This window comes from Humulus lupulus, chromosome 2 (genome assembly GCF_963169125.1).
Source record: "Humulus lupulus chromosome 2, drHumLupu1.1, whole genome shotgun sequence".
NCBI classification, from domain to species: Eukaryota; Viridiplantae; Streptophyta; class Magnoliopsida; order Rosales; family Cannabaceae; genus Humulus; species Humulus lupulus.
The window spans coordinates 266,226,634-266,298,722 of record NC_084794.1 but is presented as its reverse complement, the minus strand read 5'-3'; the positions used below and the strand labels follow the sequence as shown (position 1 = coordinate 266,298,722).

Below are 72,089 nucleotides of genomic sequence, written 5' to 3'. Positions count from 1 at the left end.
CTTCTAACGCGACTATGTACTTAGCCTCCATGGTGGAATTTGGATTGCAGACTGCTTTACGCTTCTCCATATCACAGCTCCACCCCCAAAAGTAAACACCATTCCAGAAGTAGACTTCCTGTCGTCGACATCTATCTGAAAATCTAAATCGGTGTAGCCTATAGGGTTCAGAACACCATCCTTGTAGACTAACATATAATCCCTAGTCCATCTTAAAAACTTTAGGATATGCTTAAATGATATCCAATGTTCCGGTCCTGGGTTTGACTAAGACATGCTCACTACTTCCACTACATAGCATATATCTGGTCTAGTACACTACATGGCATACATCAGACTTCCAGCTGCAGATGCGTAAGGAACTTTTCTCATTGCATCTTCCTCTTTAGGAGCCTGGGGAGACTGCTTCTTTGAAAGATGAATTTCATGGCGGTGGTAAACGTCATTTCTTGGAAATTGTCATTGAGAAACGTTCAAGCACTTTATCTATGTAAGTTGCTTTAGATAGAGCTAAGAGTTTGTTCTTTCTATCCCTGATGATTTGGATACCTTGAACATAACTTGCTTCACCCAAATCCTTCATCTGGAATTGAGTGCTCAGCCAATTCTTCACATCTGATAATTTATTATAATTGTTTCCAATGAGTAAGATATCATTACATAAAGAACCAGGAACACCACTATTTGATTTGCCTTTAGTTGGTAAACACAAGGCTCATCAATATTTTGTTCAAAGCCATAGGTTTTGATTATTTCATCAAACATAAGATTCCAGGAACGAGAAGCTTGCTTAAGTCAATAAATGGACCTATTCAACTTGCGAACTTTTCCCTCTTGTCCAGCTACTTTAAAACATTCTGGCTTATCCATATAAATGACTTTGTCAAGCTTCCCATTAAGAAAAGTTGTCTTGACGTCCATTTTCCAGATCTCATAGTTGAGAGTAGCTGCTATGGATAGGAGGATGCGTATGGACTTGAGCATGGCTACCAGACTAAAACTATCCTCATAGTCCACGCCTTCTCTTTGGGTATAACCCTTTGCCACTAATTGAGCATTATAAGTCTCGATATTTCCATCAACACCTTGTTTCTTCTTGTAGATCCACTTACACCCAATGGCCCTAAAGCCACTGCGTGCTTCCACAAGATTCCAGACAGAATTTGAGTACATGGACTCCATTTCCTGTTTCATGGCTTCGAGCCATAGTTCCTTTTCAAGGTTAGCCATTGCCTGTTTGAAAGACAACAGATCATCATCACTAGTGTCACCAACATCCATATCAGTTTTGCCATCCAAACCATAGCGAACTGGGTTCCTTGAAACCCTCCCACTACGATGAGGCTCCATGACTATTTGCTCAGGAACAGTGGCACTCTCTTCATTTAAATTGACTTGCATCGGTTGGACATGAAGAGTGGGAATTTCATCATCAACTTGAGTTGATGACAATGGAACATTGGTGGAGTCAAGTCTTTAACCATCTCCTCTAAAACTACTTTGCTGTGTGGTTTGAAGTTTTGGACATAGTCATTTTCTAGAAAAATAGCATTCGTAGAAGTAAACACTTCTTTTTTTAATAACTATAGAAAATTCCACCCCGTGTACCTTTAGGATAGCCAACAAACATGCAAACTTCAGTTTGTGGTTCTAGTTTTCCTTCCTTTTTCCTCAGGACGTGGGCGGGACACCCCCAGATTCTATAATGGCGTAAAGTAGGTTCACGTCCATTCCAGTGTTCTAAAGGTGTTTTGGGGATTGATTTAGACGACACGACATTGAGAATGTCATTCGTGGTTTCAATTGCATGTCCCCATAACGAAGTTGGTAGAGTTGAGTAACTATGCATGCATAGAACAATTTCCAATAAAGTTTTGTTCCGGCGTTCCGCTACACCATTTTGTTGCGGAGTACCTGGGGCAGTAAGTTGTGATAAAATCTCCAGTTTAGTTAAATGATCTTGGAACTGCATATCCAAATATTCTCCACCCCTATCAGATCACAAGATCTTTAACGTTTTACCTAATTGGTTCTGAGCCATCGCTAGGAATTCCTGAAACTTTGAAAATGTTTCTGATTTCCTATGCATTAGGTAAAGACATGAGCATCTAGAGTAATTGTCAATGAAAGTGACAAAAAACTCAAAACCACCCCTATCTTGTACATTCAAAGGTCCACGAACATCTGAATGCACAAGTCCAAGTGGTTCTTTGCCCCTAACACCATTTGCAAAGAATGGACGCTTGGTCAGTTTGCCTTCTAGACAAGATTCACAGACAGGTAATTCAGCTAAGGTGAGTTCCCTCAAAGGCCCGTACTTTGTAAGTCTTTGAATCTTATTGTTGTACCCTATTTTTAGCCCGAGTTCATTCACTCAACTCGGGTACATCTTGCAAGTAAATATACAAAGAAATAACTAAGGGAATGATATCTGCTTATTATCCACGTGGACAACTTGAGTTTCATGTGGTCACGTGTGGTGTTAGGCGTCCTGGGTTTAACCTGAGCTAGGGATACGAAGGCTGTGAACCGCAAGCTCAGAATATTAAAATAGTTGTCGAAGTATGAGCTTGGAGGAGATATCCAGCTCGTGGTAGTTCTAGTATATTGCATAACCGCGGATCCCTTGAGACTCGGGATCCCTTTATACGTATATTTATGACCAGGTTGTCATATTTATATCCCAGATATTAGGAGTATGTGATCAAATCATATCCTAATATAAATGGGAATGATTTGTATTAAATGTAATAATTATGTAAATGTATGGCTCACAAAGACAAAATGTTCCAACAAACCCTCCTACGTCATGATGGAACCGTCTGGCACAAAAGAACTAGAGACAATGGAGTAGAACATAGGTGGGCTAATTTAGTCCACCCTGATGGAACAAGGATTGCCTCACCAATAAGGCATCCCCCATCACCTACAAGACATATGACACCACCTCATCCTACAGGGACATTCCAGCTTATGGAGACAGTAGGAGAAATCCTCCCCCATTTGCCCATACTTACATTCCACAGACACGTGCTGAAACCCAGATCCTCGACCCTAACCTCGAGTTGTAAGCTTCGCAAATGGGAGTTACTAGACCGAAAGTCATCGTAGTGGTAGGTCCGAGGGTGACCTAAAAAATCAGTTGAGTTCAGCACAAAGCCATTGGCACGAGTCACAACCCAATTTGCGAGATCGCCTGAATTCGCAGAGAAGGAATCCAGCTCGGAATGAAGATGTTAGTTATACTTGATAAGAGGGAGGTATGTCCATAGTACGCGATAATAGGAATGCCCCACAATACCAAGCTTGAGCTTGGAGGGACAATAACCCATCAAACGCATATGATAGGATGGGAGCTATCGAACAGTCCCCAAGTAACCTAGGGACCAGAGACCAAACCCTCGAAAGGCTAGCTATGATGGAAGAGCAAATGAAGAGGCTTTTATCTGGAAAATACAAAGACGATTAGGACTCAGAGGATGAGCTCGAGCCTTTCACTCCAAATATTGCAGCAGCCTCATATTCGGTAGGCTTCAGAATGTCACACTTTTCAAAATTTGATGGAGATGGAGATCCGTCAGACCACCTTGGAATGTTTAACACCATAATGATGGCCCACAATATCGAACTCGATCTAAGGTGTATTTTATTCCTTGCAACTCTGGTCGGGCCAGCCAGGCAGTGGTTTAAGCAATACAAGAGACATTCCATAATCTCGTGGAAGAAGTTTTCCTCCGAGTTCAAAAAAGCATTCTGAGCTTCACAGGCAGCTTAGGTTGATATCGATTCATTGGCCAATGTAAAGCAGCAACCTGGTGAGACATTGAAGGCATATCTAAGTTGGTTTTCCAATGTTGTTGCACGAGCTAAGGATGCTGATGACAGCTCCAAGCTCATGGCACTGAGGATAGGAATCCTCGTCGGGGGCGACATGTGGCAAGAACTCCAAAGGAAAAGAGTTAAGAGTGAGGATGAATTCTTGGCCCAAGCTCAAGAGTGGATTAATATAGAAGAGGCACAAGCTTCCATCGCGGGAACCAAGCAAAGCCCTGTCCAGCCCGTTGGTGCAATAACAGACGTTCTAGCTACAGCTCAAACCGTTACCCAGAATAACCAAGGGGGAAATAACAAAAGGAAGGGAAATGGTGAGGGTGACCAAAGCAGAATGAAGAAAAATAAATCTGTGGAGAAATTCAAGTCTGTTTACGCCACTTACACCGACCTAACGGATACTAGAGAGCGCATCTTCCAAGAAAATTCTACTCGCCTTCCATGGAAGAAGCCAGAGCAGTTGAAGAACCAAAGGGCGAAGAGAGATTCTTCAAAGTTTTATCAATTCCATAATGATATCAGTCATAACACTAATGAATGTCGACAGTTGAAGGATGAGATCGAAACTCTCATTAGAGCAGGACCTTTGGCCCAGTATGCTCGAAATCGGGTGGTTCCTAATCAGCCCACTGGACCAAATCCTCCGTCAGTCCCCAAAGCTCCAGTAAGTCAAACTGGAGCTCAAGCGAATCAGAATGACCCTCCTCCGATAGTAGGGGGAGATATAGCCACCATTTTGGGAGGACCGCATCTGGCATGTGCGAGCAGCGGGGCACAAAAGAGGTACATTAATGAACTGAAATCCCATAACGGAGTGGAGTTCATCCCGGAACAGCGATTATCGAAACAACAACGATTGGAATAACAACCAATCATTTTTATGGAAGAGGATGCTAGCCACGACCAATTCCCACATAATGATCCCTTGGTCATAACCGTTCAGCTCACCAATCGGAGGGTTCGGAGGACACTAGTAGATAACGGGAGTTCTGTGAATCTACTTTTCAAGTCCACCTTGGAAAAATTGGGGTTGTCTATAACAGACTTGAAGGCGACCTCAATGACTCTGTACGAGTTTTCTGGTGAAGGGTCAGCAGCCATCGGGACGATCGAATTAGTGGTAAGATTGGGAGAAGGCTCACGAACTATTTCCAAGTTACTTGAGTTTGTCGTAATTGATTGTCCAGCTGCATACAATGCAATTTTGGGACGACCTGCGCTAATGGCGTTTGAAGCCATAACCTCTATCCACCACCTAGCAATAAAATTCCCCTCAGCTGCGGGAATATGCACCATCAGATGTGATCAGCTCACTGCCAGAGAATGCTATAGCATTTCTATGAAGGGAAAATCACAACCTGGTCAGCAAGCTATGGTCATAATGACGGAGGTGAGGAATCCCGGGAAGTAGAAGTTACTTGCGGGACAGAAGAACCTCAACAAAAAGAGGACAGTAATGATGCCCAACGCGATGACATTGACCCACGGATAGGCGAAGACAGGTCAAAACTCCAAGCTATAGAGGAGCTCTATGAGGTAAACATTCACCCCAATGAAGCTTCAAGAGTCGTAAAGAGTGGGAAGAATCTTAATGATAAAAGGAAGAAGGAGTTGGTCAATTTCTTACAAGAGAATCTGGACGTTTTCGCTTGGTCACATGAAGATATGGTGGGAATAAGCTCGAGTGCAATCATGCACACTTTAAATTTGGACAGGAACGTGCCTTCAAAATCACAAAAATGGAGACGCTTAGGAATAGTCTGAGCTAAGGCTCTTGAGGAAGAAGTAGCTCGACTACTAAAGTGCGGGTTTATCCATGAAGCAAAATACCCAATCTAGGTCGCCAATCCTGTGCTAGTCCCAAAGCCAAATGGGAAATGGAGGACCTGCATCGACTTCTTCGACCTAAACAAAGCTTGTCCCAAGGATTGCTTTCCATTACCGGGGATTGATTAGTTGGTAGATGCCACGACAGGTCACGAGTTCATGTCCTTCATGGATGCGTATTCTGGATATAACCAGATCGCGATGAATCCTGTGGACCAGAAACATACTCGCTTCATGACCCCAAATAACATATATTGTTATAAAGCCATGCCCTTCGGGCTGAAGATTGCCGAAACTACATATCAATGCTTAGTCAACAAAATGTTCACTGATCAGATCGGGAGAAGTATGGAAGTGTATATCGATGATATGCTTTTCAAATCAAAGACTGTCGATAATCATGTATCTGATCTAGAAGAATGTTTTGGAATCTTAAGGAGGTATGACATGAATTTGAATCCTCAGAAGTGCACGTTCGGAGTGGCATCTGGAAAATTTATGGGTTTCATAGTCAACACGAGGGGAATAGAAGCAAACCCTAAGAAAAATAGATCATTGTTAGAAATGCCATCGCCCAAGTCGCGTAAAGAGGTTCAAAGCCTAACTGGAAAGGTGGCAGCTTTGAATCATTTTATTTCAAAATCCATTGACAAGTGCCTGCCATTCTACAACTTGCTCAGGGGAAACAAAAAATTTGAGTGGACTGAGGAGTGTGAACAGGCATTACTTGACCTAAAAATGCACCTGGCCAAGCCCCCAGTGTTATCTAAGCCTATGTATGGAGAACCTCTGTTCCTTTATTTGGTCGTGACAGAAAATGCAGTCAGTGTCGTATTAGTTCGAGAAGAAGACCATTCTCAAAAACCAGTATATTATATAAGCAAGAGACTTCTTGGAGTTGAATCACGATATCCATTGATAGAGAAACTGGCATTCTGTCTGATTTTTCTAGTCCCATTCAATCAACGTCATGACCGACCAACCTTTAAGGCAAGTTTTGCAAAAACCTGAAACGTTGAGACGTCTGTTAAAATGGGCTATCGAACTTAGCCAGTTTGAGATATTGTACGTACCACGGACCTCAATCAAAAGTCAGGCCCTTGCTGATTTTATGGCTGAATGCACCAGATTTCAAAAGAAGCTCTCGAAGGAGCCGGTGCAGGAGTTATGGAAAATCTTCGTGGATGGATCTTCAAATGAGAACGGATCGGGAGCTGGAATCATCTTAATCTCCCCAGAAGGGCATCAATTTCATACAGCTCTGAGATTCAGATTCGAGGCATCCAACAACAAAGCCGAATATGAGGCTTTACTAGCTGGGTTGAGAGTGGCAAGGGAGCTCAAGGAAAAAGTCATCCAATGTTATAGCGATTCTTAGCTCGTGATCAATCAGGTATTGGGATAATATCAAGCTTGAGGTACCAAGATGGTGGCCAACCTAGCTAAGGTGAATGGAGAACTGTCTGAATTTGAGTACAGTTATGGTGAACAGATACCTCGCGAGAAAAATTCAAATGCTGACGCCTTGGCACGACTTGCCACCACAAAAGAAGCTGAGACATTGAATGTAGTGCCAGTAAAGTTCTTGGAGAATCCGAGTATGACAAAAATGATCGACACAAGACCGACCTGGATGACTCCCATAATAGAATACCTCACAACAGGAAGGCTACCTGACGATAGAAAGGACGCAAGAAAAATACTTTATCAAGCTCCGCAGTATGTGATAGAGGATGGGACCTTGTACCGACGTGGTCATTCATTGCCTCTCCTATGATGTGTTCTGCCCAAGGAAGCTAAAACCATTTTGCAAGAAGTGCACGAAGGATTTTGTGGAGATCATGCTGGGGGGTGGCAAAATCTAGCCCTGAAAATACTGAGGCAGGGCTATTTTTGTCCCACTCTAACAAAAAACTCAATCTCGTATGTTCAAAAGTGCAAAAAATGTCAGCGTTTCGCCATAATTTCCCTAGCTGCTCCAGTTGAGCTTACGATGATCTCATCCCCATGGCCATTCACTATGGGTAATCGACCTAATAAGGTCCCTACCTATGGGAAAGGGAGGAGTTCACTACGCGGTGGTGGCGATCGACTATTTCACAAAGTGGGTAGAAGCCAAACCTCTAGCAACCATCACTTCAAAAAGAGTCCTATACTTCGTGGTGAAGATTATTATATGTTGATTTGGGCTTCCTAAAAATATCGTGTCAGACAATGGGACACAATTCGACGGCGATCTCTTACTTTTTTTTGTGAAAAATATGGCATTATGAAGAGTTTCTCCTCAGTAGCATATCCGCAGGCCAACGGGTAGGTCGAGGCTGTGAACAAAACCTTAAAGGCAAGCCTGAAGAAGAGGTTAGATGAATCCAAAGGACTATGGCCCGAACAGCTCCCGCAAGTGCTGTGCGCCTACCGAACTTCTCACAGAACCTCCACGAGGCATCCTCCTTTTTCCTTAACTTTTGGAAGCGAGGTCGTGCTTCCAGTCAATGCCATGGTAGCCACTCACAGGAAAAGGACATTCAACCAAGAGCAGAATGATGGATTACTTAACGCATCTCTCAATCTGATTGAAGAAAAACGAGAAGAGTCACAGTTACAACTTGCCCATTATAACCAAAAAATCACTCGCTATTTTAATTCTAAAGTTAAGCACGTAGATTTGGATTGGGCGATCTGGTTCTGAAGGGTATTTCTATCAAATAAGGATCTCAAGGACGGTGTTGTAGGCCCGAATTTGGAGGGACAAAATCAGGTCGTTGAGGTTTTACGTGAAGGAACTTCCAAGATAGCTCGGCTAAATAGGGAAGTAGTCCCACGGACCTGGAACGCCCTACATTTGAAAAAATATTATCAGTAGTACCACCATCAATGTAAGGATTATTTATAAAATCCATTTGATTAAATAATAGATGGATTATTAAATAATTTCCTTTTAAGATTGTATTAGTTCGTGTTCTAATGTTTGTAAAAGCAACCAAGAAAGTTTCTACATTCTGGTTACTTGGGGGCACATAACCTGAGGTTGGAAAAATTAAGCCTACTCAATAAGATTAACAAACTTAGAGCTTGGAAAAATTGATTATTCGATGGCTTTTTAAGAGCTCGAGTTTTCAGTAAACCTAGCGTGAACTAAGTATGAATCATTTAAAATCTTGGCATAACCAGGTCTGAAACTTAGAAGTTTGAACAAATTGATTATTCAAAGGCCTCTTAAAACTCGAGTATTCAATAAACCTAGTGTGAACTAAGTTTAAATCATTTAAAACCCTAGTCTTGTAAAAAAACTTAGAAATTTGGGAAATTGACTATTCAAGGGTTCTTTAAAGCTCAAGTTTTCAATAAACCTAAACCAAACTAAGCTTAAATCACTAAAAAATCCTTGATCTAACCAGGTTCGAGAACTAATTCTTAACAGGTATGATGCAAATAATCAAACAAAAACTTGGATATAACCAAGCTCGATAAAATCTATCTCGATCTAAAAATCGATTCCTAAAATCTCGAATGTACAAGTCTAAGGATTCACAAGCATGAGAGATAATAAAGGAAAGATAAGTGGGTCAAAATATGTATATATATCGAAATAAAGCCAATAAATTACACGAGGAGAAAAAACCTCGAACTGAGCCCAAAGGAAATTGTTTAATATAAAAATAAATTGTTGAATAATTACAAAGAAAAACAAATACAAAGGAGATTAGTGGGTTCCATCAGCTCACCCCAAAGATGTAACCTCCTTGCCATCTCCCTCCGCCATTCTGAATGCATCACCAGTCTCCAACGGTTCTTGCAAGAGCCGAACCTTAAATTTTGCAAGGTACGGATCCCACAACCCGAGTCCCATGAAAGAGAAGTTTCCATCCAGATTGAAGGACCAGCAATGTTACACCATCTCTTCCATGGTCGACGATGAGGCTGCCTTTTCTTCTTTGATTGCGACCTCGGCCTCGAGCATTTTTCCTTTGGCTTCATCAACCTCAGCTTGAAGTTGTGCAATTTGAGCCTAGGAGGCAGACAATGTAGTCTTTGCAGCTTGTTCGCTTTCTTTGGACGAGGCGAGAGTAGCCTTGGCATCAAGCTCATTCTTTTGAGCAGTCGCCAAGGTAGGTTTGGCGATCTACTCGCCTTCTTGAGCCGCAGTCATGGAAGTTTTGGCAACGTTCAGTTTAGCTCGGAGCTCATCATTTCTATCCCTAGCACAGGCTATGCTGCGATACTGGGCCAGGGTAGACTGCAAAATAACAAAACAAGTCAGAGATATACACCCAGTCACAATAAAAAGAAATTTTCCACTAAGGAAAGAGAACTTACAGTGAGGTTCATCCCCATAGCTGATTCCATAACGTTCTTCGAGCTGCGCTCTTCGATGTTCCTCAGGTCCCTCACGCTGGCCTTGTAGGCGTGCCCCACCATGTGAGTCACGGTTTCGTAACCAATACCCCAAAAGGCTTCAGGGAACTTCTCTAGGTCTTGAGGGTCTATTGGTATTCGGATGGTGGGGGTTGGGGCCTCGGTCTGTATAACTTGAGGGGCCATGAAGCAAGGTGGGGGAGGGGAAAGTTGCTCGATAGTGACCGTAGCCACCAAAGCTAGCTCCCGAGTCGAGCTCGTCTCCTTATTTTTGGCGGAGGATTTTGAGGTGTTCCCCGTTGCAGGGGTGGCCTTCTTCATAAACCTGGGCCTTTTCACAATGGGGCCCGAACCAGCCTTCTTAGTTTGGAAAGCAGTTCGAAGGTCAGGAACTCTGGGTTGTTCCATCTCTTCGCCTAAAAAGCACAAAGGGAGTTAGTTCACAAAATAAAGTTGTCAAAAACATATATAAAGAAAGAAAATAAATATCCTACCCTCTGGGCTAGGGGAGGAGTCTATTATCACCAGCTCAGGTGTTTTGACTGGGATAGGCACGATCTCTGGCCTTGGAACTAATGGAGGAGAAGAGAAGTCTACAGTTAATATTTCTGGGATCCTAAGGGGTTTAGGTTCAGGTCCTTCCTCGAGGTTGGATTCCTCTATATACTGTCTAAATCTAGGGGCAAATGCACCCTGGAGCAGAGAAGTCCAGGTCCTACGGTTGGTCCTATATTCCTCAAAAATGGCGGATCTAAAGTTCAAGGTGTGATCAACTACAACTGTGCCCTTAGGATAACTACTGTCATGGCGTACCACTAGGTGGTCTACGCATTGGAGCAGGGTTATATTTCGATCCAGGTTATAAGGATGACGGTGGACGATCTGATTTGGATTAAAACGAACTAACCTAAAATTGGCAATAGCCCTATCTAATTCCCTAAAGGGGTATGGGTTACCTTGGCCAAAGGGGCCGGCTGCTGCCCCTGACACAACTCTTTCTAGATCAGGTTCCCGGTCAGCCTCGGGAGCCCGCCTTTTTGCACTAGAGGCACTTCGTCCTCTTCATCCTCCTCATCCTCAATGACTAGCAAGGCCTCTTGAGAGGATGGGAGCTCGGGGATCGCTGGAAGGGTAGCCCGGGTCCTCAAGGCCAGTGTTTGACCTTCGCCAATTAACTGGCAAGCCAGCATCACGGCATCATTCACGACCGGGAGGTAGTCCTTCTCACTGGGGGAAGCCCAGATAACTTTTCATACTAACCCCCGAGGGCCACTGACTTTTCCGTCCTCACAAATATGGCTGCATGAGAAACAAATTCAGTTAAGACATGTAAATATATATATATCTTCAGGAATAAAAATTCACAAGCTAAATTCATACGGATGGAAGACTTACGAGGTCGGTTGAAGTATCAGTGTTCACAGTTTCGAAATCCATTCGACATAAAGAACAAGTCTTTGTAGTCGTTTGGATGATTGGAAGCTCAATGACGGAGGCCGAGTTAGGGAATCGCGTGAGGTAGTAGAATCCATCACCGCGTCCCCTCTAGTCGGAGCTCACCTTAAGGCAAAAGAAATAAAGAATGTCTGCCAGTGTAGTGACCTCCCACTCGTGTTTCAAGAGCATATACTTCAGTGCCGCCAAAAGTCTATACGAATTTGGAGGGAGCTAAAATGGAGCCAGCTTCACGTAATTTAAAATTTTCGCAAAGTACTGGTCCAGAGGGAAGAAGGCCCCAGCCTTCAAATGCTCGTCACTTCAAGCCGCAAAGTCATCTTGGAGAGGGGAGTAGCTCTGTTCCCCTTCGAATGAAGGTCGAACGAGGAGAGTTCCAGTTCTAACCTCTATATTGTGGTTCAACATGATCTTGTTTACTCTCCCCTGAGTCGTGATCTTTGAAATGATACGCTCAGCCTCGAAGTATACGTTGGGATCTACCACGATCTCCATCTCCACCACCGGACTGAAGTGCGGGATGGGAGATTATGGGGCGATCTACTTCCCTTTGTTCTTCTATTGAGAGGACAAGCTCGAGGCATTCTTCTTTTGAGGAGCCATCAGATCACCTAATGACAAAATGGCCTAGTTAGCAAGCGACCTAAGAGTATCTAATACTATGACGTAAGAGTACGAAGGAAACGGTTTACTTTTAATATACGATCTAAGGTTAGCCTCAGCCCCATCGCGTGACGCCACGCGATATCCTAAGCTACGCGCCTCAGTTTCCTAACAGACCCCTGATATTTAGGGATTCATGTGTCAAAATGTCAAACCACTACTTTCCTTGGGAGGCGGTTTAGTGCAAAACCACCCAAGAAAATGTAACCTCTAAGCTATCTGGTTCTAAACCTAAAAACCTTTCATTTCCTTTACCCTGAATGGGTATTCTTTAAATTAATTACCCATTAGAGTTACCCAGATTTACCCAGAAATTTCCCAGTTTTATGAACATCTTATTTCTAAAATATTTTTGGACTCACCCGCTGAACCTAAGTCAAAACCTAATCCCTAAGAACATTTAGAAATAGCCTAACAGTAACTATAATGAATGTTGCAGATGAGCATGGTGAACAACAGAAATTCCATTGGATAAGAAAAAAAAAACTTTTAAAACCAAAGGGTGAGATACTTACAGGAAAGTACGATTCGTAGACTGGAAGGAATAGACTCAGCGACGGGAAGCTCCTAGAAAGCTTCTGAATATATGGGCACGATGAATGGTTTTTGGGATTTCTGTGAGAGAAGAAAGGCTTGGAAGTGCAGAAAAGGAAAAATTTTAAAGAAAGGTAGTGCAGTTTGAAGTTGGGCCATCCTACTTATACGTAAATTGTGTAAATTAATTTGGGCCATCCAATTGGATTAGTTCAAGATCCAAGGTCTAAGATTAAATAGACCAAACGGCGGCAAAAAGGTGACAAGACAATTATGGTAATCCTCGAAACCCGAACAGACGCCAATTGCGGTACACCACATGTCCAGTACTCAAGTAGTAGGCAAGCGTGTTTTATGTAACAAAAGTCTAAAAGGCCCTACTGTGTAGGTCAGAAAGTGACGACGTTATACACGAGCAGGAGCTTGGGGGGCAAATATTGTACCCTATTTTTAGCCTGAGTTCATTCACTCAGCTCGGGTACAGCTGGCAAGTAAATATACGGAGAAATAACCAAGGGAATGATATCTGCTTATTATCCACGTGGACAACTCGAGTTTCATGTGGTCATGCATCCTGGGTTTAACTCGAGCTAGGGATACGAAGGCTGTGTAGCGCGAGCTCAGAATATTAAAACAGTTGTCGAAGTATGAGCTTGGAGGAGATATCCAACTCATGGTAGTTCTAGTATATTGCATACCCGCGAATCCCCAGAGACTCAGGATCCCTTTATACGTATATTTATGACATGGCTGTCATATTTATATCCCAGATATTAGGACTACATTTACCTTGTGATCAAATCATATCCCAATATAAATTGGAATTATTTGTATTAAATTTAATAATTATGTAAATGCGTGATTGACTCACACGATTACCCAAACATGTCCATGAAATTCCCTTATAAATACCAGGAATATTGGACAGGAAAAGGGACCATTATTCTGTAATACTATAACTCTGCCAAAATAGAGAGAGAAACAGCAATAATATAGACTCGTGGACTATGTGGATTTTAACCACTGAACCACGTAAAAATTCTATGTTCTTGAGTGAATTCATTTATTTTTCATTACGGTTTATTAAGCACTAATCTACCTTATTATTTCTTAATACACTGTTGGCGAAAAACTGCATCAACACCTATCATAGCCAATGTGACCAAGTCTCAAGTGCCATAAATATGTCATATTATCGTTATCGGTCTTTTGACGTTTATTGGTCCTAGGTTTAGCTACTATGAATAAATCATTGTTAAGAGCGAGGGGTTCGTTAGGTCGCAGAATACAAAGCCCATTTTCCAAACATGCAATACACAATTGTGATCCATTGAAAGAAATAAATATATTAGAACTTGTGAAAGTCATAACAAATCGTTCTAATTGCAACATGGAAACTGAAATTAAATTTCAACTAAAATTTGGAATAAAAAATACATCATATAAGATTAAAAATTTATTTCTGAACTTCAGACGAGCTCTTCCTCTAGCTTGGACCGCAACGAACGCTTCGTTCCCAACTCTAAGCTTTAAGCCGCCTTCGTCCACTTCCTCCCACGATTCAAGAAGTTGTAAAGAGTTACAAACATGGTTGGTAAATCCAGAATCTATAATCCAAACGGATTTATCATTCTCTAAAACACATGTTTCTAAGATTAATGAACTATAATCATTACCGTTGTTTTTCGCTGCTAGAAACTTAGGGCAATCTCGTTTCCAATGCCCCTTCTCTTTGCAGTGAAAGCACTTATCTTTACTTTCTTGTTTTTCTTGTTCTTCCCCTTAGGTGTGTGTGGATTTGGTTGTGCAGTCATTTTTGTAGCCTTTGCAGGCTTGGAGTTGTTGTTTTGTCCACCTTTCTTCTTATTTCCAACTTTCGAAGACGAAGCTTGGTTAGCTTCATCCTTAGCTGGATCAGCAGCAACAACAGTATTCTTATTTTCTTCTCCTTTACTAGGTCCACCCATGATAGGCTCAAAAATCTGAAGCTCGTTCATGAGCTGCGTTAGACCATAGTTGAGTTGATCACGAACGTGCGGACACGGTGTCGTCCGAGCATTTACGGTGCCATCATGAACGTGCGGAGACGGTGCTATCCAAGCATTTACAGTGTCATCATGAGAATTGACGGTGCCATCACAAATGTGCGAACACGGTGCTCGTTCTGGGGATTCCTCAGTCACGACGAATTCAGAGTTGTCACCAATCAACACAATGTTGATGTTTTGCTTCCATTTAAGGAAGTTTTCTCCAGTGAGTTTCTCCATCGAAAGTTGAGAAAGGATGGTAGTAGACACAGCCATACTAAAAACTACCAATCATCAATAAAATAGAAATCAATCACTTTTGCTCAATAAACCTCCTATTCACACAAATTTCAAGAAATAGCACAACATATATCAAAAATATGTGAGATATGAGAAAAAAAAATACCAAAATAATCATATCTCTATTTATTTAGGTTTTTAACAAATCTATGATACCCTGTCCCGGTTGGCGAGAGTAAAAAATATCACTAGTTAAATAAAGTTGTAAACTTATTTAATAATGGACACCATTATTAACAACCCACTATTTGATCAAAATAAGAAAACAAAATCTCTTATTTTATGAGCTAGACCCGCGATTTCGATAATCAATAGATTTAGTCCTAGTAGTCACCATAGGGGTGAGTCTAGTAGAATTTGACATATAATTATCTATCTTTCGAAATTTAACATTGTTAAAATAACTAATGAACACCTTTCATGGGGGGACGAATCAAAGTGTCTTGAAGCCCCATTCAGTTATTGACTTTGTTAAACCAACGGTGGAGATCGAATATAATTCTTAAAATAAGCTCATGATAAAATTAAAAATAGTATTTTTATTCTTTTTCGAAAATTAATGACTGGTTCTCCAAAAAATTGTAAGATTAGAATTTTTAAAACCAAAGTCTTATAATTTCCTATTAATTCTAAAGTGTCACATTGAAACAGATTCAATTAATTTAGAATTAATTTGTTGCTAATCAATATTTAGGTTTAACTAATATAATGAACCTATACAATTAAGTCCAACTCAGGTAAATGGGTCTTAACAATTGGGCTTGTATGGAAGAGGGCTGGGTCTAGTATGTCGTTCCCACTACAAAGGCCCCCATACTTCCATACAAGGTCCAAAAGACTGGATTTTAAACCTTCATTTTATTAATTGTTATTAATTGATTATGCTCACTATAGTCATGTAAAGCAAATGGGCATTCACAAGTGGAATCATCCATAAGAGAGGAATTTAAACTTTACATTTTCTAATGAGCCAAAATAAAATCTATCATTTTATAAATATTTTATTTGGCAAAATCCATATATCTAACAAATATATGGGCCACTATATGCATCTAAGCTCAATTGCAAAAATATCACATATAATGCAAACAGACATGTTATAATTGGATGGGCCTAATCATGTTACTATATGAGCAATTCTATGAATTTATGCAAAAATATCACAATTCATTTTCTAGAATTTATCAAAAAAATCGAATTAATTAAATTTTTATTCAAAAACTAAGTCAATTTAAATTAAATTTATCAGCAATTAACAATAATTAATTTAAATTTCATTTATCAATAGTCAACTTGGTTTAGGTTAATATGAAAGAAAAAAATATCAATTTAATTTAAATAGGATTTATCAACAATTAACCAAAGTTAATTTAAATCTCATTTATTAAAAAAATATGTTATTAATTGGTTGAAAAAAAATGATATTTTTTAAAATTTAAACAATTTTAAAATCAATATCTTAATTCTTTTTCAAAAATATCTTGTGTTGTTACAACAATAAGCTAATATTTTAACCATTTACAAAAATTTATATTATAAGTTATAACAACCCTAAAATATTTTAAAACAGTTAAACAAATTCAAATATCCATGAAAATATCCAACTAACAAATTTCAAATTTTAAATAATTTAAATATTAAAAATTGTAGAATAAACAGATATTTATATTTTCAAATAAATATTTAATAAAAATATCAATCATTTAAAAGAAATTATCTTAAATATCTGATATCTTAATTCTAATATATTAAAAGATTTAAAATTAAGTTGTTAGTCTATTTTTAAATTTGAATTTAAATCTTTGTAGAAAATATCTAATTATTTAAATCTCAACCAACAAAAATATCTTATTTTAAAAAATATTTTTAAATACAAAAACAAATATGATATTTTTGGCTTTGATTATAAATAGTTTATTTTCACAAGATGAACAATACCTGTTTCGGGTACTGTTCACCGTGGCCTAGCAGCAGGTGTGTGCGCGCGTGGATGGTGTGGCTGCCAAGGAGAAGCACACAGGTGGGGGCTGGCTGCCGAGGAGAGGCGCATGCAGCTGGGGGGACGCGCATAGGAGGGTGCTGGGGTGTGCGCGCACACATGGGCAATCAGGCCAAAAAATTTCGGAAAAAAAATTTTGTGCAATTTTTAAAACCAAAATTATTTTCTAATTAATTTTTAACATGTTTTACACAAAATAAAGCATATATAAAAATTAATGGCATCGAAAACACAACAAAATAAGCTAAAAAATGCTAATAATCACATAAAATTCAATATGCTTCATAAAACCATGAAATCCATCCAATTATTCAAGCACATCAAATAATTCAATTTTTAATATGTTCATGCATGAAAATAAAGATTATCAAAGGCTCTGATACCAGTTGTTGGGAAAACTTATACAGGATCTTTATTTATTTTTATGTAGATGTAATATTAAACAAATTAATATTAGATAACCTAGAACATGTTTCTAAAAATTGAGTTCAAATAGATATAATGATAAGAATACTTACATTATACGCAACGGAATAATAGAGTTCTTCCTTCAGTTTCTCTAACCCTTGTATCATTTCTGTCGCAGAGTATTACCAAGAAATTGAACTAATCTTCAATGTTCTTCACAGCCTTTCAAAGTATCCTTAAGATCGCCTAGACTAGGGTGGGAAATTCTCAACACATGAGATAGATACAGAGAAAAGAACAATAAGGCTTAGAAAATGACTTATGTTTAGAGAGAATCTAAAACCTATCAGAAACTTGTGTTCCAACTTATGACTTGACTTGTGTTTTCAACTCTCTCTTAACATTCCTTTTATAGACTCAATTAGGTCATTTAAATCAATAAAATAATAGTCAATTAACAGCCCTAGGTCGAAATTATCATGGGCTTTAGGCCCATGAAATTTCCCATTTGATTATAAGCATGTTGCACTTAAAATCAAGGCCTGTATCATTTTCTATTGATTTAATTAATTAAATAATTATTTAAATCCTTTATCAAATTAATTATTTATTAATTTGGATACCAATTTATCTTAATTAATAACTCTGCCCCAATTTCTCTTTTCTTCTCTAAATTACATAACTCTGTGAAACTATCCAAAATTGACGTCAATTTTGATCATTCTAATTGATAATTAAATTAATTAATTGAGACTATACATATGATTTTATCCAAGGTACAGTGGGGACCATGGGTTTATGAAATCAAGCTCTAATAAGTTATCATAAATCTAACAAATAAATTTACTAACTTATTAATTCCCCGTGAATCCACTAAAGACTCGGAATTGCACTCTTGAATTCATAGAATGCTCTATAAAAAATATAGATACGATATTAATAATCCATTGTTACAACCATAATTGTCACTCAATCCTCTATAGACGGACTACAATGAGATGGGACTAAAATAATGTTTTACCCCTCATTATATTTTATCCTTAAAACACTTAGTTCCTTATAAATGATATTTCAATAAACTAATATTAATTACAGAAATGAGATCTCTATCATTTAGAATCTTTAACCAAACTAAAAGGAAACCATCATTTCACTTCTTCATCAAAAGCTATAGATGTCCATATCTATGATTAACACTCCCACTCAATTATACTACCGAGTTCCCAAGAAGTAAGTATGGGCTAGTCCGTAGGGTAAGCTGGTTGCGAACAAGTCAAAGAACTCAAATAATACAATCATTTAGAATAATAACCACTCAGAATTCAGATTGAATTGACCTATGGTCAACTATATGATATGACTAGAATAGATAATAACGGTATGTTTACTTATCCTATCAACTGTCAATATCGATCATGTTCGATGTAACAAATACATCTGGTCTTATCTACTTTGCTAATGTTCTAGAAAGAACATAACACTACAATGTGTAAGGAGAACATATCGTAGATTGGCAAGTCAATGTAAATTATGTGCACTGACTAATCTTAGGACTAACTTATTTTGAACATATAATCATATTTATATTCCACTGTGATTACATCACTATAAATACGATTAGCTATATGCTCGAGATTTAATAGAAGTTTATATTAAACAAATAATCATGAAAATAAAACATGTGAGCAAAGTGATTGACCAAGTCAAAAAATGATTTATATTCTCTTATTGTTAATAAATGAGATTACAAAGAAATTGGGTTTTAATTAGGGCATAAAACCCCAACAGTTGTTAGGTATGTTTTAGTAATGTTTTATGGTAGGTTTTAAGGGTGTGCTTTTAATCTTTTAAGTTGTTTTGGTGCAAAATTATGCTTGTGTTTTGTGTGTTTTCATATTTTAGTGATTACTCAAGAGTTGGTGTGGAAGTGGTGTAACTAAGGGCTACTTCGAAGATAAATGGCGAATTGCTTGCGCTAAATGGTGTTTGGTTGTGTCAGGGAAAATTAGAAGAAAACGAAGGTCGAAATGAATCTTAAAATGTTGATTTTTAAGATGGAGCTATTTTGAATCGCGGGTCTTGAAGTCAAGCTGCGACGCATGCGAAGTCAAAGAGGATGCTAAATTCTAGAAATGGAAAGGCTGCGACGCAAGAATGTTGGGTCGCAAAACCATCGAAGACAGAGGCTCCTTGACTAGGGATTATCGTGCTAGGGTCGTGGCGCTTGATGGTTTGGCCGTGGTGCTTGAGTCCATACAGCGTATGGAAATCGTATTTTATGGGGGCAAGATAGTCTTTACACAGGGAATTGCTAGGGTTATTATAAAAATATAATTATGAGCGATTAAATTGACTACTGGCTGCTGAAGAACAAGAGAAACTTGGAGATCAAGATTGAGGAATTCACCAAGAGTTTTTCTTCTTTAATTTCTTTTTCTATGTTACTTTCTGAATCAATGGATGTTATGAATTTAGTTATGAACTAATTTTATTTTCTAGGATTTTAATGTAGTCTCTTGATACTTTATTATTATGTAATGCAATTTCTATAATTTCTTCTTCTTCATTGTGATCTATTCAATTTGTGCTTAATTAATGTGAGTAATTTGACGTCGTTATATTGCTTATGAATTTGATTCAAAATCTGAGAGGTGAGAGTTAAATATCTTGTTGACGCCATTTTTCGTCAACTTAAAACGTAGAGAAATTAAACAATAAGAATTATGGCGCAGGTAAATAATACAGAATAACAACGAGAATTTTACGTGGTTCAGCAGTTAACTCTGCTTAGTCCACGAGTCAATTTTATTAAGATTTTAGATATTTCAGGAAATTCTTCAGGGATGAATTCTCCAGAAATTCTCTCAAGATATCAAAAATATGTCCCCTCTAAGTGTCCATGATCTATCTATTTATAGAGGGTTCTCAGAGTTCGTTCCCACATATTTTGGGAAGATACTCCTCTTCATTAATGGGAATAATGACATTAAACTATGTAACTCCTATGTATAAAGAAACGTCTCTTGAAGGCCAGGAGGCAAATAACAGACTAGTTAATATCCCTTTAATATAGGGAAGTTACAACAATAAATGTCTTAAAACGCATGGAACGCGTCTCATTAGATGACCCATTACGTCATTCGAAATCGGTAATCAGTATCATGTCGGACTAGTTATTTAGATAAATTATGAGCTAACCACCTTACCCCAAGACCAGCTCGGAGCGGGCAAATACCACCGAGGCCGTTACATTCCGAGCTTATACCCATGCCAAGCTCGGGCTACTTGACCCGACAATGGATATACTCCGATGCTATGTCTTTCGAGCTTACATAGCTTCGAGGTTGCCACCTTGCTTCGAGGGTTTGACATCTGGACCACGATGTGCTTTAGGTATCTTGAGCTCACACTTGACGAGTCCAGCTTTCGAGGTCACAATCTCAGATCTCGAAATCTAGGCATAACATTTTGCCCCCTCAAAAGTATTGGTTCGAATCCCATGATAAGGAAACTTTTGAACTACTTTCTTCGGGAACCGTTCCATCACACACTCGAGTATGGACACGCGTCAGTTGGGTATTGCTTATTCAAGGTACTTGAGTGCCTTGAAACTCTTCCCATGTCCATCCGCCTGACCTCCTTTTGGGTACCATCACTTCATTGTTCCCTGACCGTCAGATTTGATACAGAATCTGGCCAATGGCCCAGATTAGTTCTCTTTTCGTCCCCGTTGGCCTATAAATAAGTTTCTGGTTGTCTTCTTCATTTTTCCTTTACATTCAAACTTTTAGAGGGAAAAAAACCAGAATCATTCTTGTCTGATTCTTGCATGTTCTCCAAGCCGAGAAGAAAAAATATGGTTGGACTTTTTGAATCAGTGAGATCGTACTTGCAATCGCTCGTTCAATCATCCATTTCTCTGTTTCCACCGATTACATTGTGTAAGTTTTCGTTTTATGGTTTCTTTGCATTATATATATACACACATTTTTTTTATGCATGCTTATGCTTCTGTTACACCATAGGCATTAGGATTTACTCTCGTCCCATTTATCCATTCACTAGTTTAACGCACTAGGATTAGGGTGCTTCGACTGATGGACATTAGGTTCAAACCTAGTTTCTGTAAAAAAAGGGTCCAAAAATGGTTCCTTTTTTGGGTTTTCAAATTTAAGGAACCGTATCTTGCACACCAAGATATCGGGTACAAAATTAGGGTGTGTCTTTAAGGAATGCACGATTCCCAAAAATATCACCTTTTTAATAACCACCACCTTTCTTCCCTAATATTTCGGGATTTCCCATGACATATCCACCTTCCTTCTCTTCGGTGGAATACACGCTCTGGGACTGGTCTCTTCCTTTGGATCGAGCTTGCCTTGTAGCCTCGATCATTCGAGCTTAGGTATTATTTATCTCTATACTTCTTGTTCTCTTGACCCTCACCCTTTTACTTTCTTGTTAGATGTCGCAGAATTCAGGAAAGTGGCGGGGGTCAAAGCTCGCAATTCCCTACTCACCAGTAACTCTGAGCCCGGAATCTCCTTTCACCCGGAATCAACGTTTAATTCGGAAGCACGAACTGAGGCATGAGCAAGAGGACACTCGAGATCACTTCCGACGTCAGATAAACGAGGTTGAAGAAGGGAAAAGGAAAAGACTAAGGGTCGCTCTTCATCCAGATCTGAATACCGAGCCTAGACCGATTCCACTTGACCCTTCGCTGAAAGTGACGATTGCTTTCAAGCCAGGTGATCTTTAGTTTTCACTGATGGGGGAACCCTCTACCTCGCAGCCGAGGAGGGAATTTTTCGAGGCCAAGCTTTATTGGAGCTCGGTTACGTCACTAGGCCAGATAACTAATATCCTGGCCTTTCACGGTATAGGATTATCAGCCTTGCTAAGGTGTCGAGCCCCGACCTCCCACGAGCGAAGCTACCGCACTCTAGGAGATGGAAATCCTAACAGCAAGCTGAGATACGCAGCTTGGAGCCAGGAGCACATGAAGGCAGGGACGGTACTGCCCTTGAAGTCTTTTTTCAAGGACTTCACTGATTTTGTTGGGCTGGCCCCTTTCTAGCTCAACACTAATTCTTACAGGGTATTGTCTGCCCTGAGGTCGCTGTATCACGAGTTGAAGTGGGCAGGACCTTCACCAGGAGAGATTTTATATCTCTTCTGTTTGAAAAGCAATCCCTCCCGAGCTCGGGGAGGAGACGGCTTCTACTATCTTTCGAGCTATCCGAAGGAGAAGAAGGTGTTCGAGGATCTTCCCAATCATCCTCTTGACTTCAAGAAGGCCTTCTTCTAGACGGATGGCCTAGCCCCGTCTCGACTCTACTCGTTCAGACGGACTCGTAAGTATCTCAACCTCCTTCTTTTCTGTGCTCAAACTTTGTTTTTAGGTCCGTACTTAGTTGAAATGCGTTTGATTTTCCAGCCAACTATCATCACCTTACCCCTACCAAGGAGAAGAGGGAGTGCAAAGAGACTCTACTCCAACTTCCTTATGGCAGGATATCCCTTTCATATCTCCTGCATGAAGACAAGCTCCGGGCGTGTGGGCTCTTAGGTGAGGATCAGTCTACATCGGACTGGTCCAATAAGAAATACAACCGTTGGGAGCTCGTACCTCTACCAAACGGCAACCTCCCCCCGAGGAGAGATGCGAGGCCTCCACCTCCAGTCCGTCATAGGAGTCCACAATCGAGGAATGAGGCCTCAAGCTCAGGCTCGGATGATCAAGGTACAATCATCCTTAGCTCGAATATGTGGTCCCCCTCCCTATTAAAGCATAAACCCGATAGGTTAGTATTATGTAAGGATGATAGGGACCATTTCTATGTATGGTCTTGGGTAGATGATAGGGTACATAGGTTTGATAGCTGGCTCGGGAAATATGACACCATGTATAGCCTAAACGAGGTATGTAAGTATTATGTAAGCTACACAAATCATATAGGTACTCTCGGGGGGATCTGGAACATTGCCTGTTCCACGTAGTTTAAAAAATCTATGAAGTACTGGTCCAAGGGAAGAAAGGCACCTGCCTTCAAGTGCTCATTACTCCAAGCCCCAAAGTCATCCTAGAGAGGGTGCAGCTCCGCTCTCCCTCCAATGGAGGGCGGGCAACAAGTACCTCAGAGCCCGTCTCGATCCCGTGACTCAATAAAATTTCATTCACCTTGTCCTGAGTTATTATCTGAGATTCGATATGCTCGACCTCAAAAAAGGAGTTGGGGTCAACCACAACCTCCCTATCAACTATTGGGCCAAGATGGTGAATGGGGGTCTCAAAGGAGATTTGCTTACCTTTATTCATATTTTGAGAAGAGGAGCTCGCCACTGATTTCTTCTGGTTGGCCATAATTTAATTAGCCTGGCGACAAAGCAGCCTGTTAGAGGCAACCTAAGATATAACATCACTACGATAATAGAAGTGAGGCAACCCGGAGTTTTGGATTTAACTCAGATTTGCAAAAAAGAATGAGATTCCTAAAACTACAGTCAATTGCATAAGATAGAAATGCATACCCAACGAAGCGAACAAGCGTGGTGACAGCGACAGAAGCTCTTCTCCTCCAGCGACGTTAGCTTCACTCCAGCCAACCTGCGATTTCTTCTTCTCCCACAGCGTGAGAATCTTCTTAGGACAAAGGATGACGGCGGCGGCTTATTCTTGCAACCCTGTCTACTCTCTAAGTGGACAACATGACTTTGGGCTTTAAACAATGGGGCTAAGAATCTTGCAAAATAATGGGCTTATTCCTCATTTGTTAAGGAGTGCAAGTGTAAACAAGCCCAAAAGGTTGTTGTCAAAGAGAATTCCTTTGGAACGATTAGGTAAGTCATCGTTTGGATACCGAAGAAAATGGGAAAATTGTTCACATAGCTAAGTCTGAATTGTGCAGAGCACGAAAACTGACTTGGGAGCAAATGTTCTACCCATTTTTTGGGGCATTTATGAAATTTCAAAAAATATCAATTAGAAAGGGATGATGAATAGAACTAATTGCATTCATGTTCTCACAATGCACAAAGCAAACTACCAAACGCTATCAGGAGGGGTTTGGTCGCCTAGCCACATTTTTCAACTCTTGTTCGCTCAAGAAGGTGGTAATTTGCTAACAAATACATGTGTTTGTGTCTCTTGTTTGTTTTATGCATGTTCATTCAAGAGAGTCTATCTACGCTAACAGGATTAGCAACGTATGACAAAATCGTCATTTATCAAAATACAATTATATTTATGTTATTATAATGTGGTAATGTATCATTTACGAGCCAAGCCCATTAGCTTAAGCTCATGATTTAAATGTAACCATAAACTCCTCACTATAAATAAGAAGAGATGGGATAAAAATAGGGCAGGCAATTCATGATGCAAAAACTCCATTCATGTATAAACAGTCCTTATGTAATGTAAAATTGAAGGAGGACTATAGAACAACTGGCAACGTAAGTTCGCCGGAAACTATGGTTCTTTAAACTCAAATATCAATAAAAATGACTATGTGGACGTATGTCATCTTTTTGGGGCTGAACCACTATAAAATATGATGTTATTTCTTTTATTATCACTCAATTCTTGAATCCATGCTCTTATGTTCTCAAGTTGACGAAAAACAATGTCAACAGAATTAATTAAAAATAATACTTTATTTTTAATCTCACAAATTAATATTATTTGTGAAAATATTATATATGGAATAATATTTAATAGAAAATTAAATTATATTGATAATTTTTTGGGATTAATTTTTATTTGAAAAATTAATTTAATCATATTCTATTTTGTGGTATAATTATATATTACATAAAATACTACAAGAGAAGTTTACATAAATAAGGGAAAAATATATATAGTTTCTAAATTTATGGGAAAAAAAATAATTGTACAAAATATGGTAAGTTTTGGAAAAAAAAGTTTAAAATATGGTAAAAAATTACAATAAACTTAATTCTCTTATTTTCTCTTCTCTCCTCACGATCTCTCTCTCTTCTCATTTCTTTCTTTCTCCTCCCCCATTCAGTGTCCATCTCTGATTTCTTCCGGCGATGCTACCTCCGCCGCTACCGACAACGACGACGAACTGGTTTTCTTCTTCTTCTTCTTCTTCTTCTTCTTCTTCTTCTTCTTCTTCTTCTTCTTCTTCTTCTTCTTCTTCTTCTTCTTTCTCTCTTTCTTTCTTTCTTTCTTCTTTTTCTTCTTCTTCTTTCTTTCTTCTCATTCTTCTTCTTCTTCTTCTTCTTCTTCTTCTTCTTCTTCTTCTTCTTATTCGGTCTTTCTTATTCTTCTTTTTCTTTCTTCAAATCTAGTTTTATTATTTTTCTTCTTTTTCACATTTGATTTTGAACTTCATATTTGATTTTTCTGGGTTTTTTTTTTCTAAATCTGTTTAAGTAACCAGGTACTTGATTTCATATTTGATTTGATTTAATAAATGTACTTAAGAAAAGTTGACTGCTATTATTTAGTGTAGACTAGAGTAGTATAAGAAGCTAGGTAGTTGAATATTTTAGGGTACTTTTAACATATGAAAGCTTAGGTTAGCTGATTAGTTTTTTTGGTTGAAAAGGGCAAAAGTTGTCAAAAGGTTCTTCCCTGTGATGTTTAGATCAATTGGATATAGGTTTAGCAGCCAAACGTTTATCAAATAAGGTTCTAACATAAATATTTATGTGTTTATTAATTATTTAAAGAAATAGAACTAGAACGTTTGCTCAAAAAATGTATCGATAGGTTTACAAAATTTATTCAGAATACAAGTACAAGAAATAAAAAAAAACAAGCAAACAAAACTTTTGATTTTTCTGGGTTTTTTTTTTCCAAATCTGTTTAAGTAACCAGGTACCATGACGCCTGATTCATTTTATTCATATCAGATTTTTTTTAGACCTAGGTGTAATCAGTTACAATAGCGATTAATTTAGATTCTTTTGTTTAGATTTGATTTTTTTTCACACCTAACTAAGCAACCAGGTACCATAGCAATTGGTTATTTTTTTTAGATTTGATTTTTTTTTTCAAACCTCGCTGTGTCCAGTTACGATTATGATTAGTTTAGATTTTTTTGTTTGAATCTTATTTTTTTCCAAGTCTGGCTAAGTAACCGGTTACCATCGCAATTGTCTTTGATTTTTTTCATTTTTTTTTCAGACCTAGTTGTAACCAGTTACCTTCACCATCAATTTAGTTTATTTTTTTCATATAATTTTTTTTTCTTCCAAATCTCACTAAGTAACAGATTACAATTCAATTGATATTTTGATAATGGTACATTACTTAAAAAAATAAAAATTATTTTTATAGTTGTAACCAGTTACTACAACACCTCTCAAATAATAAAACTGATTTTTATAGTTGTAACCGGTTACCACACATCATTAAAAAAAAAAAGACAGTAGCATACGATTATTATTACAAAAAAAATCAAAATTGTTTTGATAGTGGTAACCAATTACTCTGGATATAATGTTGATTAAAGAAGATAACAAATGGAAGAAAAGAAGAAGAAATGAGAATAAAAAGTAACTGGTTACACCTAGGTCTAAAAAAAATCAGATATGAATAAAATGAATCAGGCATCAAGGTACCTGGTTACTCAAACAAATTTGGAAGAAAAAAAACCCAGAAAAATCAAATATGAAGGTCGATTCATTTGGGTTTCTTACATACCAAAAGAGTGGTTTTCGGATGAGCAGCTAAATGATTGCAGTGTCATAGATGCTTCCTTTGTGAGTGACAGTACAAGAAGATTGCATATGGAAAAGTGTGGCCTCCGCCTTTTATTTCAGCATGATGAAGATGAGTTTAGCTATCTCACTTGTTTTCATCCCTTAATTTCATTCTACTGCAAAATAAGATTCAGTGGTCAACCCACGTTTAGTTACAAAATCAAACATGTTTGAATTTTTTTTTTTTTTTTTTGTGGGAGGCAGCACTATGGACTTGTGGATATTGATTGAGCCAAGAAAAGGAATCCTTACTAAAGAATGCTGGGTGATCTCGTACGCAGTACAACACATGGAGCCATAGTTGTATTAATTTTATTTTATCCATTTATATTATTATTTTTTACTTTTTTTTAATTCAAAGTTAATCAATCAAACATATGACCTCATTGATAGTTGGATACTGCTTTAATTTCATTTTCTTTTATACTAATATATTTATTTTTATGCTTTATCAAATCTGATTTGATAAAAAAAAATATTTTATCAAATATAAATTGTAAAAATTAACACAAATAAATTAAAATTATAAAAAATAATCTCAAAATAATAAAAAATAGGTACTAAAAAAAGTATAAAAGATAAAATATAGTCTACAAATAAAGTTTTACAAATATATGGGAAAAAAGCTCCCATAAAAATGTAAATAAAAAAAAATATGCCATAAAAAACTTTTAAAAACAAACTGCCATATTTTTCAAAGTTTATAAAAAAAATCTCATATTTGGTGTAATTTTCTCATACTACAAGGTCCAAAGCCATGTAGTTGGTGCCAATCACAATCCAAATGGATTGTGGCCCATGCATAAGCCCAATGAGATTATGTCTTAGGTCTACTTTTGATTGTTCTATAATTAGAACATAACACCAATTGGAGAGACAACATATAATTTCACATTATTTTGCCCAGAAGAAAAATAGAATTTTATTGTCTATGTTTTGTGAGAAGAATATTCTCTTGTGTGTTGAGATTCAAAGTTCCAAGACGCAGTACTCAAAGAGATTAATTTGAATTTAATGGTTCTAAATATATTTTCAGTATATATATAAAAAAAAAAGTCTAAAACACTCTCTAGGGCCCCACTTTGTAAAGTTAGTGAGCATATAAATAAATGACTCACTTAGATTAAGGCATACTTTTATGCACAAAAATTTCTTTAATCTTCTAAACATTTCTTAAGCCTTGGTTGGCAAGGCTTTTAAAAGTCATTTTGGGCTTTAAAATTGCTTTTTAAAGTTAAATCCATTTTAATGTAATGTTTGGATGTACACATGGTTTTCGCTTTTAATTTTAAAAGGTTCATTGGGAAGAAGTCACTCTATTGAGCTTTTTGAAGAATAGCTTTTGAAAAACTCAAAGCCCAAAGTTAAAAGCTTGGCCAACCAGGCCCTAATAATCTCAGTTGAATTAAGTTTATTATCTCATCTTGAATTTGAGTTGAGTTATTCACCAAACATGTTAAGTGGATGTAGATCACTACCAATAGATGGGGCTGAACCACTATAATTTATTTTGTTCTTACTTATAATTATTCAGTTTCTCAAATATATCTATTATTTTTTTCCAATTTAACCTTATTTTTTAGGTTTTTATTTAATTGATTGTTTTGTTTGTTGGTGGAGAGTCCGGAAAAATATAAGTTGTTTATATTGGCAATATAGTTACATGTTTGTTTTTTTTTTCTTCATAAATATGAGATTTTGTGGTGTAGGTGATATTGAGTTTGTTGGAAAAAAAAAAGACATAGAAGTTTAATAGAATATTAAGTTCAAAATCTCTTCTGTATAAAAAGTGTGTATTTAACAGTTTTAACAATTTTTTTTTTGTTAACTTTAACAGAATAGGCTATTAAAGTCAATTAAAATTAATATTTAATAATTATATTAATATAAATTCAAATTTTATAAAATATCATTATTATAATAATATATAATACAAAACTAGATATTTAATAATTATATTAAGAGATATTTGCAGCAAAATACCCTATTCTTTTACAAAATCTACGACAAACCCCCTAATAAAAACTTTTGATAACAAAACCTCCTTCTGTCAATGGTTTGTTGCAAGTTAACCCCTTTAGCTATTAAATGTCACGTGAGCACATTAAGTACCAACTAAAATACATGTGACAACATTTTATAAAGTCACATGTAAGAAAATTAATTAATTATTTTAAAAAAATTAAAAAATAAATTTAATATATAAAAAAATAAATTAAAAAACTTTTTTCAATTTGAAGTTTTGTTTAATTTTAATTATCTGTTATTGTTTTAAAACATTAAAGTAATAGAAAAAATAATTAAAATATTTTTTAAGTTTTGTTTCAATGTTTTAATTATTTTTTCTATTATTATAATGTTTTAAAATAATAATACATAATTAAAATTAAATAAAACTTAAATATGATTGTTTGTGATCTAAAACGTTATCATATTATTATTATTATTATTTAAAAAATAATAATAACCATAGACAATGTTTTGGTTTAATTTTTATTTTAATATGTTTATGTCATTCTTTTATATATAATATTGTTTATTTATTTAAAATTTATATAACAATCATAAAAACTTAATAAAATTATTAATAATTTTTTTTAAAAAAAATAAAACTAAGCAAACGTGTGATGGACCCAAAACGAGTATGTTTTGAATATTTATAAATCACAAGCGCACGAATCGTTTATATAGAATAGTGATCGTGTAAGCAAGGATGTCGAACCCAAAAGAGTTGTCTAAAATCGAAAAGAAAACTATTTTAAACCAAATTAATAAATTCTAACCTAGCTCCAAAGATTGATGAGATTTTTGTATAATGAAAATAAAATAAAAGATAATATTAAAGAAATTAGAGACAATATATAAACATAAATTAATAATAAAAATCAAGATGGTAAAAGAAGATTATTAAGGTATTAGAATCTACAAAATATAAGTAATATTTATAAGTACATTGATTCCCAAGTTTTAGTGATAGTTAAAATAAATCAAACTATCATTTTCCAAATAGATTTATAATTTTAAGCACAAATTACTTCTAAAAAGATAAGATTTTTCTTCACTTTTCAAAAAGTATAATTTCAAAGTATTTAATGTGAATCAACCTAATGAAACAACAAAAAATCAAATAACATTATTTATAAGGCAAAACATAATATTTTTGTTCTAAGCATTGGATGTGTATAATTTAATGACACATCTTACACAAAGAATATTATGTTTTTGTACTAATGAAGAACAAAGTGTAAATATGTGCTAACAATAAAAAAATACATGATATTTAAGATGAAAGAAGATATTTGAAAAAGAAAAATCCATAAACTTGGTTGCACAAAATGGGAAATCACATACAAAATAAATACTATCTAGTTACATATTATTTCATCATCACCTTAATAATCTTAAAAATATTAGAAACTCATAACTAGAATATAAATACAAACAAGAAAATTACAAACATAACTTAGGAAAATTTGAAGGAAAACCCCCAAATTGTTCCTCTAAAAATACATAGAAAATTAACCAAAAAGAAGAAGAAGATGAAGACAATAGAGAGGTCTTGAAATGTGGTAAGTGTGTAGTGTAAACTCTCTCAAAATATAAGCACTAAAGTCCCTTATTTATAGCAAAAAAAAGTATTAAAATAATCAATTTAAATTGATTAAATTAATTTAATTAATTATAATATGGAAAATAGGGGTAAATTGTAGGGAGTAATGATAATTTTTGGATAAAATGTGTAGAAAATGTGGTAAAAATGTGGCATTTTTAGACAAATGGGACAAAGGAGACAAGGTGTAATTTATGGGCTCAAGGCAAAACAAAGCAGCTAGGCAAAGGCTGTGTGGGGTGCTGGTGGTGTACAGGCCCAGGCGTGGAGACTTGGAGGAGGTGCACGGCTGGTGAGGAAAGCTGGCATTGGCTTGTTGCTGAGTTAAGGCACGGCTAGGAAGTCCTCGGCTGGCTGTGTGGAGAGGAACCAGGCGGGCCTGGTGTGAATTGGGCTGGCTGAAGGGAACGGGCCAGGTGGCCGGCTGGGCTGGTGGGTTTTGGTATTTCAACAATACCATTTTTCTCCTTTCTTTTCTCTCAAAAATACTATTTTTCCTTCATTTTTCTTGCTTTTCTAAAGCCCAAAAATACAACATATCTCCCATAAAAAAACATAAATTAAATTAAAACTAGATATTTTCAATAATCAAATATACAACATAAGTTCCATGAAAATATTAATTAAAACTTAATTTATATTTAACATTTAAGTTCAATAATACAACATTTTTCCTTCAAATTAAACAACAATAATTCAAATAATTAACTACAACATTTTACAACAAAATAACTATAAAAACACACAAAAATATATAAAATCAAAATAAGACTAATAAATTCAAAATTACATAAAAACTTAATAAATTAATTAAAAACTCAAGAATTAAGCAACAATTAGTACATAAAAAGTGGTCAAATAACTCTATTTTGTAGAGTTATCAACGTGTAATGTCTGCACTTAGTATATATGTAAAGTGTGTATCTAACAGATTCTTAGTTTAACGGTTTTTACTTTTTTTCCGTTAACTTTAACAGTTTGTTGGTTTTTTTTTATTATTTAAATTTTTTTTAAATATCTCATTTAAAATAAATTTTCAAATAATTAGAATTTATATAATAACTAAATATGTATAATTTAGTTTTTTGAAATATCTCGTTTAAATTAGTTATTAAAAAATACCTCATTTAAAACAAAAAAAATTATTAATTAGAGTTTATATAATAATTAGATATATCTATATAATTATGAATTAAGAAATGCAAAATAAATAAATAAAAACATATAATAAAATGTTGTTATTTTCTTATTTATTAAAAGTATATGTACAATATAAATTAAATTAAATTAAAAAAATATGCAAGGTTAAGATTTTAGGTACTATTTTGAAAATGAATGGCTTAATAAATATGAGATATGAGATTGTAAAGAGTTTGATATAATTCTGAAGAAAAAATTATAAAATTAAAGTAATGTGTGGTACAAGTTGATTATTATTAATTTAACTGCTATGCATGTATGTCTGTTAAGGTGCATCGGTTTATTAGTGTGAAAACATCAAGTTTTTTTTTTATTATTATTACTATATTTAAACATTGTGATATAGTTAAAAATTCATTATCATTAATAATAGAAAAAATGGAATTTACTCATTTGGTACATTTTATATTTGCAAAGTATCGTTCTGGTACCCTCTATTTTCAATAATGCTCATATGGTACCCCATATTTTAAAAACATAGATATTTGATATCCGAATTGATAAAATTTTATCAATTTGACCAAACTGTCAGCAGTTATATATAATGTATAGCTCGTATGATTGAGAGCAATTTAATTAAATTGGTAAAATTTTATTAATTAAATTTTAGTTTAGGGTACCAAATATGTACAATTTTAAAATACAGGGTATCAAATATGTACGCTTTCAAAATGCAGGGTACCAAATGAGCATTATTTGTAAACACAAAGTTCAAAGATGATACTTTGCAAAAACACAGAGTACCAAATGATTACCCACCCTAGAAAAAAAAATAAAAAGATAATATGAAAAACAAAATATTAATCAAAACACAATAGATAGTTTCATCAAAATTCATTCTCGCTCTCAAGTAGAACCCTATATTTGATAGTATTTGACTGACATAAGATGAAAGTTGTTGACCCTGATTTTGGCCAACTGACACGGAGTCAAATTTTGGCCAACTGACGCCGTTTTTCGTCAACAGTGAAAGAATAGCACGTAAACAATAATTAGTAATGGCCAATAAAAATATGATAATACAAACACGATTTTTTACGTGGTTCAGTAGTTAAATCTGCCTAGTCCACGAGTCTTTGTTATTAAACTCAAGATGATCTCTGAAAATTCTTCAAGGATGAATTCTTCAGAGTTTTCTCTCCAGATCACAAAAATTCGGTCCTTTACAATGGTGCATGTCTTCTCTATTTATAGAGAAGATTTCATAATACTATCCCACATATTTCGGGTAGTTACTCTTTATATGCAAATAAATTAAATGGCATTATATGCCTGTAATCCGATATAAAAGGAAACGTCCCCTGAAGACCAGGGGGCGTATAACTGATCAAATAATATCCCTTGATTGTAGGGGATTTACAGTAATAAATTTAGACCGCGTCTCTTATAGATGACTCATTAGGATATTCCAAGTTATTATCCTATATCACCAAGACCCTATTCCCCCAGGTTTCCTATTAGCTTTCGAACTACAACATCTCCCGAGGCCACACGACTTCGAGCTCGTACTCGCGTCAGGCTCGGAGCCCCTGACCCGAGGTCATCCCAGAGAACAGATGCACCTTGGGGCCTACCCTTCGAGCTTGTGAGGATTTCAAGGTTACCATCTTCGAAGTCGTCTTTGCTTCGCAGGCTCGTTATTTAGATTTCGAACATATTCCATACTTTACGAGTTCATTCATTATGAATCCAGCTTTCGAGGTCACAATCCTCATGGCTCGAAATCTGGGTATAACAAGTACCAAATATGTACAATTTTAAAATGTAGGGTATCAAATATGTACGATTTCAAAATGAAGGGTACCAAATGAGCATTATTTGTAAACACAAGGTTCAAAGATGATACTTTGCAAAAACAAAGAGTAACAAATGATTACCCACCCAAGAAAAAAAATAAAAAGATAATATGAAAAACAAAATAGTAATCAAAACACAATAGATAGTTTCATCAAAATTCATTCTCGCTCTCAAGTAGAACCCTATATTTGATAGTATTTGACTGACATAAGATGAAAGTTGTTGACCCTGATTTTGGCCAACTGATACGGAGTCAAATTTGCTTGATGTGGACAAACACGTTGGAAAGAATGTGATGGCGAAATAATAAAGAACACAAGGGTTTATAGTGGTTCAGCCCCAGAATCTAGTAATAACCTACGTCCACTTGAATTGTTATTGATATAGAATTCAAGGGAGTGATCAAAGAACTAGGGTTCAATGAGTTTCACCAACCTCTGAAGAACAATACAATATATCAAGGATAACTCTAATCTCTAGTGATCAGAAAGCAAGAAAGAAGAAGAAGATCCCTTTCCCTTGAGCCCTCCTTCTCTATTTATAGGCTCAATGAGGATTTACATTAATTTGTTATAGATATCTTTTCCTAAATAATCGGATACTCAGGAAATCATGGGAGATAATTTCAGATACTATCATAACTGCATAAGATCTTTTCCGCGTATAGCATTCGTACGACCAGGCTGGTCGTATGAAGAGATCGAACGTCGTGACACTAGATGTCTTCCTGGTCGATAGTCGAGCACAAATTCTGCCAGATGTTAGCCACATGTACTAAATGTTTGCCATGTCATCCATGCTTGTTTTTTGGATAACAAAAGTCATACATCGTCGTCCAATTTTTTTTTTTTAAAGGTGACGCAACTTTTTTTTTTTTTTTAATTATTGGTTTAATTTTTTTTTAAAATGTGTTTAACTCATACATTATATTAAGCATCTTTTATTTATTTTTTATGACATTATATATATGACAATTAAAAAACATAATAAAAATAATTTGAGGTGCCATCGAGTAACCATTCGATGGGGACTTCAAAATCAAGATTTTCATGAAAAAAACAACTTTGTTCGATGGTGGTTCAATGGTGGCTCGATGATGCTCGATGGTGTTCAATGTGATTCTTGTGAGAGACATAATTTTTCACTCGGGAGTCTGTTTGGGGTGATTTTTTATTTTGGATATTTTTTCAAGAGTACAAGTTTGACATGCTCATATGCACATTTGGGAAGTTTAAAAACTTGAAAACATACAAAAACATGTCTTAAACATGAGTTATGTTTGTATTTTTGTATTTTTTTTTCAAGTGTTACACTTCAAAAATGTGCACATGAGCATGTCAAATGTGTAGATCTTGAAAAAATACTCAAAATTGGAAGAAAAAAAACCACCCCAAACGGACACCCGAGTGAAAAATTATGTATCTTGCAAGAATTGCATCCAGCACCATCGAGTCACCATCGAGCAAAGTCTTTTTTTCATGAAAAATCATGATTTTGAAGGCCCCATCGAGCTGGCATCGAGTACCATCGAACCACCATCTAGAAATGTCAATAATCTGCAAATTTAGAGTTTCAGATTTGAAAAAAAATGCACAAATATGTTCGAAATGCAGTATTTAGTGTGGTGGTGGTGTTGTGAGGTGAGATAGAGTAAACCGAGAGAGAGAGAGAGAGAGAGAGAGAGAGGGGAGAGATAAGAGAGAAGTGAGAATTGATAAGTGAGGGGGAAAATGGCAAGGGTATTCTGAATAAAGTGTCATAAAGTAATATTATTTTGAAGAGATTTTTTCATAAATATGGCTTTTTAGCCATTAATGTACAAAATATGGTAATTAAACTTTTCTTAGTTTGTATGGAAAAATATAATTTAAAAAAATCAGATTGTGGGGAAATTTATCCCATATTGGAAAAAAAATAAACAAAAACACACCAGCCAAAAAGAAGGGTACTATGGTAATTAAAGTTGCAAATACTCCTTTGTTGAAATTTGAGTCGATCAAAAACATCACCAACATAAATTTTTTCTTCAGCAACGACACCCATCTTCAGCAACACATTTCACCTCCGGCAACAACTTCAAATATTTGAAGAGATCCTCAAGATCCGATCAAAATCAACAATCAACAATCAATTCCATCCACATTCACGAACCTCCAGCAAGAATCAGCAACATACAATCGGTTATGTTGCACTCTTCCACAACTCCGGCAACGTGCATCTCTGGCGACGTGTTTCTCCAACGTCCAAAGCATCCAAGAAACAAAGGTTTGTAAAATCTTGCTCTGTCAATTACTATTTTAATCTCATTTTCTTCAACTTCAAATCTATTAAATTCCTAATTCTTGTACATATTCTAGAACCATTAATTTCATAGTTTTCTCATAGCTATTTTACTGATTATAATGATAATGATGAAGTTCATGATGTGCATTTTTAAAAAAAAATTATTAACTTGAAATTTGAAAAAAATTATTTAAAACTACTAATAAGGTTACATTTATTGACCAAAAATAGACAAAAAAACAAGAACTATGATTATTTTAGATTCTACTTTGTCTTTTCAATAAAAAATCATTTGATATTGGTGTGAATTCTAAATGTCAAAACATTCAGTAACAACAAAGTAACCAGTTACCTTGAAAAACTGTCATTTTTTTCAATTAAGTTTTTCAGTAAGGTATGTAATTGCAGACTAAAGTAACCAGTTACCTTCACTAGTTACAAATAATTAACTCCTTAAAAATTTGCAAAATTTTACAGGTATGGAAAATACTACTTCTTTGGTTCAATTTGGAAGCAAGTGGAATGAAAAAAACGAGTACGAAGGGTACACAATGACTAGGATATTGATTCCACCAAATTGTTCTCTTGACAACTTGGTGAATTTGATCAAAGAGGAGATAAAGGAAACAAGAGCAACCATTGAAGTTTATTATCAAGTAACCAAAGGAACACCACCAATGAAGAATGAAACAGACAAATCAGTGTTGTTCTACATAGAAATAAAGAAAAAACTTGCTGCAAAAATAACAGACTTACCATTGTGTGTAACTATAGTTCAAGAATCAAGTGATGAAAATAACCTTCTTCAACTAGCAAATCAGAAAGCTACAACAGAAGAAGTAGAGGTGGAAACATTATTAATGCAAGCAAACAAAGCTTCCATCAATGAACATATGTTAGTTGAAGAGGAATGTCAAGCACAACAAATGAGGGCATCAATGTGGCATGCATACCTTGCCTTGCTGAAGAAGTAGCTGATTTTATAATTGAAGACAATACAAAAAGAAAAAATAAATTGGAGGAAATCCAAATAGTAATAACTGATTGCAGAGTGAACAAAATAGAGCAATGACAAATTTACAAGGACAAGAACACAATCAAATCAGTTCTTAGCTACTATGCCATGCTACATAACTTCTAGTTCAAAACAAAAAGATCAGAACCGAGAGAGTACATGGTTACCTGCGCAGATGACACATGCAGCTGGTTTGTGAGATCATCTAAATACATAAATCAAGATTTATTCAAGGTACGAAAATGCATTCCAAATCATACTTGTTTTGTTGAAATTGTTATGGAGGATCATAGGCAAGCAAAAAGCATCATAATTGGGGAATTAATAAAGAATAAGTACAAGTCAATCAAAAGAAATTATACTCCAAATGACATCATGAATGACATGAATGATGACTTTGGAGTAACCATGGGATACACAAAAGCATGGAGATCAAGAGAAAAAGCTTTGCTTCTAGTAAAATGAAGATAGATTCAAATACCTATACATAGCTTTCTCTAACTCAATCAAAGGTTGGAGATACTTGAGGCCTATAATAGTTGTTGATGGAACTTTCTTAAAAGATGCACATGGCGGCACCCTATTTTCAGCATCAACATTAGATTCAAACAATAACATTTTTGTCTTGGCTTTTGGAATAGCAGACTCAAAAAATGATAACTCTTGGCTTTGGTTCTTCTCCAAACTGAGAGACACGTATGGAGAACCCGAAGGTATGATAGATTTAATTATATATTCTGGTTTACATAGAAAAAGGAACTGGTTACCCAAATCCAATACACAAATACATGCTATTTCTTTTAGTATCTTATAAAAGTAACTGGTTACCTTCATAGGATTGGCTATTGTTTCCGACAGACATAAGAGCATAGACAATGCAGTTCATATAGTGTACCCAAATGCGTTCCATGGAGCTTGCATGTATCACTTGCTCAATAATTTGAAAAGCAAGTATGGAAACCATGGAGAAGAGCTACAAATGAATTTCATTGCAGCGGCAAAAGCATACACAAAAACAGAATGTGAACACTACATGAGAGGCCTTGATTGACTTGACAGACGCATTAGACCCTATTTAGAGAAAGACAAGTATGAAACTTGGGCAAGATCATACTCACTGTAATGCCCCGAATTTCCTAATAAGGTTTAGGACCTTGATTAGGAGGCCGGGAGGGCCATAATTGATTTATTATGATATTTAATGATTATATGCATGTTTATGTGAATTATATTATTATATGATCGTGAATGCATGCATATGGGCTTATGTTTTAAATGCAAGGGCATTTTGGTAATTTGGCCACTGTGGGCATAATTGTATAATTTGGGTGCATGGTTGAGATTAATTATAATTTTACCACATTTTATGTGGATTGGTTCGAGCTTTTCGACATGAGACGATCATGAGATGTAAGTGTTCGGTCTAGTCATAACGGGCTTACGTTCGGGGCTCGGGGTGAGGCTCGGGGTGATATTAATGATTAGAGCATTACCGGGAATTAAAGGGTAATGGGATGTGATTTATTGGTATTTGAGAATATGGAGATTAGTGGGAATCGGGAAGCGTTAACTATGATTAACGGGATAGGCGGAAAGTACCAATTTTACCCTTGAAATGGTTTAGAGGCTTTTGTTGGCTTAAGGGTATTTTGGTCATTTTGGGTTTTGGATATATATAACATAGGAAAGTTGTGGAAAACAGAACAGAAACAGAGTTTATCTTCATCCTTCTCCCTTCCTTCCCGTACAAGTCTTCCTCCACCCTTTTCTTTGAGTTTTGAGAGCCTATCTTGAGGAAGCAAGCTAGGGAGTCAAGCTTGGGGAGGTTTAGCCTGAGTACAGCCATTGGGAAGGATTCAAATCGTGTTGGGGGTAAGTTTCTATCATTAATTTCTGGTGCATACCCTGTTTTGGTACTAGTTTTCAGCTTGTGTTTTTATGGAGGGTTGTTGGAATTGATGGAAGTTTTAGTTGGGGTTTGTCTTGGGTTTTGCTAAGGGTGTGGTATAGAACAAGTTTATGGATTCTATTGGGGTTTGAGTGGTGTTTAAACTGGGCTTGATGGATTGGTTCCAAGAGAAATCGTAGGGGAAGAAAAACAAGGGTTTTGGCTGAATTGGGGGTTGCGCCGCGGCATGGCCAGGGAGAGCCGCGGCCCTTGGTGTAAACTGGGTTTGGGCACCTCTGTCTGAGGGGCGGGCTGCGGCATGTCCAAGGAGGGCCGCGGCCCTTAAGGTCATTTTTTTCCAGAATGGGGTTTTTAGCTTGGGGATTCAAGCCTTAGGCCTCGGGGTTGAACCTACTACCCGGTTGAGTAGTATTTGAGGTCCCGGAGGTTAGGTTTTGGTTTGGGGACATTTTATTATTCATTTTATTAATGGTATCCCATATGTTTGGTTATGACTAGGTGACCGCTAAAGGACTAAAAGCTGATCGTTCTCAAAGGTCGTTTCTTTTATTAATTCTCGCTCGAACCCAAGGTAAGAAAACTGCACCCCGTGTGTGACATGCATGGCTATGGGTGATGCATGTTGGATGTTTAAATGTAAACATGGATAGCATAATGAATGCTTGGCAATCTTGCCCATTTGCATATGATTGTTGAGGCATGCTGGATGATTAAGTGTGATGCATGTAATGCACGAGAAACATGTGATTAGGGCATGCCATGAATGATGAATATGAGATTGGTCAGAGCTTGAGTCTCTGAGTTTGTGCATGATCATGATTATGCTAGAAACTGTTTAGTAAGCATGCTGAATGCCTTATTCTTGGATAACTGGCATATGGTACATATTGATAGCATTGCTTACTTGTGTATGGTACTGACTAATTAGTCAGATCGACAAAAGTGTTAGTATCAGCTGTGAAGCTGTGACTCATTAGTTAGGTTCGGCAGTGATTATTCAGGAAGCATTGACTCATTTGTCAGAACGGCCTTAGCGTAAATCACGCAAGCCAACAGAGATTAGATCTAATCGACTACTAGCATTGAATGACTCAAGAAGCATTAATGCCTGACCGACCCTGAGGGTCGATGAACAAAACAGAGCTTGGAGGCTGGTGGCTTACCTATCAGCCACTCTCCTGCTACAAAACTGAGCTTGAAGGCTAGTGGCTTACCTATCAGCCACTCTCTCGCTAGAAAAGAGAGCTTGGAGGCTAGTGGCTTATTTAACAGCCACTCTCCCGCTAGAATCATGTGATGTGCACCCATTGGTTTGAAAGCTTTATGTTCAGTGTGATTATAATGATAATCATGTGATAATGTTTATGAAAAGTGTTATGTTTTCTTGCTAGGATTCGGCTCACGGGTGCTATGTGGTGCAGGTAAAGGCAAGAGGAAGCTGGACCACCCTTGAGTTGGAGAGCTTAGGTGATGACGTGTACATATGCAGCTGCTCGACCGCCACGACCGAGGTTTAAAGTGGAACTAGGGTTGAATCCTGTTTTGCCGCTTAGAACGGTTTGTAGTAAATATTTTCTGTAATAAACTCTGAAATTTATATTTTTGGGATCCCAATGTATATATTAAATGTTCTAGTGAAACGTTACATCATAACCAAAATGTTCAAATCCTAAACCGCTAATCATACTTAGATCACGTTTTGGCCAAATGACTCGGTTAGCGAGTTTAGCACTGTTTACAAGGCACACCGTAACGGTCCCAGGAGTTGGGGCGTTACACTCACCAACAAAAAGATACACCATGATGACATCCAACATCGCAGAGTCGCTCAACGCTGCACTAAAAGCTGCAAGAAATCTCCCTATTGATATCTTGCTTGAATGTCTTAGAAGTTTGGTTCAAAAGTGGGTTTGGAACAACTTATAATGCAAACAGAACATTCACAAAAGTGTCTACAGCAATAGAAAATGAGTTGAGACATGACATTATTTCAAAAATGAAGTATAAGGTAAGCAACTAAACTTATTCTTACTATTCTTTAATTTGTCAGTGGATGGTAACCAGTTACCTTGCGTAATAGCGAAAAAAAAAAAATCAATAAACTATACAGAGGGGGGACAGGATACCTTCAAAATTAATTGTACATAAAATGTTTATTATTTTATTCTAATTCATGACAAAAGTATTTTCAGGTCTTGCCTTTCAACATAATAGAATATCAAGTCCGTGATGAAAAGGGGACCAATTTCACAGTAAATATACACAATAGAACATGTACTTGTAATAGGTTTCAAGAAGATGAAATGCCTTGTGGGCATGCAGTAGCTGTAATCGCAAAGAGAAACTTGGGAGTGTATGATTACTGTGCAAAGTTTTACAAAACAGAAACTTTGAAAGCATTGTATGAAGAAAATGTTCATCATTTGCCCCATAAAAATGAATGGAATCTCCCACAACACTTAGACATAGTGGTGCTCCCTCCAAAGGCAACAATCCCTGCAGGAAGACCAAGAAAGAAAAGAATAAGATCAAAAGGGGAACCAAAAGTAATAATCACCTGTGGAAAATGTGGCCAACCAAGACATAACAGGAAGACTTGCAGGAATCCACCAATTGACAAGGAAAACAAGCAGAAAAAGCAAAAGGCATAGCTTGATATATTACAGCAAAACTACTCTATCATAGCTTCATTCATTAAATCAGTGACTTTCATATTCATACATTGTTATTGAGTATTATAATAACTCTGTTACAAATTCAAATACATTGAATGATTACACAACGCATATAAAATTCCTTTTAGAATAAATTGTTGGTTTTTTTTATTGTCTGTTAAATATTTATGCAACCAACACCAGAAAAACATGGTTTTTAAATATTAAACATAACATTTTGGATTAGTGGTTACCAAAGGCAACCAGTTACCACTTTGTATATAACATGATGACCCAGCTGAGTACCTGGTTATTATAGCCCAATTGCTTTGTATATACCAGTAGCTTTAAAAAAGTCATCAAGCAACAAAAGTAACCAGTTACCCCTTGAATATAAGATGAAAACCAAACTAAGTACCTAGTTACCATTAAAATATCTCAGATGCTTTAAAATTAGAATATGTATAAAATATAATTTTAAAACGTGAAATAAAAAAAAAAACAAACAAGAAACTGGGTACGTTGCTCTAACAATTGTCACAAAAATAAAATACCAAAAACATCAAGCACCAAAAGGTAACCAGCTACACTTTCGTATATAATATGTAGATCAAACAAAGTACCTGGTTACCATTAAAATATCCCTGAAAAACTAACTAAATATGTACAGATAAATAACACAAAAAAAAAATCAAAAGATATATAAGATATTCTTAAGTAACCAAAGTCTTACAATAGTAGCAATTTAACATATACAAGAATCCAACTAACTATTGGTCATCATTTCCAAAAGTCAAATATCATTTTCAAAAGCTTATCTGGTCTAGAGTATAGAAAAAATAAAAAAAATATAATATCCTTTCCTAAAGCTTCCTAAATAACCTATGCAGTTGTCTTAAGTAAACCTATGCAGCAGTCTTCCTCCTCTTCTGCCTCCTATCCAAAAGCTTTTCACGAAACTCATCGTTAGTCAAATATCCATCTTTTTGTTTATTCTTCCCATGAAAATACAAGCTAACAGTAATGTCTTGGCAAAGCAACTAAGCATCAAGATCTTTTGGCATCTCTTTTTCCTTTCCAAGAATTAATTGTTCGGCAAAATAAGCTGTAAAAATCCCACAATCGCTGCAATATTGCAAAAACAAAAAAAAACTAAGAACATAAAAACAAAATCAGAAACAAACAAGATAAATAAACTTTAAAAAAAAAAAAAACTCACCACTCCACTTGTTGAGGAACGCCTTTAGCAATAGTCAATTACAAAGCATCATTCTCAGCGACATCATAAGGACTAAGATCAATATTTATATCAGGACGATCATAAAAACCAATCTTTTCCAATGGAAGAGGAATCATTACAGCCAATGCTTCAATTACAGGTAAACTCAAATTTTCATGCCTTGACCCTGACATAGAATCATAAATAATGAGAAACCTCATTTTTATGTCAAAATGCAACAAAAGCCAATGAGAAAGATCCTTCACATTAACAGGAATAAGAACATGATCAAGTAGATTCCAGTGAGTGCTGCAAAACAATGACTTGCTCCTCATAATCTTCAAAGGAACACAACTGTCATCAATGTTAAATGTACCACTGCCTGATTTCATAAACTTCTCAAACATGAACACAATATTTTGGCCAAAACAACTATCAGTATTAGAGAGTCTCATCTTCAAACCTTTGCCTAACATAACATTTATCCTCAAATAATACATCATGACATTAATATGCTGCATTTTAAAAAATAAATGCTTATAAGACCACTATGAAGAAACTTGTTACCACTTACAACATAACATAATAAAAAAACAAAGAGTAACCAGTTCCAATCAGCTGGATAACAAAATAAAAAGTTTGGGCAACAAGTTACTGTCAGCTAAACATCAAAATTATACATTTGGGTAACCAGTTACACAAAGCATCAACACAAAAAATGATTGTGGTAACTAGTTACCCCAGCTAAACTACTAGATTATACATTTGGGTAACTAGTTACAGATATAGTTGAAACACAAAAAATGACAGTGGGAACTAGTTACCCCATCAAAACACAGTAATATAGAATTGAAGCACATCAATGATTTTTTTTTAAAAAAAGATAAACACAACATAAAAAAGAAAGAAACTCACAGATGAATCAACAAACTGCCCAGGAAAATACAAACAGTAGAACCACGTCTTCTCGTCAATAAAAATGAAAGTGAAATCGATCAATGGCTAAACCTTGTTATCATCATATTTCTTAAACCTAAAAAAAACCAAACAGTTTTTAGAAAATGAAACAAACAATTTCACACAAACCCAAAAAAATTTAAAAAAAAAAACAAATTGTACATACTTGTTATTGTGCTTGACTTTAGTTTCAATCCAACTATGAAACTCAGAAGCTTGTTCTTCAGTGTGATTATGACCAAGGTCATTAGAAAAAGGACATATATTATCCAATACAGTCTTCTTTCTTTTGTGTTTACCTTCATCTTCAGAAGACCCAAACTTTGTCATGGAAGGAGACCCAAACTTTGTCATGGAAGGAGACTTGACCACAGCACTTGGCTTCGCCTCTCTTTTCTTAGACAAAATAACCACAAGATCGGACACCCTTTAAGAATCATAAACAACAATTGACCAATTTCTCTTATCCTCCATATTACTGCTATCTTTTAATGGTCTCTTAGTAGACTCATTTATAATCTTCCACATTTCATTTGACACGTGAAATGTAGGAGTTGAAGGAGTCGAGCATAGCAATGAGGCTTCATTAGATTGACTCTGCAAAAACAAAAGAGAAAAAATTTATAATTTATAACAAATATAAAAAACAAACTACTTCCTTAGACAATATATGATTAAAACAATATACATTAACAGGAGTAACAAAATCTGAAACAATCCTCGTTCCAAATCAGCCCACAACTTTTCACCAACTTCAACATCTTGGTACCCCCCCCCCCCCCCCCCAACACACACACACACACACAAACATCATCAATATAATCCTGGAGAAAGCAATGAAATATTTAATCAAGATATACAACAAATAATATAGGAAAAGACAATTACACAAGAAACTGGTTACCTGAGAAACATGGTCAAAGTCTTTGATTTTGAGAATCTAAATCTCCACCATCAGTTTTGACAGACACAACAGACTTAATATCTACAACCAAACCGATAGCTGTAGCAAAATCAACTTCAAAACTTTTCTTGAAAGAACCAAGTTCACCAATAATCAACTTTTGGAAAGCTTGAGCTTCAGTCAGCTTTACATGTAACTCCCTGATTTGATCTTGGAGCCCCTTGTTATATTGATCCTACATAAAATTAAACAAGAATACAAAAACATTAAAACATAATCACATATAAAAAAGGGTTTTAAAAAAAATGAAAAATGAAAAAAACAAAAACAAAACAAACCTCCAAACGCTTCTTTGGAAGAAAGAGCCCAAGCCTCAACAAAGGCATCTCCGATAGTGGAATGTCCTCACCTATAGGTGGTGGTGTTGGACAGAATACACTTTCAAATGATTAATTTTTCAAGATACTCAATTTCTTTTCCTCCGCATTAGGAACGACAATATTGACATCAAACTGCATTAAATTAAAAAAAACAAAGAGAATCAAATAAAAAGAACATGAATAGCAACAAAAAGCTTCAATAATTAAATATGAATTTTAAAAAAAAAACTATAAAAATGAGAAGTGACTTGTTACTTACAAATATAAAACATATATAACAGATACAAAAATACAACACAAATATAAAGAGGAAAAAAATACCTTCTATTCTATAAAGACTTTCTCAAGAAATTCTTGATAACTCACATTATCCTTGCTATGCCAATTCAATATCCTTAGAAATGAAGAACCAATCCTCCGACATAAAAACGATGAACAAATTGGAAGTGTCTCGTAAATCCATATAAGGAATGCAAGAGGAAAACCAAAACACTTGTAACTCCAATTATCAAGAGACCCATCTGCTTTTCTAGGAATCTTGCTAACTTTGTCATTCGCTTTAACACCAGGGAAAAATTCTTTCCTAAGACATTTTTTACCATCAGGAAACATACTTAAATCAACACTACCAGCACAATCTAGCCCAGTAATTAATCCAAACTCACTAATAGAAAGTACTTGGCAAAACCAAAAAATGACCAAAAGGAGTTCTTCTAAACATAGCATTCTGCTTCTTGGTAAAGACTTTTTTTCAAAACAGCTATAACTTCTTGTTTATTCCATTGCTGAACCTTACTTCCAAACTGAAACTCTGGTTTGATCATATAATGCACAGCCTGAATAAAATAGAACACAAATACCACAAAGGAAAATTAAAATAAATAATAACTACAACATTAAAAAAACCATACACATCTAAGGAAACAAGTTACTTTAAAAGTTAACCAGCTACATTACAACCTATACAATTAAAAAAATCAAAAGAAAAACAAGAACAATAAAAAATCACAAATAAAAATGATTATGTAGCAGAATTATAAACAACTAATAAAAAAAATCAGTTACATCCAAAAAGTAACCAATTACCTTGAACATTAAACAGTACATGAAAAAGCATACATGTAACGACCCGATTTCCCGAGACGTCACTTATGAAAGTCCATTTAAATCAATAAATAAAATAACCATTTAAAATACTATTTTATTGAAATAAACAAGGCATGAGATCTCTCTAGTTTTTCAAAATAAAACATTTTTCAAGTCTTAAAACTTAATCTAACAAAAAAAAAACATAGTCCAAAAGTGATAAAATTTCATAAGTCTTTAAAACATTAAAACGTTGGGAACCCGCCACTAACATGTAACATCCACGCCTCGAGCCCGCTTCACTCACTATGTTGCTTTGCCTTTACCTGCACACAGAGTACCCGTGAGCTAAAGCCCAGTAAGAAGAGCTATGTAGGACATACCCCCCTCTAACCAGATAATACAACTTAGCTTAATCAAAACCTTAAGCAATAATAATTCATATAATACTGTTTCTATATTTTATTACACGCAAGTGCACGTATCATACAAGTAGTAACTCACACAGGTGAGGTCGAACCCAAGGGAATTGCAGCTAAGTACTAACCAAATTGGATTTATATTTCTATTTGGCAACAATAAAAATTGGTTTTTAAAATTAAATTGCAGAAAACACAACAAGCAAAACAACAAATAAAAAGGGTTTAACAATGGATGTGAAGTTAGGAATATGATTTTAATTGCTTCGATTACCCAATTGTTAACACTAGTCAACTATTCTTCTTCCTCCAATGAGATGACAGATTATAAATTCACCTAAACTCTTTTTAGATCATTTAGGTACTAAATTGCATTGTCAACTATTGCATTTCTAAGATAGTACAACAAACAATTCGCATTAAGCAATAATCTACAAGTCACATAAGCTATGCGAATACTTTCGTTTCACATCAAAACCTATGTTCATTCATTTAGAGCATTCCTAATATTCACTTTTCAAATTTCATATTAGGATCATGAATCATGCTTAAGGTGATCAATCTCAAACATGCATTAAGCACAAAGATGAACAAATCACATAAACAAGGAAGAAGGAATAATCAAATAGCATTAATCCATGGGATAATCTCAGTCAATATCCATCAAATCCATAAATAAGAGTTTAGCTCATAATCTCATTATTCATATCCATAATCAAACTAAACATAAACAATAACATAGAGAATTAAAGAAAAAGAGAATGAAACTAGATTGGGAATTGTCACAGATCGCCCACGCTCGCTCCAAGCTTCGTCTTCTCTTGTTTTTCCCCTTTTTGTTTTCTGTCTCCCTTTCCAAAATCGCGATCCCCTTTTTAAAAAATGAAGACCTCATTCTATATCTTTCCAAAAATGACGAAATTGCCCTTAAAATTCTGAGGTATACGGACGCCAGCGCCGCGGCCCTACTCTGAAATTGCAAAATCTTGAGTTTCTGGAAAAGGGCTCGCCGCGGCTCTAATACGCATTAGCGCCGCGGCGCCAATTCTTGCGCCGCGGCCCTAATACAATTTCAGCAAAAACTTGAATAACCCTTCAGTTTAGCATATTTTCTCCACAATCCACTCCAAATACCCAAAACATATGCTTAACCTGAAATCAAGCAAAACAAGCATAAATCCGCTCCAAAAACACATAAACCATTAAAAAGACACTTAAAAAGGTAGGCTAAAATTAGCCTAACAAACTCCCCCAAACTTGCTTCTTACTCGTCCTCGAGAGGGAACGACACATTAAACTAAAACAAATAGACATGACAAGTTAAGCCTCCAGTATTATTTAAACCACGCCGTCATCACTCACAAAACTTCAACTGTTGATCAACCAGAATTTCAATTCAAAAACTCCAACAATTAATCTGAATGCCTCAATTGGAAATTAGATTATACCTTGCAAATAATAAATGAATAACTAGATAACACCATACATGCCTCACTCATTCCAACAATCCACTAGCCGAAATTCAATATGCTTGCACACTTACCTTTCTCCACTAATGTCAACAACACATGTTATGGAATCAAAAGGACTTCAAAGGTTCATAACGTTTTGGCTTAGGTAAAGGTGGATAAAAAAAGACATTTAGGCTTCATTATACCATAAGCACATCAAAAACCAATCAAACAGCCCACCTTGCATTCAATTACCATCCCCTTTTTCACCCACTTATTATCGATTGAGGACTCATACTCAATGCTCCAACATCACTTTATTTAATTATTCATCACTCAAAAAAATATTTATTTATTATTTTTTTTTTAACAAGGAAGAAATCAAAATTTAGTGATGTTGCAAGCACTTTTACATTTCACACTTGTCTCAATCGAAAAATTACATCGTTCATCCACTCACACCAATACCCTTTTTTTTTACCCAATTATAATTCGTTCCCCCAAACTTATTTCTAAGCTTATGGCATAATTCACAGGACAAGGAAAAATAATAATTGGTACATTTTTGGTTTAATGACGTGGTTATACAATCAATCAAACAAGTTAAGGCACAAATAGGCAAACTAGGGATAATAATGATAAGGGTAAGCTTGAAAGTCCCAAACGTTCCAAAAGATTGCCTAAATCATATTCCAAAACACATGTCATCAAGGATTTCGTCTCAAAAGGCAAGCAATGCAAGTTCTATCTTTTTCATCAATTCATACCTCAAACCCAAGTGACACATGTATAGCATAATCCACTTATTCACATTTGCAACATATACTAAAATTTCCAAAAGGCATCAAAATTAATCCAAAGAGTGATCAAATCAAGCACACGATTAAACACAATTTCCGTGTGACAAGTGACAACAACGGCATTTATACGTATCATCGGCTTAACTTTTGACACACACAACAACGATGATAACAAAAGTAAACAACAAAATTTTAACTAAACTAAACTAAAACAGAAAAGTAAGCCCCTCCCCCAAACTTTATTTCACATTGTCCCCAATGTGAACATGACAACTGAAAGGAGAGAAACTTACCTGACAACCCTTCAAAATGGGTTGGGTGGCGGTGGTAGTGCAAAGTAATTCTAATCTTCTTCATCCAAAGACCACCGAGATACCAAATTATTCAGCTGCTGAATATGGTTCGCATCATGAGCACTCCGCTGCCCCATATAAGTCTGCATATGCATGTTTTGCTGAATAAGGTAATTCAACTGAGCATGAGTGTACTGCATAGCAGGATCCATGTGACCACCTAAAAGTTCAGGCTCAACCTAACCATCATCGGTCCTTTGTCGGCGGCGACCTCTTCCTCTCGGAACTTGCGGGGCATCATAGGGATGCGGCAGAATGAGGCGATTCACCATGGCCAATCCGACTGGCTTTTGCGGAGGCACCTTCATGTCAGTTAAGGATTGAGGTGCGCCATACGCAACGCAAAGTTCAGTAATGAAAGTGCCATATCCCAACCCGCCAGTAGTGGTACCCTGAATTATATGATTGATACTTTCCCGAACATACCTCCCAATGTTTAAGTTGTACCCTTTTATAATAGCATATGTCACCTTGAGCCGGTCAATAGGGATGTCAGCCAAATGATTGTTGGGAATCAATGGGGCACTCACAAAATAGCACCAAGCACGAGCCACTTGGTTAAGTTCACAGCGATACATACAGTTTGGCTCACCATCCTTCAAATGAATTATTGCTCCAGGAAAACCCAATGTTTCCGCAATGTTAACATAATCTAGATTATCGGCCCCCAGTACCCGCAGCTCTTCTTCTTCTATGGGAAAGTCAGGTACCTCATACAACTGATTAAATGCTGCAAGAGTAACTGGTTTCTTCTTGCCCCGCACCATGACAGCATTATTTTCTCTTTCTGGCCAATTAGCAAGGAATTCATATGTCATAGTGTGATTAGCCTTGCCATTACAGTCAACAAATTGGTCCCACTATTGCCGAGCAATCTCAGCTCGAATAGGCTCATACAGTGGCTGGTTTTCCAGGGGTTCTGAACTAAATTCCATACCTATTTCTTCAAGAATAGGTTTCCTTGACAACACCACAAACCGCTCTTGAGCCTCTTTGCTCACAAATCTTGAGGTGTCATAATCCGCCCTTGTGGAGACACGAGGAGGGCGGGACGATGATGCACCTGAAGCATTTACAGTACCTTTCTTTGGACCCATTGAGCAAAATAACTCCCAAAATACAAAGTTGTAAGATCACTAGAATTTTTGGCAGCACCTCCCCTTGTTTTTAGCACTTCCCAAAATCAAAAAATTTCTTCACAAACAACAATTCTCCAATCCAATTTTTCAGAATATCAAAAATATCCAAAATGCACCACTTAATCCATAATAAAACCCAATTAACACTAGATTTTCCAATAACCAAAGGAATCTCATTAAATTGAAAAGATGAGAGACAAGATCACTTACATTAATGAGAAACCCATTGATAATCCACCATTGTTGTCCAAAGCTTGGAGAAATGAACAATATTGAGGAAGAGAATGGGATTTTCGGATTAGGGTTAAAATGAGTGGGGAAAATGGTATTCTTGAAGAAATTAGGTGAAAAGGAACAAAGAAAATGATGGGGGAAGTGATTTTTATGGAAAGGAATGAAGAAATTATGAAAGATGAGTGAAATATTGGTGGTTATGGAGGTTGTATGGTGATTTGGGCGGAGGAGAGGCGGAGAAGTTGAAGGGAGTCGGATGGGGTATTTTGGAGGGTCTAAAAAGAAATAGGGAAAATTTTTGGCTTTAAGTGGTGGCCCGTGATAGCGCCGCGGCGCAACCCACTAGCGCCGCGGCGCTAATGCATTTTTTCTCTCCCAGGAGCCGCGGCGCAGGAACAGGGTCTGCGGCGCTAATCCGACTCCAAATTTTTGTTGCTCTCTGTCAAGCACCTCGCCACGGCGCTAATGCCCCTAAGCGTCGCGGCGCCACAAGATGCTCCGCGGCCCTAATTAAAAAAACAATTTTTTTCAACTTTTCACGCTTTTCACGGTTTTCTCTTTACACAGAATACAATAAAAAATACGAAATAAAAACACTTAAAAATACTAATTGTTCCAAACCAAAGATTAAAATGCAAAACAAAATACAATTTGGGATGCCTCCCAATGGCGATGTCGTTAACGTCATATAGTCGGACGTTGGTTTCCTCTTTACTGCGGCGCCAAGAGGATGACGGACTTGGCTTGATCAAACTGACCACCCAAGTAGAGCTTTAATTGCTGACCATTTACTTTAAACTTGCCAGTCTTTTCACTTGTTACTTCGACGGAGCCATAAGGAAACACTTGTAATATCGTGAAAGGACCAAACCATCTCGATTTTAACTTGCCCGGAAAAAGTTTCAATCTTGAATTAAAGAGTAATACATGTTGACTTGGTTGAAATTCCTTCCTGACAAGGTTCTGGTCATGCCACTCCTTAGTCCTCTCCTTGTAAATCTTGGCGTTCTCATAGGCTTTGTTTCTAAACTCCTCCAACTCGTTCAATTGCAAAAGCCTCTTCTCACCAGTTGCTACTAAGTCCATGTTCAAGGTCTTCATGGCCCAAAATGCTCTATGCTCAAGTTCCACTGGAAGATGACACGCTTTCCCAAAGACCAACCTATATGGTGACATACCAATAGGTGTTTTGAAAGCTGTTCAGTATGCCCACAAAGCATCATCGAGCTTCTTAGACCAGTCTTTCCTCGAACTCTGTACCGTCTTCTCCAAGATGAACTTAATTTCCCGGTTGGAAATCTCAGCTTGTCCATTACTCTGAGGGTGATAAGGTAATGCTTTTCTATGTCTAACTCCATATTTTGCAAGTAACACTTCAAATTGCTTGTTACAGAAATGACTTCCTTCATCACTAATAATAGCTCTAGGAGTACCAAACCGGGTGAAAATGTACTTTTGGCGAAAAGCAAGAACTGTTTTACCGTCATTAGCATGAGTTGCAGCCGCTTCCACCCACTTAGAAACGTAGTCCACAGCTAGCAAAATAAACAAATTGTTGTATGATGACGGAAAAGGACCCATGAAGTCAATACCCCACACATCAAACAGTTCCACTTCTAAAATACCAGTCAAAGGCATCTCGTTCCTTCTTGAAATATTACCAGTCCTCTGACAACGATCACATGCCTTAACAAACTCATGAGCATCCTTAAAGAGAGTTGGCCAGAAGAACCCACTTTGTAGAACCTTTGCAGCAGTCCTTGTCCCACCAAAGTGACCTCCACACTGCAGACTATGACAATGATTCAGGATAGAATACATCTCCTCTTCAAGCACACATCTTCTAATTATCTGATCGGCACAGTGCTTATAAAGGATTGGCTCTTCCCAATAATAGTGCTTTACCTCAAAAAAGAATTTCTTCAATTGTTGTCTTGTCATGTCAGGAGGTGTGATGTTTGCAGCTAGAAAGTTGACATAATCAGCAAACCATGGAACCATCAAACTTTCCTTTAAAGCAAACAACTGCTCATCAGGGAACTCATCATTTATCTAGACTTCCTTCATATTCTGACTCTCTTCTGACTCCAATCTTGACAAATGATCTGCTACTAGGTTCTCGGTACCCTTCTTGTCTCTGATTTCTAACTCAAACTCCTGGAGGAGAAGGACCCATCGGATTAGTCTTGGCTTGGCATCCTTCTTGGTCATAAGGTATTTGATCGCCGAATGGTCTGTGTACACAATAACCTTATTCCCGATTAAATATGGTCTGAACTTGTCACAAGCGAAGACTATGGCCAACATCTCCTTTTCAGTAGTAGCATAATTCAACTGAGCATCATTCAAGGTCCTACTAGCATAGTAGATGGTGCGAAAAACCTTGTCAACTCGTTGACCCAACACAGCCCCGACAGCATAATCACTTGCATCACACATCAACTCGAACAGAAGCTCCCAATTCGGTGCAATGACTATAGGTACCGAAATCAATTTTTCCTTAAGAGTTTGAAAAGCCTCCATACACTCCTTTCCAAACTCAAAGGGCACTCCATTAACAAGAAAATTAGACAATGGCTTGGAGATCTTTGAGAAATCCTTTATAAACCGTCTGTAGAAACCAGCATGACCCAAAAAACTAAGAATCCCCTTTATCGAAACTGGAGGGGGAAAATTCTCAATAGTAGACACCTTGGCTTTGTCTACCTCAATGCCTTCCTGTGAGATCTTGTGTCCCAAAACAATCCCCTCTCTAACCATGAAATGGCACTTCTCCCAATTAAGCACCAAATTGGATTCTTCACATCGAATCAATATCAGCTCCAAGTTCCTCAAACAATGGTCAAACGACGAGCCAAACACTGAGAAATCATCCATGAAAATTTCTATACAATTCTCAACCAAGTCAGAAAAAATAGCCATCATACACCGTTGGAAAGTTGCTGGTGCGTTACATAGCCCAAATGGCATTCGTCGGAAAGCAAATGTGCCATAAGGACATGTAAATGTCGTTTTCTCTTGGTCCTCTGGTGCAATGACTATTTCATGATACCCGGAGTAACCATCCAAAAAGGAATAATACTCCTTTCCTACCAATCTGTCTAACATCTGATCAATGAATGGAAGGGGAAAATGGTATTTCCTTGTTGCCTTGTTGAGCTTGCGGTAGTCAATGCATATTCTCCATCCAGTAACAGTTCTTGTTGGAATTAACACGTTCTTTTCATTCTTCACTACCGTCATTCCCCCCTTTTTAGGTACTACCTGAACTGGACTCACCCACTCACTGTCAGAAATTGGGTAAGCCACCCCTGCATCTAACCACTTCACCACTTCCTTTCTCACAATTTCCTTCATTGGCGGATTGAGTCTTCTTTGGGCATCTATGGTTGGTTTGACTTCGTCCTCCATTAAAATCCGGTGCATAACAGTAGAGGGGCTGATCCCCTTGATGTCTGCCAAAGTCCACCCAATGGCCTTCATGTGCTCTCTCAAAATTCTCAACAATTTTTCAGTCTCCACATCAGAAAGTGAAGCTGAAACTATAACCGGAAGTGTCTTGTTTTCACCCAAAAACTCATACCTCAGATGGTTAGGAAGTACCTTCAGTTCTAACTCTAGGGGTTTCGCAACTGAAGGCAATGACCTTTTTGGTACTGCCCCAAGCTCTATAAAGTATTTCCTCTTCAATGGCCCATAAGAATTAAGCCATTTTGCGTACTCCATAGCTTCCTTTCCATCTTGATCACTAATCTCATCTTCAACCAAACTTAACTCAAGAGGATCATTTATCAGTTTTCTCTCTTCCACTAAATTACCCATTACATCCACCAAAAAGCAATTGTCACTAGCTTCAGGATAAGTCATGGCCTTGAGCACATTGAATACAACTTTTTCCCTTTGCACTCTCAACTTCAACTCACCCTTCTGAACATCTATAACTGCTTGGCTTGTTGCCAAGAAGGGTCTCCCAAGGATAATGGGAACAATGCTATCCTCTTCCATGTCAAGAACTATAAAATCGGCAGGAAAAATAAACTTGTCTACTTTGACAAGGACATCTTCAATTACCCCTCTTGGATGTGCCAACGAACGATCAGCTAGTTGCAAAGTTACAGTTGTGGGCTTGGCTTCTCCAAGTTGCAATCTCTTGAAAACTGAAAATGGCATCAGGTTGATACTAGCCCCCAAATCACAAAGAGCATTTATTCCCTCAATTCTCCCAATAGTGCACGGTATTGTGAAACTCCCAAGATCTCTCAGTTTAGGAGGGAGCTTCTTTTGCAGTATAGCACTACACTCTTCTGTCAATGCCAATGTTTCAAAGTCCTCCATCTTCCTCTTCTTGGACAAGATGTCCTTCATGAACTTGACATAGCTCGGCATTTGCTCGAAGGCCTCCGCAAATGGAATGTTGATGTGCAGTTTCTTGAATACTTCCAAGAATTTAGTAAACTGCTTGTCCATGTTGTTCTTACGGAGCCTTTAGAGGTAGGGAATCTTTATGTGATGCTCAATACTAATTGGTGGCGAAGCTTCTTTTATTGGTATGCCTTCAGTAGCCTTCTTCTCACTGTGCTTCTTTTCCTCTTATGTCGGTGCCTGTGCCTATTGATCCTGACCCACTTCTTCAACTGGCCGCTTCTCACTTGGTCCCTCATAATTCTTCCCACTTCTTAACGTGATTGCCTTGCAATTCTCTTTCGGATTGACTTCAGTGGTGCTAGGCAAGTTACCTTGGACACGATTAGCCATGAGAGTAGCCAATTGTCCCATTTGGGTCTCCAGATTTCTAATAGAAGACCAAGTTTCAGCCATGAATTGGTTTAACACATCTGACTAGGCATTAGAATTTCCACCAGAATTTTGTTGTTGCTGATGATGAGTGGGCGGTTGAGGTTGTTGCTGCTGCCTAAATCTCGGCTGAAAGAATCCCTGTGGTTGTTGTTGGAATGACTGTTGTTGGTTTGAAGATTGGCCTTGCTGATCATTCTTCCAAGAAAAGTTGGGATGATTCCTCCACCCTTGATTAAAGGAATTGGATTAAGGGTTATTGTTGCTTTGTCGAGGAAAATTCCCAATAGCCTGAGCTTGCTCCATAGGCATGTTGTTTACATCAGCATACTGACACTGTTCATAGGCATGAGGGCCCCCACATATTTCACACAGAGTCTGGGCCTGTTGCACTGGAGCTGTTATTATATTGCCTTACAATTGCTTAGTCAAGGCTTCAACTTGAGCAGTCAATTTCGAAATTGCATCCACTTCATACATACCAGCCACTTTCCTTGAAGAGCTTCTTTCACTTGGCCACTGCTGATTATTCATTGCCATTTCTTCCAACAAGTCATATGCCTCATTGGCACTCTTTCTCATAAACGCACCACCAGCTGCTGCATCAATGATTGTGCGAGTAGTACCACACAACCCATTATAAAAATTATGGACTAACATCCATTTCTCTATTCCGTGATGCGGGCACTTTCTTATCAATTCTTTGAATCTCTCCCAAGCTTCATAAAGAGACTCATTATCCAACTGAGAAAAATTACTGATCTCTCCTCTCAACTTAGCTGCTTTAGCTGGAGGGAAGAACTTGGAGAGGAACTTCAGTGCTAGATCATTCCATGTATTGATTGAGTTAGGTGGCAAAGATACCAACCAACTCTTAGCTCGCTCCCTCCGAGAAAATGGGAACAATCTAAGTCTGATAGCATCATCACTAACTCCATTCATCTTAAATGTCTAACAGAGCTCCATGAAGTTAGAGAGATGCATATTTGGGTCTTCAGTGGGTAGTCCCCCAAACTGGACTGTGGATTGAACCATCTGAAGTATGGCTTGCTTTATCTCAAAATTGTTTGCATCTACGGCAGGTGGTCTTATACAAGACTGGACCCCTGTCATTATTGGCAACACATAGTCCCTCAGCATACGGTCGGGTGGATTCTGACCATTAGCCGGGTCTTCTATGGCACCCCCATTATTACCGTTGTTGGCCATAACTTCCTCTCGCTCAATCCTTTGTACAACTCTTTCCAACCTTTTGTTTCTTCTGTTATGCCAGCAAGTCTTCTCTGTCTCAGGATCAACAGGCACTCTTGCAGCTGGTCCTTGACGTCGCATAAACCAATGGTACCTGAGATGAGATAAGAAGAATTTGACACAAACAAGTTAGCAAAAAGTGAAAAGAAAACCAAATTAGAATTTAATCCAATTAATGTAATATTAACTAAACAATTCCCGGCAACGGCGCCAAAAACTTGTTGCTATATTTTATTACATGCAAGTGCACGTATCATACAAGTAGTAACTCACACAGGTGAGGTCGAACCCAAGGGAATTGCAGCTAAGTACTAACCAAATTGGATTTATATTTCTATTTGGCAACAATAAAAATTGGTTTTTAAAATTAAATTGCAGAAAACACAACAAGCAAAACAACAAATAAAAAGGGTTTAACAATGGATGTGAAGTTAGGAATATGATTTCAATTGCTTCGATTACCCAATTGTTAACACTAGTCAACTATTCTTCTTCCTCCAATGAGATGACAGATTATAAAATCACCTAAACTCTTTTCAGAACATTTAGGTACTAAATTGCATTGTCAACTATTGCATTTCTAAGATAGTACAACAAACAATTCGCATTAAGCAATAATCTACAAGTCACATAAGCTATGCGAATACTTTCGTTTCACATCAAAACCTATGTTCATTCATTTAGAGCATTCCTAATATTCACTTTTTAGATTTCATATTGGCGATCAATCTCAAACATGCATTAAGCACAAAGATGAACAAATCACATAAACAAGGAAGAAGGAATAATCAAATAACATTAATCCATGGGATAATCTCAGTCAATATCCATCAAATCCCTAAATAAGAGTTTAGCTCATAATCTCATTATTCATATCTGTTATCCCCAAAAATTGGAGATCGATGACGTGGCAATAGAGGTGACAAGTGGCAGTAAAAGACACATTAATAGTCAATAAAACCCGGTAGACTGATGAAGAGTTTTGACTGCTTGAGAGGTGTCATGTCCAAGCAAGTGCACAAGTGCACCCGAGGAGAGTACTTGGGCTAGGGTGTGCCCGGTCGGATTTTGGTCCGAAGAAAGCCCAAGGTGTGATCGGACCTTGGTCCGAGGAGAGCCAAAAGGTGTGGTCGGACCTTGGTCCGAGGAGACCCCAAGAATTTGGTCCGAGGAGACCCCAAGGGTGTGGTCCGAGGAGACCCCAAGGGTGTGGTCCGAGGAGAGCCCAAGAATTTGGTCCGAGGAGAGTCCAAAAGGTCTGGTCCTTATGCATATGTCTAGGAAGTGCATGGTTGTCCAAAGAGAGACATGGCATGCTAGAGGAGAGTGCCATGTTAGAGGAGAGACATGGCATGCTAGAGGAGAGTGCCATGTTAGACGAGAGGAGTGCATGTCCTACCACCATGCACATATCCGACTAGCACTTGCATGAATGGTCAGTAGGAGATATGGGTCGACCAGATAGAGGAGGACTAAGTCAAGATTCCCATAAACGGCTTCAACAAGAACCGGTCTTGGCACACGCGGGAATCTCTCATTCTTCCCACAAATTTGGGGTTTCGTTACATTTTGAATGTTTTTTGTAATTTAAATATAATAAATATAATGAAATATCCCGATTCTAGGGGATATCAGATGTATGATCCTAAGCCTATAAATATATGGCTTATGGGATCAGAAAGAGGCTTCTTGGGGCTTCTTTTTAGACTTTTGGGGAAATTTTGGGTCTGAGTTTTCTAGAGAGAGAAAGTGTTGGTATCATAAAGAATTCTTGTATCTTTGCAATCTGTACTGAAGAAACTCAGTTGGCTCAGTTTATCTGATCTTGAGTACTGATCTATAATCACAACTCTAAGTGGATTAGGCTATTACCAACATATTGGGGCTGAACCACTATAAAAATTGCTGTGTTATTTACTTTCTGTTCAAAATCGTCTGTGTCGTTTAAATTCTCTTGAAGGTTTTATCATTTTTGACGTTCTCACGTCGTTGGCCAAAAACGTGGTCAACAATATCCATAATCAAACTAAACATAAACAATAACATAGAGAATTAAAGAAAAAGAGAATGAAACTAGATTGGGAATTGTCACAGATCGCCCATGCTCGCTCTAAGCTTCGTCTTCTCTTGTTTTTCCCCTTTTTGTTTTCTGTCTCCCCTTCCAAAATCGCAATCCCCTTTTTAAAAAATGAAGACCTCATTCTATATCTTTCCCAAAATGACGAAATTGCCCTTAAAATTCTGAGGTGTACGGACGCCAGCACCGCGGCCCTACTCTGAAATTGCAAAATCTTGAGTTTATAGAAAAGGGCACGCCGCGACTCTAATACGCATTAGCGTCGCAGCCCTAATACAATTTCAGCAAAAACTTGAATAACCCTTCAGTTTAGCATATTTTCTCCACAATCCACTCCAAATACCCAAAACATATGCTTAACTTGAAATCAAGCAAAACAAACATAAATCCTCTCCAAAAACACATACACCATTAAAAAGACACTTAAAAAGGTAGGCTAAAATTAGCCTAACAAATACTGATACAATGCATGTTATACTCACACACATAACAAACAAAGTCTCATACCGCACATTATGCTCACATACGATAATCAACCATACATTCATGTTGATCAGACATGAAATGTAATATGCCCTGCCTCGTGTTATTCTCACACTTGGCATCCAATGGGGCATTCACTTACCACAAGTTGTACTCACCAATGATAAGCTCTTAGTGTACCAACAAGTGTTATGCTCACACAAGCAGCGAAAACCCTAGCATTATTCTCATGCTAACAATACTAAGTGTATACAGTAATCAACCACAATACATAACATAAATAAATACAAACCAAGAAACAAGGTTGTATGCTTAAACATACACCCTGCGCACAGATGTCCACTCTTCTTACCTCAATTGCAAAAACTATTATTTTGTTCTACCTCGAACCCCTCGTTGAGTGTCCTTGTTGAGAACTAGATCCTAAACACCCAACAATACAATGACACACTCAAAACACAATTATGAACCACATCAAGGTTTCACTACAAAATTACAACCTACAATACTAATCATCACATTTCTTATCATCTTTATGCACAAAACAAATAGATCATAATCAAATAAATTACCACAATTTACTAAATCAGATTCTAAGTTTATTTTTACGCCTATAAAGTAGGATTAAACTAACTATTTCCTTATAATTATTTATTTTCAATAATTATCATTTTAATTACACATAATTCCCAAAATAATTGGATACTCAAGAAAATTACCCAAACCAGAAACTAACATGCTTCCTAACCATTTATACAGATTATGAAACATGATTAAACAACTTAGAAACTTATACAAATTATTGTAATTATTTATGCATAAATTACCCCTTTTTTACATGCATAAAATACCAAATAATTAACCAAAAATAACAAATCAACCTAACATAGTTCTAAATCAGTACCAGACACTAAGATACCATTTTAACTTCATAAGAACAGTGCCCAAACAGTAAACAATAATTTTACCAACACCAAGTTATTTTCTATAATTTATCTACGTAGATAACCCATTTTAATTCAAATACTTCAAAATAAATAATAAAACAGTAAATAATTATCCCAAATTTCACAGAATAGCTTCTAACCCTTAAATATGCTTACAATAATTATTCTGAGTCATTTATATTAGCGTAGGTATTTTCTATAATTATTTAAGAAATAACCAAATAAATTCATGAAAATTACAAAAAAAAAAACGTTTAAATCTTCAATCTAAACATATAGAGCAATTTGGTATCAATCATAGATCATATAAAAATTATCTAAGAATTTTCTGAACAGTTTAAGTATTTTTCATAATTATTTCCTAAGAAAATTTAAATAATTCATAATAAATCAAGGATTTATCAAAAAAATATCAAACTTCACCAAACACTCTAAATTATCACGTAGAATCTAAAACAAGAAAAAAAAATTAAAAAAAACTCTGGAAATGCCCAGATCGAGTTTGCCGGAGATATCGCCAGATTTATCTTCTTCTCCGGCGACGGGGACTTTAGGGCTAAGTTTTGCTGCGTTCCAACCCTTCTCTTGCTTGGAAAATGATCCCCTTGTGTCCCAAAAAAATACACTTTGCGTTCTAAGCCTTTAAACTCCAATTCTTTACGTCCAAATTAATCATTGGAGTCCCCTAAGCTTGTACACACGCCTCCATACACTCAGAATTCATCTAAACACTCTCAAATCTGAAACTATGCAAAAACCCTAACTTTAATGGTGAAAAATGGTGGATTTCGAAAACAACACTTCTAGGTCCTTTTATCACATCAAAAACCTTCCTTAGATCATAAATAATGTATCTAAAATGATCAAAAAAACCCAAATTTTCCCTAAGCTTCCCAAACCCAAAATTATACCTTCTCTCTCTAGGTATTGTGAAGAAAAAAAACTGTTATTTCTCTCTCTTAGCTTGCTTCCCACGATTTCTCTCCCTTTGAACTCTCTTGATCGTGATATAACAATAAATAAATGAGTAAAACATAACTTGTTGATATTAGAACGATTCTTCCTCTAATTCCCACAAAACTGGAGATTTTTCATTTATTTTAAAACTGGGATATTATTTATCATAAAATGTCCTCAAAATACCCCTCAACAATCCCAAAAATGGGGACATTATAGTCATTTCATAATTGCTTATAATTACTATTATTTAATCCATTTAAATAATAATAATATAATAACTCAAAAAAATAAAAAATAGCTCATACCATATTATTATTATTATACTCATAATAAAAATAATATTCATAAAATAAATAATAACTTTAACCCGAGTCATTATTTATTTATTTGGCATTATGCACATGTCGGGATTTTACAATCATTTCCAAGATATTTAAACATAAGAAACCATGAATTTTATCGCCATTGGAAATCATGCATATCCAATATTCCATCAAAGGAAAAGAAAAAAAATGACAAGGATGCACATAGTGGAAAAAATTACGAAATTGTCCTTCTGGGAAAATGGATATTACAAATTATCCCCCCCTAAAAAAAATTTCGTCCCGAAATTTCACTTAAACAATTCTGGATACTAATGTAGCATATCTGATTCGAGTTCCCAGATTGCTTCCTCAACAACATTATTCCTCCACATCACTTTCACTAAGGAAATAGTCTTATTCCTTAGGACATTGTCCTTTCGATCGAGTATTTTCACTGGACGCTCATTGAATGACAAATCCTCCTGCAAACCCAAGGTCTCGTAGCTCAGCACATGCGATGGGTCGGATACATATTTTTGAAGTTGTGACACATGAATACATTGTGCACCCCGGACAATGATGGTGGTAAAGCTACCTTGTAAGCCACATTGCCAACTCTATCCAAAATCTCAAAAGGTCCGACATATCTGAGACTTAGCTTTCCCTTCTTGCCAAACCTCTTCACTGAGATTCCTTTCCTTGGAGTCACACGCAGAAATACATGATCACCAACTACAAACTCAACATGCTTGCACTTTAGGTCTGCATAAGACTTCTGTCTGCTCTGAGTTGTGACCATTATAGCCCTGATTTTCTGAATAGCCTCATTGGTGTGTTGCACTGCATCGGGTCCAAGTAATTTTCTCTCTCCCATTTCATCCCAGTGAAGTAGAGACCTACACTTTCTTCCATACAACATTTCATACAGTGCTACCCCGATGGTAGATCGGTAGCTGTTGTTGTACAAAAACTAAATCAGTGGCAAGTATCTACTCCAGGATCCCTGAAAGTCAATGACACACACTCTGAGCATATCCTCTAAGATCTAATTTGTTCTCTCGGTCTGACCATCTGTTTCTGGGTGATAAGTTGTACTGAACTTCAACCGAGTTCCCATTGCTCTCTGCAAACTCTCCCAGAATGATGATGTAAACTGAGCATCCCGATCGCACACAATGAGTACGGTGTCCCATGTAGCCGTACTATCTCATTCATGTACAACTCGGCGAACTGATCCATAGAATAAGTCATGTGCATCAGTAGGAAGTGAGCCGACTTGGTATACCTATCCATAATTACCCAAATTGCATCGTGTTGTTTTGTGGTCCTAGGTAACCCCGTCACAAAATCCATAGATATGTCATCCCACTTCCACTCAGGAATATTCAACGGTTGCAGTAGCCCCGCTTGTCTTTGATGTTCTGCCTTAACCTGCTGACAGGTTAAGCATTTTGCTACATATTACACTACAACCTTTTTCATTCCCGACCACCAATACAATACCTTAAGGTCATGGTACATCTAAGTGGTCCCGGGGTGAACTGAATATGGGGTAGTATGAGCTTCCGCTAGAATCTCTTTCCTCGACTCATCACTATCTAGAACACAAATACGCCCCTTGAATCTAATTAGTCTGGTATCTAACATAGTGATATCCTTGGCATTCCCATTATGCATCTCTTGCTTTAGGTCACTTAACTTCTTGTCTGCATTCTGCCCTTCCGTGATCTTTTCTAATAAGGTGGACTGAAGTGTAACCTTTGCAAGGTTTCTTGTGATCAGTTCTATACCAGCTCGTTCCATGTCTTCTAGGATCTTCCTTGATACTCCTTGTAAAAAAGAAACCATTCCCGACCCTCTGCGGCTAAGTGCATCTGCCACAACATTGGCTTTACCGGGGTGGTATAGTATGTCGCAGTCATAATCCTTGACTAACTTCAACCATCTCTTCTGCCTCATATTTAACTCCTTCTGGGTGAAGAAGTATTTGAGGCTTTTGTGATTGGTGTAAATCTCACATTTCACCCCATAGAGATAGTGACGCCAAATCTTCAGCGCAAAGACAACCGCTGCTAATTCCAGGTCGTGTGTCGGAAACCTCTTCTCATAATCTTTCAGTTGCCTAGAAGCATAGGCTATCACCTTAACAGACTACATCAATACATATCCCAACCCCTCTTTTGACGCATCACAGTAAACCAAAAATTGCTCGTCCTCTGAGGGTAAGCTGAGTACAGGTGCTGATATAAGCTGACTCTTCAATTCCTGGAAGCTCTGCTCGCATTTATCTGACCAGGTGAACTTCAGATTCTTTCTTGTCAATTCCTTCATCGGTGCGGCTATCTTCGAAAACCCTTCGACGAACCTCCTATAATAGCCCGCCAAACCCAGAAAACTTCTTACTTCTGAGGCATTCTTTGGTCTTGGTCATTCTTTCACTGTAGCAATCTTTGTAGGATCTACTTTCACTCCTCCATCGGTGACAAAATGACCCATAAAACCAACCTCAGATAGCCAGAACTCACACTTATTGTATTTGGCATATAGCTGATGTTGTCTCAATCGTTGCAAGGTCAGACGTAAATGCTCCTCATGTTCTTCTTCTATCTTGGAGTAGACCAATATATCATCTATGAACACAATGACAAACTGATAAGTACTCCTTAAAAACCCTGTTCATGAGGTCCATAAAAGCTGCTGGGGCATTTGTGAGTCCAAACGACATCACCAGAAATTCGTAATGCCCGTACCTGGTTCTGAAGGCTGTCTTCGGTATATCATCATTCTTGATCCTCAACTGATGGTATCCCGACCGAAGATCGATTTTTGAAAACACCTTGGTCCCTTGAAGCTGGTCGAACAGATCATCAATTCTCGGCAAAGGATATGTGTTCTTTATTGTGACTTTATTCAGCTCCCGATAATCAATACACATCCTCATAGACCCGTCTTTCTTCTTGACAAAAAGAACTGGTGCACCCCAAGGAGAATAGCTCGGTCTTATGAATCCCAACTTAAGTAATTCCTCCAATTGAGTTTTGAGCTCTTTCAATTCTACTGGCGCCATTATGTATGGTGCTTGAGATACAAGCGTTGTCTCGGGCATCAGATCGATTACAAATTCTATCTCCCTGTACGGAGGTAAACCTGGCAGTTCTTCTGGAAAAATATCGAGGAATCAGCTACAACTCTTGTCTCTTCAGGTCTCCTTTCTGTCTCTTCAGTTTCATTGACCATATTCACGAGATAACCCAAACATCCGTGTTGCACCATTTCTCTAGCTTTCATCACTGATATGATAGGAGTTCTGGGTTTCTTGCTTATGCCTTCGAACTCAAATGGATCTCCGCCTTCCGGTGCAAAGACCACTTTTTTGCGTTTGCAGTCGATAGATGCTCCGTATTTGGAAAGAAAATCCATCCCTAGAATTACATCAAAATCATATAAATCTAATACAATCAGGTCTACATACAATTCTCTCCCATCTATCCATAAAAGTACAGCTTTAACCCAATTTTTAGATATTGCAATTTCCCCGGATGGTAGCATAGTCCCAAAACCCACATTAAACAATTTTATAGGTACATTTACATGATTTACAAGGCTACTTGAAATAAATGAATGAGATGCACCTTAATCAAATAAAACTTTACATGTGGTATTGGCCATAGGAATCTGACCTGATATGACTGAAGGGCTAGCGTCAGCTTCTGCCTGAGTGATTGCAAAGACTCTGGCTGGAACATATTTATCATCCTTCTTTGGCTCTTCTTTGTTTCCAGCCTGATTCCACAATGGACAGTTGCGCTTGATATGCCCTTCTTTTCCACATTTATAGCATGCCTTGGCCCAACATTCCTCAAAGTCACGCTTAGTGCATTTAGGGCATTCTGGAATGTTTCTACCCCCATTTGAACGGTTTTCATTACTAGGCTTGGGTCGTTTGTCTTGTCCCGACTGTTCATGCCCTCTCTTTTTGTGATCATTCGAAGTGGTTGCCCCACCCTTCTTTGCATCTCTTCTGGCGGCATTCTCTTTCCAGATTCTTTCCTCGCTCCTCTCAGCAATAAGAGCCATTTCTATAAATTGGGCGTATGTGAACGCACCCCACGAAAAAATCTCCACATTCCGAGCGATCATCGGTTTCAATCCTCTCACAAAATGATCTGCCCTACCCTATCAGTAGGTACCAAATCTGGTGCAAATTTCGCCAATCGATCAAATTTTTGTGCATAATCTGTCACCGAGAGATTTCCTTGCGCCAATCTCATGAACTCATCAGTCTTTGTTGCCAAGACCGCAGAGTTATAATATTTTTCGTTGAAAACTTGCTTGGACCCAGCCCAATCCATGGTATTAACATTATGTGCCTGCTACACCACCTCCCACCAAAGACGGGCTTCCATTCTCAGCATATAAGATGCACACAACACTCGCTCATTGCCCTGGACCCTCATCATATTCAGTATGTTTTCAATGCGGCTAATCCATTCTTCTGCTACAACTGGATCCGTGCTCCCATCAAACTCAGGCGGATGCTGCTTACGAAATCTTTCAAACAATGGCTCTAGTCCATCCACGGCAACAGGAGCTACCATTAAAGCCGGTAGTTTATTGTTATTCTGCACCTGTGGCTCTGCTTGTACTGGCGGTGCAGGCGTGTCTTAGTTGATGGATCACCTCCTCTTGCCTATGAATGGTTGCTTCCATTGCGGCAAAACGTTCCTCCCATCCCTGTGGTGCTAGCAGTGGCTCAGCGTTTTCTCCTTCACCTCGACCTCTACCACAGCCTCGGCCTCCACCTCCATTTAGTCTAATGGATCTTCTAGGAGGCATTTTCTAACTTCTGAACCACGCAGACCAACAAACATAAGGAAGAAATATTCAATTCCATCATGAAATCATATTGATGAAGACAATTGCTTAAATACAATTATGTGCAAAACATTAAAGCAAATTTCCAACAAGTAAGAATTACCACTTACAATACAGTGAGTCAAGCTCATCCTTGGCTGTGTATTTTACATGTTAAGGCTTACCACAGACTATTTAGGATCGTATTCTCTGATACCAATTGTAACGCCCCGATTTCCCGAGACGTCACTTAGGACAGTCCATTTAAATCAATAAATAAAATAACCATTTAAAATACTATTTTATTGAAATAAACAAGGCATGAGATCTCTCTAGTTTTTCAAAATAAAACATTTTCAAGTCTTAAAACTTAATCTAACAAAAAAAAGCATAGTCCAAAAGTGATAAAATTTCATAAGTCTTTAAAACATTAAAACGTTGTGAACCCTCCACTAACATGTAACATCCACGCCTCGAGCCCGCTTCACTCACTACGTTGCTTTGCCTTTACCTGCACACAGAGTACCCGTGAGCTAACGCTCAGTAAGAAGAGCTATGTAGGACATAACCCCCCTTTAACCAAATAATACAACATAGCTTAATCAAAACCTTAAGCAATAATAATTCATATAATATTGATACAATGCATGTTATACTCACACACATAACAAACAAAGTCTCATACCGCACATTATGCTCACATACGATAATCAACCATACATTCATGTTGATCAGACATGAAATGTAATATGTCATGCCTCGTGTTATTCTCACACATGGCATCCAACGGGGCATTCACTTACCACAAGTTGTACTCACCAATGATAAGCTCTTAGTGTACCTGCAAGTGTTATGCTCACACAAGCAGCGAAAACCCTAGCACTATTCTCATGCTAACAATACTAAGTGTATACAGTAATCAACCACAATACATAACATAAATAAATACAAACCAAGAAACAAGGTTGTATGCTTAAACATACACCCTGTGCACAGATGTCCACTCTTCTTACCTCAATTGCAAAAATATTCCTTTGTTCTACCTCGAACCCCTCGCTGAGTGTCCTTGTTGAGAACTAGATCCTAAACACCCAACAATACAATGACACACTCAAAACACAATTATGAACCACATCAAGGTTTCGCCACAAAATTACAACCTATAATATTAATCATCACATTTCTTATCATCTTTATGCACAAAACAAATAGAACATAATCAAATAAATTAACACAATTTACTAAATCAGATTCTAAGTTTATTTTTATGCCTATAAAGTCAGATTAAACTAATTATTTCCTTATAATTATTTATTTTCAATAATTATCATTTTAATTACACATGATTTCCAAAATAATTGGATACTCAATAAAATTTCCCAAACCAAAAACTAACATGCTTCCTAACCATTTATACAGATTATGAAACATGATTAAACAACTTAGAAACTTATACAAATTATTATAATTATTTATGCATAAATTACCCCTTTTTTTACATGCATAAAATACCAAATAATTAACCAAAAATAACAAATCAACCTAACATAGTTCTAAATCAGTACCAAACACTAAGATACCATTTTAACTTCATAATAACAATGCCCAAACAGTAAGCAATAATTTTAGCAACACCAAGTTATTTTCTATAATTTATCTACGTAGATAACCCATCTTAATTCAAATACTTCAAGATAAATAATAAAACAGTAAATAATTATCCCAAATTTCACAGAATTGCTTCTAACCCTTAAATATGCTTACAATAATTTTTTTGAGTTATTTATATTAGCCTAGGTATTTTCTATAATTATTTAAGAAATAACCAAATAAATTCATGAAAATTACAAAAAACGTTTAAATCTTCAATCTAAATATAAAAAACAGTTTGGTATCAATCATAGATCATATAAAATTATCTAAGAATTTTCTGAACAGTTTAATTATTTTTTTCATAATTATTTCCTAAGAAAATTTAAATAATTCATTATAAATCAAGGATTTATCAAAAAAATATCAAACTTCACCAAACACTCTAAATTATCATGTAGAATCTAAAACAAGAAAAAAAAAATTTAAAAACCTCTGGAAATGCCCAGATCGGGTTCGCCGGAGATATCGCTAGATTTGTCTTCTTCTCCGGCGATGGTGACTCTAGGGCTGAGTTTTGCTGCGTTCCAACCCTTCTCTTGCTTGGAAAATGATGCCCTTGTGTCCAGAACTTCAAAACAATAGACCCCAGCCCAAAAATATATCTGTAACCCCTTGTTCCGAAGTCTTCTTCTCCAAGTTCGGTGTACCGCCAAAAATGGAGCAAAAAAATGCACTTTGCATTCTAAGCCTTTAAACTCTGATTCTTTACATCCAAATTAATCCTTGGAGCCCCCTAAACTTGTACACATGCCTCCATACACCCAGAACTCATCTAAACATTCTCAAAATCTGAAACTATGCAAAAACCCTAACTTTAATGGTGAAAAATGGTAGATTTCGAAAACAACACTTCTAGGTCCTTTTATCACATCAAAAACCTTCCTTAGATCATAAATAATGTATCTAAAATGATCAAAAAAATCCAAATTTTCCCTAAGCTTCTGAAACCCGAAATTATACTTTCTCTCTCTAGGTATTGTGAAAAAAAACGGTTCTTTCTCTCTCTTAGTTTTCTTCCCACGATTTCTCTCCCTCTGAACTCTCTTGATCGTGATATAACAATAAATAAATGAGTAAAACATAACTTGTTGATATTAGAATGACTCTTCCTCTAATTCCCACAAAACTAGAGATTTTTCATTTATTTTAAAAATTAAACATCTAAAATAAATTATATCTTGTTATATCATGAATTTTTAATCAGATATTTGGGATATTATCTATCATAAAATGTACTCAAAATATCCCTCAACAAATCCCAAAAATGGGGACATTATAGTCATTTCAGAATTCCTTATAATTACTATTATTTAATCCATTTAAATAATAATAATATAATAACTCAAAAAAATAAAAAAAATAACTCATACCATATTATTATTATTATTATTATTATTATTATAATAATATTCATAAAATAAATAATAACTTTAACCCGAGTCATTATTTATTTATTTGGCATTATGCACATGTCGGGATTTTACAATCATTTCCAAGATATTTAAACATAAGAAACTATAAATTTTATCACCATTGGAAATCATGCATATCCAATATTCCATCAAAGGAAAAGAAAAAAAAAATGACAAGGATGCACATAGTATAAAAAATTACGAAATTGTCCTTCCGGGAAAACGGATATTACAATACACTGGTAGGGTAACCAGTTACATGTAGACTTATCAAGCTACATTACACCCTATACAAGGAAAAAAAAACAAATATAAAACAACAGCACAAAAAATCAAACTTAAAAATGATTACTACAATCATTATAAATAAAAACCCACAAAAGAAAGCGATTACATACCAAAGGTAACCAGTTACCTATAAAATTACACAACACATGAAAAAAAAATACAACCTATACAAACCAAAAACATATCAAATATAGAAACAAAAAAGTAAAAAATCACAAATAAATGATCATTTAAAATCATTAAAAACAGACACTGAAAAAATGAACAAATTATTTACCAAAGTAATCGATTACCTTAACAATTAAACAACATAGTTAAAATATCAATAACCTCAAAGGAACCAATTACCTATAACAGAAAGAGATATAAATAAATCACAATAAACCAAAAATAATGTAACCAGTTACTGAGCATATAAAATTTTGTTCCTATAAATAAACTAAACACCCTACTTAGAAAAAAAAAATAGCAATGAAGCAGGAAAATAAGAAACTAAAATACCTGATTGTTTCATCGAGAATCACAGGACCACAGGGCTTCAATCCTCTCCCAAGACTTCGAGGAGAATGTCGCAATTTTACTGACGGTCCAACCTGATCAGAGGACTTAGAAGAGCCAGCATCCCCTCCCTTTTGAACCATTTCTACACAAATACAAAACACAGAAAAATCTCAATCATTAAAGTGAAATGAAAACATACTGCATAGGTATAACATGTCAAACCTATTATCATTATTCTAAAACCCAGATAATGTAGCACACAATATTTAACAAAGAAATTGAATTTGTTGATAAAGAGTAAAAAAAAAAGGCAGGAACACGTGATATTGGCATTTACCCCAAATAACGTATACACTGAACTTGTCAGGTATCTACATGACAAGAAGCAAAGTCATCAAATTAGAAGTAATAGTCTCACACTGAATATCAACCAAAAATTTGTGCTTAATTCATGCAATGCAACATATCTGTAGATAGCCTTTTTCACATCAAAAATAGTTGACACTAGCACAGCTACATAAATATCCTTAGGTCAGTTCAATTCATAACGAATTACTAATTCAAACTAAAACACAACAATTAAGAATATCACATACTAGCACACAACAAACAAATGCCACACTTCGTTTAACAAAATTGTACTATGAAACAAAGAAAAAACACTGTTATAAAAATCGTATATAAAAATGCTTGTTTATTAAACTCTTGTCTTTTAGTTATTTATTTATATATGTCAAGATTTTTTTTTCTTTTCTAAATCATAAAGAAATATTTTTTGGTCCCTAAGTGATGATAGTGGAGACTCGAAACAGCTCGATCAAGAGTGTACCTTTGTTTTACGAAAGAGAAAAAAATTGAAATAGGGGCTGATAAAAATTGGGGTGTTTCAAATTAATATACAAATGCATGTACATATATATATATTCATACACAGAAAATGTGAACATAAAAAGAAATTAACACACTAATAATAAGAAACAACATTGTTATGAAAATCGTATTCATATACTTTACTCATTATGCAAAATCAACCGATCATTTGAAAATACTAACTACACAAAATGACAACCACCGCACTTACCTCCGTCCCACCTCCGTTTGCAAAGCTGCTGCAAAGATCGAGACACACCACAACTCGACCACCTTCACACCGCAATGTTCGCCTGCGACGACCGTCGTTCGCCAAGATGCTGCAACGCCGTTCGGCCACTGTTGGAGAAGAAGAAAGGTTGAAACCCTTTCAGTGAAATCGAAAAGAGGAAAAGTGAAAAAGGTGAAAATTAAATTATAATTAATATAAAATTAAATTAAAAATAAATAAAAAAAATCTGAAAAGATAAATTTTGCCACATAATAAAATAAGTTAAAATAGGTAAAATAAATGAATACGGAATTACATAATTACCCTTCTACATTTTATAGATATTGTTATCCCCGTTTCTTCCTACATGTACGGGTCCACACTATAAGTCCATGGCCCGCTTTCCTAGGAGTTAAGGCCCAGACCAGGCCCATTAGGCGAGGGGAAGACGGGTATTGGCAACCCAAGTCACGGCAAGGCCCAAAGGGCTACCGGGAGAGTAAGTCGGGACCATTGTCAGGGCAGGTTGTATTAAGCCGGGACTACGTAAAGGGATGTTCCCCGAGGTACGATAAAGGAGGTTGCGGCTACCAAATCCAAGATTGGGCCGAACTCTCCGTGGATGAACCCGGGTCCTGGTAAATGAAACGGGGCCCTGGTAAACGGAGGAGGACCTTGGTAAACAGACCGGGATGGGTTGTCCGAGTTTGGTGAGATAAAGTGTTCGAGATACTGACATCGTCCCATGAAGTGTGGGGTGTTGTCCCCACGCTTCACCTACAGAAGAGACTACCTCAGGATCGTACGCCGTTGGTTCAGAACTGCACCGCCACTACTCTGATTGATCTTGTCCCCCAAATCTTCCTCGTAGCCCATAACACCACTACAAGAAATCTGATCTTTACCTACCAATATATATTGGTAGGGAAAGTAAT

At 36.6% G+C, this 72,089-nt stretch overlaps 2 protein-coding genes and 1 non-coding gene across 3 annotated transcripts; 2 read left to right on the top strand and 1 right to left on the bottom strand.

Annotated features, from left to right (window-relative positions):
- The first annotated feature begins 40,752 nt into the window (after positions 1-40,752).
- LOC133815463 (uncharacterized) lies at positions 40,753-41,603 on the top strand. The gene is made up of 3 exons (XM_062248302.1): positions 40,753-40,860; positions 41,003-41,008; positions 41,145-41,603. The coding sequence occupies exons 1-3, from the start codon at positions 40,753-40,755 to the stop codon at positions 41,601-41,603; spliced, it is 573 nt and encodes a 190-aa protein (XP_062104286.1).
- A 9,656-nt stretch (positions 41,604-51,259) lies between these two features.
- On the bottom strand, positions 51,260-51,724 carry LOC133815462 (uncharacterized). The gene has a single exon (XM_062248300.1). The coding sequence runs from the start codon at positions 51,722-51,724 to the stop codon at positions 51,260-51,262; it is 465 nt and encodes a 154-aa protein (XP_062104284.1).
- Positions 51,725-56,012: 4,288 nt separating this feature from the next.
- Positions 56,013-56,119, top strand: LOC133820642 (small nucleolar RNA R71). Its single transcript, XR_009887046.1, has one exon. It is a non-coding gene; the product is annotated as a small nucleolar RNA R71 (small nucleolar RNA).
- The last annotated feature ends 15,970 nt before the right edge of the window (positions 56,120-72,089 follow it).

Excerpts from the sequence above, each read along its gene's own strand:
- LOC133815462 (XM_062248300.1), bottom strand. The coding sequence starts at position 51,724 with ATGTCACCATATAGGTTGGTCTTTGGGAAAGCGTGTCATCTTCCAGTG.
- LOC133815463 (XM_062248302.1), top strand. The coding sequence starts at position 40,753 with ATGATGACATCCAACATCGCAGAGTCGCTCAACGCTGCACTAAAAGCT.